This window comes from Dermacentor andersoni, chromosome 2 (genome assembly GCF_023375885.2).
Source record: "Dermacentor andersoni chromosome 2, qqDerAnde1_hic_scaffold, whole genome shotgun sequence".
Taxonomy (NCBI): Eukaryota; Metazoa; Arthropoda; class Arachnida; order Ixodida; family Ixodidae; genus Dermacentor; species Dermacentor andersoni.
Genome location: NC_092815.1, coordinates 182,948,763 through 183,009,710, shown reverse-complemented (window position 1 = coordinate 183,009,710; position 60,948 = coordinate 182,948,763). Strand labels below are relative to the sequence as shown.

The following is a 60,948-nucleotide window of genomic DNA, read 5'->3' as shown; positions in this document are numbered from 1 at the left end:
TCAAATGCTAGAGCATGCGTCATTTCTCCAAAAGTTTTTGCTAACGAGTTCGTTTATTGCGCATTTCACACATAAAAAATGAAATTTAATGTTCCTATAAGACTGGCGTGCTCACGGACATAATTTTCAGCAGTCGGTTGATTACTCCGATATTTAAGTTATGCAGAATTATATACGCAGGCTTCGTTCGCCACATATATCTGTCGACTTAGCTACCATTGCACAGTGCAGGCCGCACACTCTCTGTGTATCAACATTCTAGTTCAGCTCGGCAGGCTCACCTCGGCAAACCTCTTCGGTGAGTTCGCGTGCAATCTGCCTGAGCAGCACGTCGTCCATGGAGTTCGGAATGACCACGACAGAGTCGCGGGGCCCGTACTTGAAAGCACGCAATATGTCGGTCCTTGGCCCCACTGTAAAGATCTTGAGATCTGCGACAACAGAAGAGATAGTAATAAACGCTGAAATAGGATTATGTCACATGACACAGGATAACTTAAATCCACTTGAAAAACTTTGGCAGAATGGTTTCTGTAGTAACTGACTAGACCACCTTGACATCATCTCTTGCACCATTTGTGTAGCATGTGGGCACAGCTCGTTTATGCCTGTCTGCTTCTCCCATAAAATACCGTAGCTAACTTGCGTCACATAGCTAGACCTCAGAAGATGTGGAGGGTAAAGGCAAAGCTTCCGCACGTCGCAGGTTTAAGAAAACGACGTCTTCGAAAAGATCATCTTGTATTGCCTCATTGGAGCTTGGCAGATGCAGTAGCAGCCCTAGCGCAATGCCAATGTACAGTTCCAATTTCTAGCGTGATAGTCATAGTGATGAAAATGTCGTGCACTTTTTAATATCACCAGTCCTTTTTTGGTGAAACAAAGAGCGCACATAAGTGCTGCGACCCGGAAACAAGCACTGTGCCTGTGAGGGCGCATCGATTTTCTTGAATAACTTAGCGCTAAGTTGACTGATCGGAAATGTTTTCCAAGTTAGCACAGTCTGCACGCACCAGTGGAGCTGATCTTGGGCTCTAAAACATATTAAATTGCACGTGGAGTTCGAAGTGCAAGGTTGATGACTGCACAGATTAAAAAGCACGATTATCGGTAAAAAAAAAGAAAAACCTTTTTGCAAACAAACAACGGTATGAATGAAATTTTGTAGTGGTATTATTAAGTTCTGCTCAGCGTAAAGCTTAATTTGATTGACAGTTCGTCTCTAATCGGCTGTGTTCGGCAATCGTGTTTTTCATATCACAACTAAGAAATAAAGCGAAGTTTAGGGACCGTGACTGTTTTATTTCGGCGGTGGAAGGTCGAACTCCCCAAGGTGAACGTGAGTTCACTTGATCTATTTACCGCACAGAGTGCAATTTTTACTTCCCCGTCTGTCTGGCTAGCTCAATGACAAACTTAACACTGGCACACAAAGATGCTTACGCTATCACAAAAATTTCTAATCATATTAATCAGTGTGCGTTGCGTGGTGCTGCCGCGTGAGAACTCTCCTGAATAAGCAACAGTCCTAAGAATATGCGCCGTTTTATTGGCGACAATGTGTGGTAACAATCACGACGGTGCAGCAGCATTCACTACAGTGTCACTCAGCATGGTAGTGCTTGATATGTGCGAGTGTTTTGAGGTAAGCATTGAAATACTTACCTTCATGCTTTTCTCGAAGGTGCTGGACGACTGTGCGCACGTCCTCGAGATTCGCTCTGAAGGAGCTGAACTTGAAGTAAACCACCACCTGCGAGCAAGAATGAACGTTAACGCCTGCCGTTTAGGCTATTATGCGATGAATGTTTTTTAGGTTTTAGACTCTACGGCAGACTTTCCGATACATTTAGTTTCCATGCCAGTGTAGCTGCGTTGTGAAGCGGCTAGTACTGTAGTTTCACTTTTACAATAGCAGTCGAACTGGATAGCGTGAGTGTTAACGGCCTGTTGCTGCGGCGCCAACTTTCCTCGACACCTAATCCTGTCATTGCTACAGCCCAAAGAAACTTAGGCGTATTACTCTTGCTCCTTCGCTTCCGCATTGAATACCAGAAGCGGTGACATCACTTAAAAGAAGACAGCCGTCACCCTATTTGTGCTTTGTAGCTCTAGCAAATTTCTGAGAAAGTGGCATTAAGTGAACTCTGTTCTTTAACGTCCTTCGGCAGGCATTATAAATATATAGGTAGCTATGATCTTGTACATTGTGCGCACTAAGCACCCCTGCTCCCAGTCACAAGAAGCTGTTACGCTGAACTTGTTCATAAGAGGACATTAAGCACAATCTTGACGCTGCAAATATAATTAGCGAAGGCATTACCCAATGGAAAGAGCGCTTACGAGCATAAAGCTTTGCGAATTCGGCCCAATTCACAAAGCTATCCGTTCATAAGCGGCGTTAGCCACTGGCTAGTCGCCTTCACTAATACTATGTCCAGCATAGTATTGGTTTAAATTTACTCTCACGAACAATTCTAGTGTTAACGTTAAAACGTCGTGAGAAATTGGTGGAAAAATGAGGATAGGACCAACAGAGCACTCTCTATCTGCTCTCTTCAATTTTTCCAGCAATTACTCGCTCTTTTTGAAGCATGAACATCGTAAATAAAGGAACTAGACCACATCAAGATGAGGTTGCAACAATTCTAGCGTGATGATGTTTTGTGAATATGGGACCAGGAAGCGAATTCACAGTTTTTTGTTCGTAAGTGCTGACTATCATCAGCCAGCTGCCATTGCTAATAATATGTCCCACATCATGATTGGCTAGAACTTAGTCTGGTGAACAAATTTAGCGTAATCACAAAAGATCTTGCACTAGAATTGTTCGTAAGAGAACATTCCAGCCAATCTTTCTGCTGGGATCTTATTAGCGAAGGAAACCGGACAGTGACAAAGCACACTTACGAACGAAAATGCTTGCTAATTTGGCGACAGAATGCTACAGATTACTTAACTCATGTTGGAAAAGCCTATGCCTTGCGCAGTCCCATCTTTTCAACCAATTTTGTTACATGAGTCTTGAATTGATTTCCTTGCATTGTTCGAGTTAAGGGTATTAGAATAATTTACTTAATAATCTTTTTGTTCCTGAAGTACACGCTTTCAAAGGATAAATAGCTCTTTAGTCTTACTCCTCTTAGTGACAGCATAGCAAGGCGGCTGAAGAAAGGAAAATGAAAGTTCGAAGTTAATAAACTAGACAGTTATTAACTATTATGGGAAGGTATATGTGCCTCTAAGCATATGTGCAATACCAGACATCAATGCATTACGCCTTGTGGTTGTCTAGTGAGCTTTATAGGGGCGTAACGTATTTGCAGAACACCAGTAGGCTGTTACAAAACAAAAAAAAATCAGGGAGAAGGAAGGGCACATATTGCTGAAAAAATACTCGTGTGCTTTTTCTTTCCTCAGGAGGCAAATAGAGGGAGTAAGGAAAGTGCCACGGCCCGTGCTCAATCGTCGTTTCTTCAAGCTAATATAAAATCCAATAGTGATTTGTTTTCCTCTACGCAAGAAGCGCAGGCCCATTCTTGCAATGTCCATTTCCAAGAAGCAAGAGACGGTTTATGGGTTGGAATTTAAATCGTCATGGATGCATTTTCAAAAGCCGGAGGCCAAAATCACGAAGCTTTTCAATCTCCACCCTTTGTTGATGAGTGTTGCCTATAGAGGACACAACAGAAGTCTTTTTTTCTTGCCGAGTTTCAGTATTCAGTACGAAATTTTTGGTTAAATGTCCTCGGCCAACACTGAATGACCGGAAGCAAGCATCATTTGTTGGTTTAGAGCAGGAACACTGGACGAGGAAGAAGTTTGGCACGCGACTCGCTGTCCTTTGAAAGCAACGTCAGAGGAGACAGGCCGATGTAAGATATCCAGCAGCAGTGGTGTCACACAAGTGATGCAAAGCAAATGAAATGTGCACCTATGATTGAAATATGATGAGAGCTGTCTATGCAAATTAAAAACGGAGCCTTAGTGGCTTGTGATGAAGCTCACTATCACTTTCCCGCCTGGGGTTTTCTCCCTATTGCTGAAAAAAATCCGCAATATATTTTTGTTGTTTTTGTTGATTATGCGTATTGCTGATGTGTTTCGCATATTTAGATAGAAAATAAACATTTTTTTTCTTGGTGTTTATATATGTCGTCCATAAAGGGTTAAGTGCTCTTGGCCTTTGGCGGGCCACCTTCACTAATATTATGTCCCAATTGGCACAAATTTTCTACCAAGAAGAGTTCTAGCGTAAGCACTTTCAGTGAATACGAACACGGGGCCCGTATTGAGAAAAAGTTGCTTACGCTGTAACGGTTTGCCCAGAAACGTTTAGCATATTTTGATGCTGGTCATTACAATTGCAAAGCCGGCCAGCAATTGGCAAAGTGTACTTGAAAAGCTTTGGGAATTTTCCGCCTGATCTTTTTACAGTGAAGCTGCTTAAGAAGGTTCATAGTGTTTGCCGTGTGGCGGTATGGAATGCCAGCCAGAGAAAGGCAAGCCACGCAGCCTGCGTAGAAGCTACCAAGCGACCGCATGACCGGGCCGTTAGAACGTGGAGCCGGCGCAGCACAAAGCAAAACGCAAGTGATGTAGCTGAGAGTAGAGAATTACTAAGGTCGGATATAGTAAAGTGTTTAAAGAGGCCTCTGGCAGAGAAACAATTGCACCCGATATACTGGAAAGTTTGCACAGCCTTTGCAAGGTTTCAGGCAGTGGAAAACCAGACCACTAGAGTTCCGAAATGCGTGTTAGGCTTAGAGCACCTTTATGTAGTTTCGCAGTCTTGAATGTACGCGTTGCTCAGATTTGCATGTTATTCAAATGTTTCTTTCCTTCACCTTGCAATAATACAGAACACAAATAGGTCGTAAAGACACAGCAAGCTCAATTCTCGGGATCTAAACGCGTCTTCGAGATTGTTCATGAACCTAGCTCACAAGGAAGTTTTTGTTCGCGTGTTTCCCTGCTAGAACACAATGGAAATAGTGTTGCTACGACGTTATCTTTAATAATTTTCCACTCGTCCTTGCAACGGCCCGTTTACATGATGTTGATCAGTCGGTGGGCAGCGACTGGTGACGAGAATAAATAAAGCAGAACTAATCGTTGTGTCATAGCGTTCGTGCTTTACCTTGGATGGAGACAGCGGATAGGCTAGCTGTCCTCGGGGTCGAAGCCTGTCCCATGTTTTAAGCACTGCGCGCCATATGTCCACTTCTGTGCACTGCGAGCAGCCTGCGAGCGAATGGTGGAAATGTTATATTTACCACGGGAATAAATGCACACTTCTAGCGTCTGATGGAGAGAAAAGGATACATTTCATTTTACAAACGCCGTCGCTGGTAACACGTCAGGTATCGCTTTAGGGTTAGCGTATTGTGAAAATGTGCTTCATGTGTTGTACAAGCAGACACCTGAGGATCGGGTGGTGGTGTTATTTCTAAAGTGCATGGTCCAGCTTGGATAATGTGTTCCAGCTGCCATTTTCCCCATGGCTCTGGGTCCTCTCTGTGCACGCAGAAGTCGCAAAGTGTGAAGTTTTCCGTTCTTGCATTTACCTAGAGACTGAGCGAGCGGGATAGAATATTTAAGCAAATCTAACTACGGCTCTCTTCAGCAGTGTCTGCTGCCCGAAGTTTACGTTTACGAACAATGTGCGCTGAATGCGACGTTTAAGAACGGCCATAAGGATATTTCTTTTTCAGGTGGACTTCTCCATAGCGCTTTTGTAGTATGCAGTGTGAATAGAATTGCGTGATGAAGATCTGTTGCTGTTAGAACTGTTCAGGCCGCATCTTTTAGTTGCAATTTTAATAGACCATAGTTTTCTTTTTGTCGATGGTTTGCAATGTGCAGTTTGTGTGATACATCAATGGAATAACGACAAAAATACAATACAGAAAGCGCGGCCGGATAAAATTCGTTTATTCAGTAACTACGAAGAACAACATGCTTTCTGAACATACGCACGTTATTTGGCTCCGCAGTCACATCGGACGATTGAAGGGCACACCAATCCGCGAACGGACTCTTTCTTCGCTTCCCCCATACTTTCACTATACTCTCGTCATTCTATAATAAGATGTAATGAAGGACACTGGTAATACCGAAAAAAATGGCTTGGTGCAGCGCGTTCGACACTTGCGCTGTCTGTCATGCATCCTTTTTGAAATATTTATGCAGTACTGGTGCCCAGCGCAGTATCGCTTTTGCGAGTGTCAGCAGTACGAATTTTGGTGGCGGAAATGTTTGCTTTCTGCCTTTCGGAGTCCCATATTATTGAGTTTGGTTAAAGTACCTAAGAGGAGAATGGAATGTTTTGCGATAGCTTAGATAGTCCCATTTCGTCACGTTCAGTGTAACAATACTTAAGCATAAGCTGCATAGGTTACTTAAAGGGCAACTGACTTGTTGCAGAAGTTACATCATAGGTATGGGACACGTTGCATATTCAGCCATCGACCCTCGTTCGCAAACGTGCAGCTCTGTTATCGTTAAACTGTATTAGCGCAGTAACATAACAGGGAAACTTTGGTCAGGCCGCTAACCTCGGCTGACTGCAAACGGAACCTGACAACCACTATAGAGTTACCGACGTTTGACAAACAGTCAAGATGGGGAAGGGCCCTTCAACGGAGTGCACTGTGGGATCCCGAAAGAGCGTAAACAGGCCTGAAGCGACTGGTGATGCGGTGTAAAGAATTTGGGAAGATAAACTGACGCTGTGGGCTGTAATGCTCGGAATGCCTTACTCTAGGTGGTGACGGCAGTGCTGAACGACAGTCGTGCTGTCGTCGAGATATACGAAAAGAAAACACGTGCAGGTGAATCTCGGCTATGTAAGCAAGTGCGACCGGTAGCAGCCTACTCCGAATGAATTATGCGCAGGGCACTTTATAGAGAACATGCACTCATCAGAGGACGCTGCGTCTGTTTCAGCGTTCTCTTCGGAGACACCAACCGCTTCAACAGCAAACACGGCCACTTAAACAAACACGAGAAGGCTGACCAATAGCTTGTTATTTGTGCCATTATTGAGCTGCGTTGGAGTTCAAGTGGTGTTGCAGCGACGTGCCCTATTCGACGCTGCTGTGAACCGTGCACAAGAATGCCCGTGTTGCGTAACGACTGGCCCTAATGGTATAGAGTGAGACCTTTACGTTTAACCACAGTCAGCACTGCCCGTGAACCTAAGTTGATGGCCTCATAGTGTATACAGGGAGAAACGTGCTCGACAATAAAATAGTACAAACTGGCCAGTCTTTGCTGCGTTGTAACAGAGTTTTGGTTCGGACTAAAACGCTGCTATAACGCAACACAAAAGTAGCCAATAAGCGCCGTATAGATAAGCTCGTCATTAGACGCGCGTATCTTCCCGACGTTGCCAAACGAAAGTTGTCGAAATGAAGGCGGCCTTTCGAATTATCATTTTTACAATGTTGTCCATAGAGTTACGTTGGTGCCTTGTGGCGAAGCTTGACAGGTAGCCGCAGGGGCAATCTTCAATATTTTTTTTTGGCAGTAACTGTAGCTGATAGAATCGCGAGATCATTATCTATTGCAATGCTACGAAAGCTGAAAACTTTGCACTTCGGTTTTTTTCCAATTTTGAAATTTTCATTCGTGTCGAATCATTATGAACCGTGATCGAACGACACCAGCGGCGACACGGACCGATCAAACGTACTCTGTTATGGCCGCGCGGACCGTACTTCTTAAGTGATCTGCGAAGCGGACAGAGAGTGCCGACTGCTGATAGCTCCGCGCGCGGTGATTTCGCCGCTTCGCGTCGAAGAGAGACGCGCGGGCCCATGTCCCGAAAGCGATCTGCGATAGGGGCAGGGTGCGGCTTGTGCTGGGAGCTTCGTGAGCGCTGTGTTCTCGCCGCTTCGTTCGCGTTGAAGCCACAGGCAGCACGAAGGTAAAGTCGCTCGCTGCTGCGTGCTCTGTCTTGAAAGCGATCGTCTTACAGGACGGACGGACAGACAGGCTGACGGACTGACGGGCGATTTTGTCATTGGGTACGCATAGAAATGCTTACGCATTTAATATATGAAAGGAAGGTGGGGTTAACCAGGACTGGGTCCGGTTTTCGACCCGGCGCTGGGGACAGAGTGACAGGGGAGGAAAAGAATCAGCGAGAGAAGGTCAAGTAGAGAGAAAGTCAAATGACGGTATACCATTACCTTTACCTGCCATGTTCTCAATGGCACAGGACGGCGAAGCGTGCGTGTCATGGCGTGAGTTGTACGTCAGCTCTAGCTCGGTGGCGTCTTCGCTCAGGGCAGCTGCCGACAAGCTGACCGCCGTGTGACGGCCACCCGTTTTCAGCAGCCTCTCGGCCATGTAGCTGGAACCGAAAATAGACCGCGAGCGCCACTAAAGTTCGGAACGCATCGTCCCGGCAGTAAATGCTGAACTCGCAAAGACTGGGCCCGTATTCACAAGAAAATTCACATGCTAGGCTGCTCTTAATAACCGATAACCGATGCAGGACCACCTTTATGTTGGACATATTATTAGTAGGGCTGTGCGAATAAATATTTTCCTTGAGGCCAGATACAAAATGAAGTGGACATTCGTAACAAGATGAGGCATGCGTCTGATGCAGCAAAAGTCCGGAAACAACTCAGCACATCCTCATGGCTACCAAGATAATATCCACCAAGCAAGACTTGTAGGTAACTTCCAGGTTCTAGAAGCGCTGAGATTCAAAGCGGATAAAAGCATTAACTGGTGGGCAGTAGGGATAAACAAGATACGTTTAGAGCATTGGTGGAAAGAAGGCCGGGAAGAGATTGATAGGGCCGGAGTCGCTACACACATACAACAATGTACAATACAAAGATATAAGTCTTAAGAGATAAAAGATCTAGGAGAGATACGTGAAATAGTAGACTGCAATGCGTGTATATAACACGGGATCAGCTTAAGCAGACTTGATAACTATTTGCGGCCGCCACGTTTCAAAGGCAGTGCCAATATAAACATTAATAATGATCATTTGCTTAACTGTTCTATTACTTTGTGCGCTTCCAAAAATTTAGTCGTGAATGCAGTCACGTTGTTCTTATTTGCACTGCACTTCATAATTTAAAAACTTAACTTACATGCAAGGAAAAAGATTCAAAAGTCTTGTCGAGAATGCCTGAGCAAAGAGCGACCCTGCGCATACCTATGCTATGCTCAGGGTTATGTGCCGAAGTACATAATAAGCTGGAAAAATTATGCGTGCTTCCGTGCTGTGCTTTATATCATTTTCGGTCGTTTAGTGAGTGAGTGAGTGAGTGAGTAGAATATCAGTTTGTAGACAGAATCAGCCTTCCAGGCAGATGCTGGTGTTCATTTCCTCTTACGTCTCGTGCTAAACGTACATAACCAATGATTAAAGGAACTTCGGAAGAGTAAAAGTAACAAGAAGTCTGGGTTGTCGAGTAATCTGAAAGGAAAGCCATTGCAGCCTGCTTAGTTAACAAAGTGGACTGCAAAAATTAAATATGCTTAGTTCCGATCTCAAATCGAAGAGCGTTTCGAATAATCGAATAACGTTTCGAGCATTCGAATGTATTTAGGAATGGAAGATATCAAACTCTTATGCTATAGACCACTGCATTTCGTAATTAAGCTCAGTTATTATCACAGTTGCCTTTTCTATCTGGCGTCAAGGAAATATTACTGCACGTGCCTCGATCACGTCTCTATGTGCACAAAACCTACACTTTCCCTGCGCCAGCATCGACACCGAAGCTTTACAATAGATGAGCCTGCAGATTCACATGCTTAGGCAGCCTTGAAAACAAAAGTGTTCTCTTACCTGGCAATCTTCCTTTGGTAATTCTCGTAGATGGTGTTACCAGGGATAGGATCCAGAAGAATGAGGATATCTGTTTGCGTATCGCAAGTGACTGCAACGCAATGAGCATGTAAAGAAAAAAGAAAAGCTGCGTGGCAAAATATATCATCTTCTTAGAAGAGCTAGGCCTCTCCGAGAACACTCAGCAACGGTAGAGGATAACGATTATGCATATACGTGAAAGAAGCGAAGAAATCATTACGTACCCAGGTTATCGTCGTTGCTTTCAACGCACTCCTTTGATGGTTCTGAATACGAAAGCGGGAAAAAGAAAGGGTACATTTCAAGGCTGACAGATAATCGACAGAAGTTCGCTTGCATACTGCGTGTTTACTTACATTATTAGGTATTGACACGTGCAAGCTAATGTCACAGGCCGGAACTAGGCGACGGGGATCGGATGCAAGTCATGGTAAGTACAAGCACTGCTGATTAAAGAGTTTCAGATTAGCGAACGCAGGGGGAACACGGTTCGTTAACGTGCTACTTGCAGTTTGAAACTCTGTGTTGTAAGTGATTTTGGACGGTGGGTTCGCCGAGTCAGTTGTAGAATTACTCATTCGCCTTCCAAGCTTTTCTTTTGTTCTTCTTTCTTTTTCTCTCTTTCGGGGGGGGGGGGGGGGGGGAGGGTTGATGCCATTCGGAACTTTCAAAGCTGTACAGTGTTACTGAATGTTAGGATTTTAACATCATGACTCCTTTCGCATGGTGAAATCATGAGAAATTTTGGGTTTGCGTATTCATTTCAACAGGGAGGTCTCAACCAAAACAAGAAGCGCAACCTATCAGCTAGCACAAACATTGGCTAACTGAAAGTAAACATTGCAGTAGACTTGTACGGAACAAATTAGGTGCAACTTGTTTCTTGGAATATATTACATTTTTTACTGGGTAGCGCTCGTTGTTGTTGAATTACTTTTTTTCCGTAACGCATTAGACGTAGCCAGTTACTTATTGACGAGACAAACTGCGACAAGCGACGCCGCTTTGAGGAATTGAATTTGGCTGAAACTGGATGATGATGATGAAAAACGTTTATTTACTTTATTTTGCAGTGATTTTTGCGGCTTCACATGGGGTCTTCCATCATCTCTCCATGGTCGGTTCCCCTAGTCCAGGGCTCCGCTGAGGGTAGCTGCCCTGCGTGCACGCCTTACTAGTCCTTGTTGGACTTTCAGGATGTCGCTGGATAGCATCCTCTCCCACTGTTCCGCACTCAGGTTTTTATTATGGCTAGCCCATCTGTTTTCTGGCAAGCCCATGTGGTATGGTATAGGGTTGGTTTGTCTCCACACCATGGGCACATGCTCTCGTACTGCGTGGGGTAGATTTTGCTTAGCATGTTTAGGCACGTGTTTAGGCAGGTTTAGGCAGGTGTTTCTGAAACTGGAGTAACACGATCATGGTCGTGCCCCACCGCAGCCTCGGGAATGCGCGCGTTCAGACAGGCAAACAGAGGCACAAACTGTTTGTTTCCTTGTCGCAACACTCCATCAGATGTTGGCTAGCAAGTTGAACCGGCGTTGCATGGCTCCATAGCACAGCAACAGAGATAGCACGAATTTTGTCAGCTTTTCATTAGCCCTACTGGGAGCGCCTTCTTCGAGCCCTAGAAACAATGAAGCGCTTCGTGGAGGACCCAGGCGTGAGCATCGTGGCAATGAGTAATCACCATCTTCTGTGCAAGGTGCTTGTACGTTGCTGCACCTCCTTTCTCACCAATGCGCACATCAGGCGATTTTTTAGTGTTGCTGCTCGAGTCTTCATAGAAAAAAACGAGGGAAGATATATCAAACAAGAACTTTGAAAAGCAAGTGTTAGTGGAGATCAACACCATGTGATGGGCTGCAGAGGACGCACTGAAAGAGCGAGGACAGCTCGTACTATTTACCGTATTTGTGCAATGTTAATAAATACTAGCAGGAAAGTAACGTAAAAGTAAGCGATTACATTATAGTAATTGCTAGAATATGTTGTGGGACAGTAATTGGTCACCGTAATCAATTACGCTTTCGAAAGAAGGTAACCGTAATTAATTGGTCTCTTTTTTCAACGTGTGCAAGTCTGCGCTACAGAAACGTTTTTGCCCCTAAGTTAACCGTCTCGATCACCATTTTTTAGAGAAATCAGTCATTCCTTGAAGCTTGCATAAGTATTCAGTCAGACGTAGATCAGTTGCGATCAGATTTTTTATGATTACGCAGGTTGTGATTATAGACTACATTGTGCACGAGGATATTCTGGTCGATTCTGAATGCCATTGAAATTTCGGCGTAAGTGCGAAGAGTGTTGGTACTAGAGGTCATGCGTGAATCTGCAATGTTTTGTTGGCTGTTTTCACGCGCATGTACTTCGTCCTTTCCGGAAGTAAATACTTGTCGATATTCAAGTGGCTCTTCTATATTCTTTTCTCTGCCTACGCGTGTGATCGCTTAATTCCGCTGCCGAAACCGATACTTTGAAAGTTGCGTACAAGCTAATTAAAATACGGGGTGTATGTTTTTTACCATACAGAATTTCTAAAGATCGCTTGTGGCAGATAGCGTAATTGTAGATTACTCCAAGCGGTGGACACTACCCACACGACAAATCGAAATGCATAGTCAACTAATTAAAAAAAGAACTAATCAACGTTTTCATTAATAATCCGTTAAGATGCATGTTACGATTTAGGAATTGCAGCAGGTGAGCTTGCGATGCATATTCACTCGGAACAACTTTTAAGGATCGCTCGGGTTTCTAGATGCATACGCTGTGAAAGTTGCAGCAAAAAAGGCACCATTGTATCACTTAATGATTTGCCGAGCGCCGTTTTATGCATTGAAGCACTAAAGCAACTGGAACATCCATGTATTTCGTGGCACACTTGGAAATGAATAGAGAGTTTTTGTGTGTCCGGTATTCCGCTAAACGCAGGCGGATCGGGCTGAATGCGAATAAGCTCCGCGCCCCCATGTGGCTACCCCGTGCGGGCCACTCCCGTATGCGCCCTCGCTCACCAGGTATTCCGCCCGATCCGCCTGCGTTTACCGGAATACCGGACACGCTAAAGCTTTCTATCTCGTAACTGGTGTAATCCTGAAAATTCGTTCCATATGGCTACTACGCCTTTGCCAGCACACCATGGTAATCGTTCATAAATTGCACTATATTGCATCGAGAAAATAATTAGGCAGGTAATTCACTATAAGCGAACGTTGGTTAATTAGAGAATTACGCATTTCGATTTATTGCAGAAAGTACCCGCCTCTTGACTATTCCTGCTCAATGACTAAAATTACTCTGTATTCCACAGTCCGTGTGGTCTGGAAAAAAATAAAACACTCGGTATTGCGCGCAGCTGAAACTTTCTATGTTACTGTCATCGATTTCCGCCGCAGTCTTGCTGATGCGAATGCCAAGAGGCGCGTATTATCTAATGCGACTATGCGAGGACGAGCAAGCACGTCTTTAATTAGCATGCCTAGACCCGCCGTGGTGGTGTAGTGGCTTTGGCATTCTGCTGCTAAATCTGAGGGCGCGGGATCAAATCCCATCCACGGGGGCCGTATTTCTATGTGGGCGAAATGCAAAAACAACCGTGTACCGCGCATTGGGCGTGGGTTAAATAACTCCAGGTAGATAAAATTATTCCACCGTCCGCCACTAAAGCGTGCCTCCTAATCATATCATTGCGGTGGCATGTAAAGCCCCAGAATATTTACAAAAATTTATTTAGCGGCCAAAAGTTTATTTAAGGAAAGAAAACGAAAAATAAAAGGTTCAACATTTGAAGTTGCCAATCAGAATTTCGGCGACATAGCACCCCTACTATTTGCTGAAAATATCCGTAATGTCGCGCGTCTTTTGAGCACCGCCAGTGTCACAGGTGATTCCTGCATTGCTTGGCTTTCTCGAATTCGTTCTCTGCTTCACGTCAGTCATATTTTCTTCGAAAAAAAAAAAGAATCTGAAGCGGAAACTCACTGAGCAGATGGTCAAGCCTAGAGTGAAAGCTCTTGAGGGTGGGCAGCAGGGAGTTCTTCAGTGCGCTGCGCTTCAGCTCAGCGTCGTTGACCAGTTGAGCGTACATTCTCGCCACCAGCACCACTTGTTCTTCTAGCCTGGGTGCCGACAATAGCCGCGCCACGGCCTGCTTACGCTTGCAAAAAGAAAGGCCCTCGGGGAACTCGGGAAGGAGTTCCCGGATGCCCCTGAGGTAGGGTAAAAAAAAAGTATTACTAGTAGATATGGTATCGCTAGTCTTACAAATTCATCGATGGCGAGGGCTAAAAGGAGCCATTTGTTCGACACTGAATGCATGCCTTCAAATGCACTGCGCTTCTGCCCCCTGCCAGCTTTATAGGAGACAGTATATTATATGATGTGTCTCTATTTATTTATTTATTTATTTATTTATTTATTTATTTATTTATTTATTTATTTATTCATTTTACATACTTTCGAAGCCTGAAGGCGTTACAGAACGTGGTGTTAAAGAAATATAAACAAATTTCAGTAAGCATATTACGGAAAGATGTAGATAGTACCAAAAGGGATTGCATACCGCCACCTTGAAGTTGTCTATGTCGGTAAAAAAAATTATGGGGTTTTACGTGCCAAAACCACTTTCTGATTATGAGGCAAGCCATAGTGAGGGTCTCCGGAAATTTCAACCACCTGGGGTTCTTTAAAGTGCACCTAAATCTAAGTATAGAAGTGTTTTCGCATTTCGCCCCCATCGAAATGCGGCCACCGAGGCCGGGATAGTCTATGTCGGTGATGAGTGTGACTATATATGATATGATATGCTTTAAGTCATTAACAGCTTTATCGCGCGGACACAATATTTTTTCTATGACTGTTTACAACTAAAGCTAATCGTAAGTGTCAACATATATGGTCAGGCTCATCGTCGGCACCATTCTAGCGCGCAAATAGGGTTCGCCTGTCATTTTTTACGGTAGCCTATTAGTAAAGGTTGCAATTCCTGTTGCATAAATGAAAAGCTATTATTTCTGCTTTGGCACACTCTGAACTGACGAACACAGTTTGGTGTCAAAGTATATAGTATATATAATTACATAGTAATCAGAGAGAAACAGAGGAAGGGGAAGACGTTTGGTAAAGGAAGAAAATTAAATTAAATTATGGGGTTTCACCACCTGAGGTTCTTGCACCTAAATGTAAGTGCACGGATGTTTTTTGCATTTCGACCCCATCGAAATGCGGCCGCCGGGGTCGGGATTTAATACATCCCGTGACCGCGCGTTTAGTAACGTAACACCAAAGCCACTAAGCAACCATGGCGGGTGGTAAAGGGTGGTCATCCGTCGGTGACCGTTCACTTCGAAATTATGATTGACTAGGTCTTGCACGTTACCTGAAGCTGTAGTAGCCGTCAATAATCTGGCTTAGTCGGCGCGGTCGATCTTTGTTCATTCTCTTCATCGTCATGGCCAGGATAAAACCTACAGAAAGGAAGCAATAATGATGTTGATTATGTTACCACCAACTGGCTCGCTTATTCCGTATACGAGGACGTTCCTCCTATTCTCCGAGTGCCACGCTTGTATTTTCCCATTACCAGACTGGTGTGCCTAAGCTCAGCCGGTAGCCCTCCAAACAGAAAGTCCATGTGTTACTATCGTAGTCCTAGATGCCCGCGGGATCGGTGACGTGCGCGTACAAATTTGCACTTGCTCAGATGCGTTTTACAGAGACCTCCGGCAATTCGGAGACGCTTGGCGAGCATGAGCGCCATTGAACTTCTCTCAGCTATGCAGCGATTGGTATTATGGACCCAAGACAAACTAAAATCTTTTGAAGTGAACCCCATTTTTCCTGTTCTGAGAGAGATCCCTTACAAGAATGAGCTTTACTATTGACACGTGGCTATGGCACGGTCTCTCTTGAAAGTTTTCTATAAGCGACGCAGCAAGAACAATGGCGCTTGCTTGCTGAAAAAAAAAGAAACTAGCGAAACTTGAAAACATCGTATATCTGTTCAACCAAAGGGAAAATGAAAATGAATGAGTTATATTTTACACAGCGTTCTGCCAAGTTCTGATATGTCTACGCCACTTTCTCTTCGTAGCGGAATTAAAATTTGCTTAAACATAACCAGAAGTGGCAGTTTCGAGTGTGTACCATCTTGGACTGAGGACACGGTATTTTCTGCCTGCGCATTGTGGGCGCCGGGTTTGGTGCGACCATGCTATTCATGCTGGATATACAACTGCGCACGTGAACAGGTGGACGAAACCAGGCTACGCGAGTCAGGCTGCACCGACAAATCCGAACCTGAAGAAACTCGTTTAAGGGGGCAACCGCCAGAGGCCATTATGATGACGCAACAGTGGTCAACGTAGTGACGACTGCTACGATGGTGCCAGTTGCATCTAGTTTGATGCACCTGAGAGAATAATTTTGAAATAAATGTTTGCTGCCAGACAGATTTCGCAACTGCCAAATATCGAGACCTGCTTGTGCACAATAAAATTAATAAGGCACCATAGACCAATATTCTGTAGATGATGAGCCGTGCGTCTTGTGCGCGATGGTACCTCCCTTTAGTTTCATAAGAGGGGTCGGATATAATGCAAAATCATAGAAAGTTTGGCGAGTTGATACGGTAACATATTCTTGGATTGTAGCGCGAAGTGACACAAGCAGAGACTAGAAGCAGACAGGACGAGCGCTACAAGTATCTGTCTGTGTCACTTCGCGCTACGATATAAGAATAAGGATCGGATATCTGGCCTTCGACAAGGGACCCTTACTGATAAGAATATACTATTTTAGACGCATGTCACACCACGTGAAGGCCTTACTGGCATATGTTACTTCTTCAAAAGGCCTCTGTAGTGGCCGTGAGTCAGGGGTATGCGTCCACAGGGCATGCACCCTCTAGCATCGGTTGCTTACTGTTAAGCAAGGGCTCCTTTCTCGAGTCTTCTGCAAGGATAAGCTCAGTTTAACACCTTACAAGGCTTTGTTGATCAAAGGAAAGTTTAAAAAATAGCGAAATGGCAAAATTCTAATTCAGGTAACTGCCTTCACCACTACAGGGAATATATACGGATGGCCGACAGCCGATGCGAGAAGAGTGGCATCCTCCACCCTGGTCATATATGCACAGCTTTGACAGCACACAAGCCGCCGCTGCGAGAGAAACCTTGGACTCCAGAGTAACGAATGCATGTATGCATTATTAACTTACCGCAGGTTGTGTGATCGTTTACATCGACGCCTCACTCGGCAAAGACCCGCCCATCAGGCTACTTACTATAGCACAGCTCATGATATAGAGGGCGCCAAGATTTACGTAACGACCGACAACGACACGCCAACACGAGAAGTTTGTGAACATTGGAGGCGTTCCAAAAGCGATACCATTTGCAATAGCAAACAGAAGTGGAGCTGTCGTACTCACAGAAGATTAGACTGAAGCGATAGCAAAATTAAAGCATGCCATTCCAGGCTGCGTAGTACCTAGGAGATTAGCCAGCTCAAGAGATGAAGCCACTGCAAGTCTATCATATAGCGTGCGATACCGTTGGTATACCTGGAAACAATGCCTCCGAACTACTCTCCAAACAGCAAACAAATGAAACAGACCCTAACACATTCTCTCGTAGCGAACCTGGATTACGCCTCTTTTGCCTGTGTCGTACTAACACCTCACGTCCCGGAAAAGTGTCAGGCCAACAGCCGTCCCGGTGAATCCAAGAAATCCACCATTAGCTGCCCGCTCTGCCATCAAGATTACCGCAGTCTGGCCCAGCTACTACAAGTGTCAAATGTCGACATGACGCCCAAGCTAAATTCAGCATGCAATACGACTACGACCTTCCCACATGACTGAACGCCACCTCATGTCACATGCTCCTCTCTTACATCTGGGAGCCTCCTCAAAATGAAGCTATACGCGGATGACTGCGCAATCTATGCTGAAATGAAAAGCCCTCTAGAGACATACCAAAAAGACTTTTCTTAGTGCAAATCCTGGTAAATGCTCGTTAGAAAAGAACAACAGTTTTCATGTACATTAACAGGAAGAAACATATCAGTTGAGGTTTTTATACAGTAGCCATAATGTTGAGCTTAATGAGGCGACACATTAAAGGTATTTATGCCTTTGGACAGCAAAAGCAAGGCGCAATCAATTACTCTCCGAAGGGCACAATATTTTCCATTCCTTTTGTACGGCTTTAGAGAACAAATCCGTTATCTTGAGAATGTTCCCTTACGCATGTATAATATGAGGCCCCTACATTAAACAAACATGGATAAACTGGAAGGAGTACAAAAAAAAAATGTCTAACTGGTTTATTTACAACGGCTTCGGACGCACATCAATAACTCAGCTACTTGACAGGTTTAAACTGCCACTGTTAACTAAAAAAATCGCATGCTCCTATAAAATTTCTCTGTAAAATATTCAAAGGGAACTACAAAACAGACATAGCGAAAATAATCACATTTTCATCCCATTACACCCCAAAACAAATGTACTACCTCGCAATAACTCTTCTCCGTCCAGCAAAGAATTGTTTTTAATACTATTTTCTCTCCCTAACTGTCAACTACTAGAACGTACTAGCAAGCCGCCAGGCATTACAAAGAACTACTACACAATTGTTGGATACCCGCCGCGGTGGTTTAGCGGCTTTGTAGTTGCGCTGCTTACACACTAGGTCGCAGGACCAAATTCCGGTCGCGGTGGCCGCATTTCGATGGGGACAAAATGCAAGAACGCCCGTGTCCCGTGCTTTGGGGGCACATTAAAGATCCCTTAGTGGTCAAAATTAATCCGGAGTTCCCCACTACGGCATGCCTCACATTCAAATAGTTGTTATGGCACGTAAAATACCAGAATTCAATTCAACACAGTTTTCGGCTCATTCGGGATATCGAGATCATATATAGCATGTCATGTTACTCGTTGTGTTTTAGGCTTCTCAAGGTATGATTAATAAAATTCGGGCCCCTCGGTTAACGCCCTTTCTTCTGGTCGTTGCGTGTAGTATATTTGTGTCTCCTGCAATCTGTTATGGTGGCTTTCTGCGTTTACCATTTATAATAGAGTTACCTATCTGTATTCCCGCCCTGCTAAAATTTCTCGTGGGAATTACAGTACACATTAAAACGAAAACAGAAGCACTAACTTCGTCTTTCCAGGATCCGTACTCGGCTTGCACCCGTATGTTCCTGCACCCGCTTTCCTCGCCTTTACAACACGGGAAGGAAGGAGACAATAAAACATGTATTGAGCGTCCCGCCTACGACGGGCTTTCAGTGGGGAAGGCTCTTTTTGTGTCGTCCCGCATAGCCACGGATGACACAAAGAGAGCCTTCCCCACTGAAAGCCTGTCGTCGTTATGACGTCTGCGTTCTGGGCACTACAGCAGTGAAAAGGTCGCCGCCTATTAGTGCTAGCCCAGAGCTTTTCTGTAGTTAGCAGGCGTCGGTACATGCACCTCGCTTACCTCTGCCGTAAATAGGCGTTTCTCATCTTCAACTTGCTCTAGTCCTTACATCGACTCGATCAGTATTTTATCTTGCATCCGACCCTGTCCTACCGGCCACTCGGCTGTGCATCCACATGGAAAGCTAGAATCGCGTCACATCTGTTGGAGCGTGCCATGATTTTCCTATATAAACCAAGATTATTACAGAGTAGATGTCAGCGAAAAGAGATCCCCTCGAGGAATAAAGGTCAGCTTCACCTTGACAATTTGCAGCAAAAGAAATCGGTCTGCTTCTAGGAGGCCAAAGTGCACTTATTGAATTCCAAATATCAAATAGTGTACTTTAGAAAATTACTGCTCATGAAGTGTGGCGAGACGACTTCTTGACACAACTCTACCAGAACTGTTTACATTATGCAGAAAAAAGTCGAGTTACAAGTCTCCTTGAAAAGCAAAAGAAATATCTGAACGCATGTCGCTCCGTTCCGTGAACTACCCGGCTCCACATTCCTTGCGAGGAAGCTTTCAGTTTGCAATAATGATTGGGAAATCAACGTAAACACAATATGCAGCAAATATTTACATAAAATGTTGATTTTACGCAGTGCCTTTCTAGAGGGCGTTGCGACGGTGGTCCAAAGACGTGAGACTTCACGCCAACATCAGAGAAAGGAGAGCACTTCGGCCTTACACTAAGGGCATATTAAAAAACACGTGTATTATTAACAAGAAAGACTATATACAGTCAAACAAACAGGATCATGATTAGAGAAATTAAGGTTAAGAAGAGATGGCTAACAATTCAACCGCCCGGTCTTTAATACCCTTGTCCCAAGTAAGCCTGGTAATCACCGTTATGGCTGGAAGGGGAGGAGACAGCAAGGCCATATGGGGCGATAGTCCAATCGCCGACAGTGTGCTCGTTGTGTGCATGTTGTGTAGTGTTGTGTGCCTACGTGGGAAACGAACGTTCCTTCTCCCTGAGGCAGGCACGCAGGTGTAGTGACGTGGTGCATAAGAAGAGGCAGCCACATGTCAATCGATACAGTGGAAAGGTTGCTTTGTCTCTAAATGCCATCGGAAATGCAACATTGAGCTGGACGAGGCACTTCGGAAGGCGGAAATAGGCACACGTGGATACCATCCATAACTGGCTCGTGACCTCCCAATGCATGCATATCGATATAAAGGTTATAATGTGACCGTAGAATGTAATAATTCATAATTTCAACAACTTGAACCTTTATACCACAGTGTGCTATGCCATCTGTCAGCCCCTTTCTTTATTTTGGATTTCCATGCATATCGATAGACGGGCAAGGTATCGGGGATTCGCAATATCTGATAACTTCAGCCACAGCAGTCAGAAAAGCACTTGTACTGCGAGGAAATATGCTCAGCAAGGGGTTGAAAATATACGCCTCGTGACGTATGAGCAAGTGGTTCCGCGTGGTAAAATAAAAGTCCGGAGTTTTTCACGTCACAACTACAATCTGATTATAAATAAGCTCGCCTTACTGAGGGACTCCGGATTAACTTTGACCACCTGGCGTTCTTTAACGGGCACCTATAAAGACCAGCGTCCTTGCATTTCGCCCCGATCGAAATGCGGCCTTCGCGACCGGGGATCGAACCTGCAGCTTCGAGTTCAGCAACGCAACGCCACATCCACTGCGTTTCCGTGGCCCAGTCGTTCCGCGCGGTGTACGCACGATCACAACAAGGGAACGAGCGTTTTCGAAGACTATAGGTTGAGCTTTTCATATCTATGTAGTCTGGTCGTCCTTCATTTGCGTCACTTTAGAAAACACTGACCACGAGTGGTTGTGATGTTCCCAAACTCATAATTTCAACAATATCACGCGAACACAACTTGAAGATTGAGATTGGCTGAAACAATGAATAAGCTTTCACAGCAAAATAGGCAGTAGCGAACAAATAATTCGTGTAGTCGGCTCACCATCCAGGGTTCCGAGTATTTCTGCATCGGTGAGCCTCGCTGTCCTATCAGCAACCCGGAACTCCCGGGGACACGTGGGCGTTGTCCACAGACCACCGCCCCCAATGGTGGGTATCTTGCTATTTGACCACGAAGACACCGTTCCCAGGTGCACTGACATCATAGATGTAGCGCAAAAGACAAAACAGACACAGCGGCAAATGAGCAGGTGACGAGGGACTGTTCCTCATTGAGGAACAGCTTAATGAGCAGGGATCGGCAAAGATACTTTGTAATTGTATCATGATACGGTGCAAGATACTCGGGCAACAAGCATTTGAGATACAAATACAAGCTACTACTGCAGTTATTGTATTCGATACCACACTTTCTATTTGTATCTGAAGATACTTCCATACATTCACAAATGTCTTATTTTATTATGTATATGATGTAGCAGCAAACGCGTACGCACGAAAATGTTTGCTTTGAAATTTCATAACTCCAACCAACCTTGTTTCCCTTGAATGAAATACCTGTTAGCATCTCAAATTATTTGTGATCCTTGTTCAAGGTATAACATTTTTATTCCGTAACAGTTAATTTGAGTTGCTTTAGCTCCTTATCATGAGCGCTCTTTATACGCAGCACTGTCAGCGGTTTTTGATTGTCGCTCTTGTAATTGATGGGAGTCGCTTCTCTGCTTGCCGACCAGCTAGCGGGTCACCATGTAATTTCAAGAACGTCAATAAGAAGACACTACACGATGGCGCAAATACCGCTGTGGAGTTGCACTTTGTCTCTAAAAGTGTTACCATTTACGCATGTACTGGATCACCGGACAGGTGTACAGCGACAACAACGCTGGTAGCGACATCTTTGTGACGCATCGTGTATACAAGAGCACATAAAGCTGCAATGACCTTTCTTACTCTACTTGTTTGCTGGCGCAAAGCGTTCGTTAGTCACATATTTATTAGCGTACAAACATTTTACGATTTTTCTTCTGCAAGAGAAATTGTGCAGCACAAGAACGTTTCATACGTATTGAAGGGACACAAAACATCGCACGATACGGCCACTATTCACACTACTGCCACTTATAGCTCCGATTACCCGCTGATTTGTAGGAGTAGGAGATTTAAGGGTGAGGTGAAAAGAATATATATATATGTAAGTAAAATAAAAAGGCAGTTCTGTATCACACAAAGTGAATACGTAGAAACAAGATACACGCGGCACCAGAAATAGCTATGACATTTAGACATGAGATATGTCAACTTACCTGTTAAGCTCAGACAACAGAAAATTCAGTGCCTGTGGAAATTCAGGTGGCCTAGTGGGTAGAGGATAAGCTTGAGAAGCGGAATGCAGCCAGTGTTTTCGAACTAGTGACGCTGGGATAGCAGTATCTTGCATCTAAGGTAAACAGTACATTCTCTCATGTATCTGAAATACAGATTCCGATACACGTCTTGCCAGACGTATCATGATACGGATACAAGATACCCAAACAGTATCTAAGATAGTATCTAAGATACATGTATCTTCGATACTGCCCAGCACTGTCAATGAGGGGCTTATTTGGTTCCTGTTAAGTGTAATATAACTGAAGACCGCAAAAGTAAAGAAGGCGAAGGTAGACCAGCTCAAACTGGCACGCACTCAGAACTGGTTTATTAGCTGTACGTAAAAAAAAGGCTAAATAAATATATATGTTTACTTCTGCACAAAATTAACGATGTTTCGCCTACTCTGCGGGTACTGCCTTGGGAAAGTTGATTACAATGCATTGGTGTTGTGTAAAAGGGCATGATTGCCTTTCTTGACTACACTTGCAAATATACTATCGTTTTCTTCCTTCTTGTAACCCCTTTTAAAACTCGAATGCATGAGATGTTTAAGGTGACTGGAGCGGTAAAAGGTGGTCAATGAAAGGAAGTCCCCGGGAACGATAACCTACTGTGTACTTAACGTCCTGTCTGTGAATTCAACAGATATGGCAATGAGATTTAGTAGGAGTTTACTGCTGCCAACAAGGGTGTCGTTGACCGCCGTTAAATGTATGATTGACTGCTTTATGTTTCACGTAAACAATATACTGGCCATTGATAAAATCTGGCAACATGACTGTTCTGAATGGCGTTTCTTCGAATACTAACCCGAAATGTCAAGGGCGTTTCGCACTTTATCAAGGGCGAAGAGGACGGACACAGTCATCCGCAAGTTACTGCGCTGTTTCTAACAAACGATTACCAACGAGCTCGGTCACACACTTTTCTGTAGGTCTGCGCGCAGTTCATTTCACTCGTACGCGTAGACCTCTGATGGTGAAAAATTAAGTTTTGAAAAAAACAATAAGCTTTTTCCTCCTTCCGTATTTCCCAGGGCAGGAAAAACGAAAAATTATATTTCCAAATTTCCCCCCCCGAAATAATGCACATTGAAATATATCAGGTGAAACATCGGTGGTCTCTTGAGTAAAACTGTCATTCCGCACAACATGGCACTAAGTTTTGTAACGTGTTTAATGACGGATGGTGTGCTGCGTGTACATTGGTTCTAAATTTCTCATGCAGGCAACCTCGACATGACGCGCTTGCAGCGGGGCACACGGTCAGTCCAATTCTGATTCGTTGGGTTCAACTGCACCAGCAAGACTTGGTCTATGGGAGTCGCCGTATTGGAGGGCTCCGTATTATTGCTGGCCCTCTGGGGTTGTCTAACGCTCACATAAACCAAGTACACGATAGTTCTTGCATTTAGTCCCCTCAAGATGCTGGCGCCGCGGCCTTTTAGGGATGGCAAACTACAAGGAGACTAGACCTGTAATAGACTAGTCCTTTCAGAGACTAGTCTATTACAGGATTACAAGAGACTAGTCCTAAGAGACTAGTCCTCTCTGATAGTGCACCAGAAACATGTGGCTTCAATATCAACGTTAGATGTTTTGCCCAGCCACTGCACGGATGTCTGGGTTGGCACGAAGAACAACATTTGCCAGTGTATTCATCGAATGCGGAGGTGCGTGTGAGCTAAGATACTGCAACAATTATGTGCAGCGTTCTTGAATAGCTATATACGCTATACGAGTGTTTTCTGGCATAAAAGCAAGCGCATTACCCCGTAGTTTCATCTCAGCGTGTGCTGTTGCGGTACAAAAGCCCGTGCTGACGTCCTCCCCTCCCCCCCCCCCCTTTATTTTATGCTCAGAAGTAACTCTACCAGTAGTTTCAGTCTCATCACATCAAGGAAAGTTTCCACAGAAGTTCCTCAATTCTCGATAAGTATCGTGACTTCTTCGCAAGCCTTTATGCTTTCACCTACCGATGTCAGCTTCTGGTTGCAGAGCGTGACTTGATGCACTCCTGGGGGGAGATTTTACTGATGGTGGTTTGGGCAAATAATTCAAATGATTCGACGATGCCAAGCGGGTAAGTTGCACACATCAAAGATACACAAAAAAATGTGTTACTCCATATTAGTAGAATACGGTTCAGTAACGGCAAATCGGACACATTATTGTTCGAGAAGACTTGGTGAGGCAGAAAAGAAAAAATAAATAAGTAAAAAAGAATAAGGCAGAAATGCAAGACTGCTGGAGCTGCCACCCTGCAGTTCTTGTCATGGGCTCATTGTGATGTCATAGGTTTTGACAGCATTTGCAGAGCTAAAATAAATTGTTTTTAATTAAAGAAGGAGTGGAGGACTACACTGCATCCTGAGATAATACAGGCTCAACCTAGCAAATGTTAATAACTTTTCGCGCAGCAGACGGTCCAAATTCGCGAAAATACTACAGACGTCAAGCATATGTAGTGGTGGGCGGTTTCGTCGGAAAAGGATTTTAAAGTAAAAGAGAACATTCTCGAGCAGAACAAATCAAGTTGGTTTCGAAGTATTATTCTGCCATGCTAAACTGGTTCCGGGGGGCTGGCAGAACAGAATTTACTTATGGATGTCCGTTTGCAACCATTCCGCATATGTAGAAAGATGTCCGCACGTTTTATGCAGATTTCACATTGCTAAACCACCACGTTTAGTTCCCCATACCGCAAACATATGACCGGGGTAGTTGGAGAAATATGGCAGACGACTTTGCCCTGCAGTGGGCGTAGCCAGGCTGATGATGATGATGATGATGATGATGATGATGAGCAAAGAAATTGCGCCACTAATAAATGTTTCGAAAGATTACCGTTCTGCAGGCATGCAGACAGTGTACCACCCTTCACTCTCAAAGCAAGCAAGAGAGCAGCTTCATGGTCGGTTAATGTGAGCTCCAAAGCCTAAGAAGAATCTCCAAGCCGTCAAAAAGTTGCGTTTTGTGATACTACGTGACTATTTTGTCATCAGGTTTGGAAGCATCTCCTTGTATTGATCTTTGTTTGCAGTTATCTTTACTTCGCTATGCTACAATAGTGAAAGGTACGTTCCAATGCTTCCAAATTTTCAGGAAAATTTCTGTTACAAACAGGGCCGTACATATCTTACACGGTCCACTGAGGCTGCATAAAAAAATTGTCCTCACCGTACGTAGCCGATGGCTCTTCAACTCTGTCTGTGAAAACCTTTCAGGTGAACACCAGTAATTGAATATTCCTCTGGTGGGCTTGTGGCCCACAAGGTACACTAAGAAGAAATGTTGCCGGCGGAATTTCGCTCTAACCTGCACAATAACGTTCTAAGGTGCCTTTATCGTAAAGTGATGGTTGCAATACCAGTCCCATTTCAACTCGTGTTTGCAGGGCGTCATATCGGAAGTGGTGAGAGCCTCGGTATATACTGTACAAAGTGGAAGTGCGTGCGTCGAAAACTTGCTTCTGAAGGACTATTTTGACGCGCTAATTGTTAGAATTTAACGTAATTTATTTGAACTTACGGAGGAGTTAGAAAATATGCGTTATTCCAATATTCTCAGGCAGCTATTGCAACATGACTGACAGCTGCAGCACAAATAATAACGCTCACAAAATATCGTTGTCTAGGAGTTTTTATTGCGATAGCTGTTATGCGGACGCTTGAGGCGCAAGAACGCCGTCGGCACGACCCCTGCCGCCGTCGTTGGTGGGCTTTCCCACTCGGCGTCGCATGCGCGGCTTCTGCGGGGAGAGTTGGAGCACATAATTTCGTACAATAATTACTGCAGGAAACTCTCCGAGTTACAGCACTTCAAGAGACGCTGAGTGCGTTTGGCTGCAAGAACGACGAAGCGAAGTCGGTGCACCTTCAACGCTATACGCTTAATCGGTTTTGTGGCGGAGCCAGGGCAGCGTTCTGCTTCGGCGGCTACCATGAGCGTTGTGCACACGCCACTGTAACTACATTAGGGTTTTGAAGCGAAAAGCTTCACTACGCTAGTCAACACCGCGCTTCGCGCGAGCCGGCATATGTCGGAATTGGCTCCGCAAAGGTGTTCGGAGTCGGAATTGGCTCCGTAAGCGTGTTCGGAGTCGGCGCAGGTGGCTACTGCCGCGCGCTATGCGTCATCGTTTGACGTTCGCCGCTAGCGCGTGTTTATCGCGGAGGCCGACTATATAACCGCTTGCCAGAGAATAGGCGTGCGCATTCAACATGGAAGGAGAAGAGGGTGATACTACCGATACAGAGAGCTGTGTTTATGGCTGTACAGAAATCGCAAGAGAATGTGCCCAACAATGATGAATAAAGAAGTTCAATAATCCTGCATAACTTATGATATGTATAACTGATAAGCAATTTGCATAACTACACAAGGCACACGTATAGCATAACCATAAGCTAACCAAAGCATATCCATAAGTGAAACCGTAAGCATAACCATAGGCTAAATCATAAAGCATAACCATAAGCTAAACCGCAAGCATAATCATTGGCTAAATCATAAAGCATAACCATAAGCTAAACCATAAGCATCACCGAACCTTTTCGCTTCGAGATATCCAGGCTTAACCTTAGCTAAGCCCCAGCCAATTTTGCTCTCTCTCTCTCTGCTGCGCTGCTGTGTACATACAGTGCGCTGTGGGGAACGGGCCGCAGACTTCCAGCTACTGTTATCTATTTCTCCGGACGCTTACCAGCGCCGACGGTTTCCCGTGGTTTCCCGTCAATGTCACTTCATGCACCATCGAGGCGCGTTGTCTGCAACACCACTGGTGACGCTACTCACGCCAGCGTCGTAAGGCGCCTCGCAGCGGCTAGGGTACTGTTCCTTCTGTCCACTGCGAGTTGCGCTGCGTGCTGCGTCGCGCCAGCATGCCGCGTCAGCATGCCGTGCCCTCGTATAGTTAGAACCTCATCCGAGGAGTTCAAGCGCAACACTATCGCTGTCAATGCTTCGCCTTACTGACGAAACTTTCATTTTCTATCTTTTATTTTTTTTAATGCGATTGACAACCTCCTACCACCCGATTTCTGGATTATTCGTCAATGTAAATTGCGCTGTTTCACTGAGGATCGACCGACCAATGAAGAGCTGCCGCGAATGCAGTGTCATGCACCTTCATGTTGTCAGAGTATCTAGGTGCGCTTAGCATCAATGTGTATTTCTACGGTTAGCAATCGCCCACTCAGACAGTATTTAACTTATGTGAGCAGGCCATCGTTTTCTTGCCAAGAACGGAGCGTTGTGTTCTGTCAACCGGATCTTTTTCGATCGGACGGAGCCTGCATGTAAGGGGGCGCTGTTTTAAAACAAGGCTTCCATGAAGGTTCCCCATTCGAACGTGGTTACGAGCGACATCAGCTGGACAAAGTACACAGCTGATGTCAAACACATACTGGTGTTTGATTTCGCCTAAAAACAACTGATCATTCCGAGAAATGAACGCTTCCCCACAATCTTACGCACAGAGAATAAATCATAGCCACACAGTCTCTATAGGGCACGTTAAAGATTCGTCGCTACTCGTGTCATTCCGTGAATAGGCATTATACGCAGAATAGCCGCAAAGCACCGATAAAGAGAGGAAACCTGCCCACTTAAATTAGCATTACTCATCGTAAAACCTTGGTAGTCCCTTTAGGAGTCCACTAACACAATGGTTGAGCCAATAGAAAACACAACGAATAAAATAGGCATATTTTTAGGGCGAGGTGTTCAGCACCTATTCAGTTTGTTTTTGTCGTGTCTCTCATTAAGACTGGTCGAGTTCTTTTTTTTTTTTCAGTGGTGACAGTAGTTCACAGCTAGGAAAAATGTGTTTGCTTTGTCCGTTTGTTTGTCTGTACTTTGCACTGTGCCGTCATCGCATTGTATCGTCGTTATTGGCAGGTCACCTCTTCATCCTTAGCTCCAGCCTCTCATATGGGAAATAAAAACAAGAACTTTGGCCCTCACAGCCACAACAGTAAAGCTCATGCGACTCCAGCAATGTCCAGCTTGAGTTTTCTGTAATGCGATGAATATCCAACATGCCCAAACCTATTCCCTTCTACAGCTAGAGGTCGCGTGCTCCAAGCACTCAGATATCGGGAATCATACGCGCTTGGCAATTTGTACACTTGACGTTGTACACGTACAATACGCCGCTGTCTCTGCGTGTATTTCCGAGCCTATAAGAGGCGCCCGCAGCGGATAATGCTGTGCGCATAGCAAATATCTGTTTCTAGAAACAACAACGAGATATCGGTAATCTCTGTGAGAGCCTCCTGTTGCAGAAAATGAGTTCAGGGCTGCAGGAATCGGGGATCTCTGCTGTATTTCTTTTCTTCTTTCTTTACTTTTTTTACGAAATGTTGTAAAGATCTCATGATAGAACGACAGCATCAAAACAATCTTGGCTAACGATAAAATTGGCGAACGCATGCAGGTTACGGAGATGATTGTGAACAATGATGAGTTATTTCTTCATGTGCACAGGCAGCTTGCGTTAGATGAACATACCAGATAGTTTAGAAGGTGTGCCTAAATAAAAGCGCTTGTGCTGCTTGTTCCTGCCGCATGTACATATAACGTCCTTGCTGTACATGAATCAAATACACGCTAGAATTAATTGTAGTAAATGTGAAACCCAAGTTTTGTTTGATGCACACAATTTTGATGCGCGGCTATTATTCTTTTGCTCCCCTTACGTCGCAGAGGTGTAAACTGCACCCACCGGCCACCGTAGGTCCGTACACGTGGTCGACCACGGCGTGACCCTGGTCCAGATGTCCGGAGGTCTTGAGCGCGTGAAGCACGTTCTCGGCCGTGTCCCTCTGCGCGTACTTGCTGGCCACCAAACCCTTGAGGACGTGGCCCAGGGCGATGCTCATGGTCGCGTTGTGGGCCACACCGACGACGCCTTGCTCCTGCACGCTGCATGGTGTTTGGGCGTCGCGCTCGGAGTTAAGCAGCCTTCGTGGAAATAAAAAAAAGAAACTATCCAGTGCCAATTCGCGCAGGCGCGCCCTGTGAAGTGAGGTTAGAGAAATCGGGGCAATGTGCTCGCGATGACGCCATTCCGCGTGCTCCTCCCCATCTGGCGGGAATGGCGGGCGTGCGCCGATTCTCACCGGTGGGGTTTTCGACGGCACCTCCCATTCCAGGAGCACCACTGCCCGTCTTGTAGAATGACTGTACATTGAAATTGCGAGGTTTAGCGTCTGACAGTTCCAGAGTGAGCTATGACGTATGTCGTATTGAACCGGTTCGCATTAATTTTGCCCGCCTGGGCTCCTTTAACACGCACCTAAAGCGCTACAATAGCTTTCTTGAAAATATTTCTGCATCCTAACGTAGCCGCTGGGTCTGGGAATGAAACTCGCGGTCTCAACAGCACGATTTATTAACTAATTAATTGCCGCATGTGCGTGGAGATATGAATTAAATGTTAAACGTGCTTGCGCGAAAAAGAATCAACGTCAAAGTATAGTGTAAGTATACACAGCATATGTGCTTCTCATTTTGCCTCCATATTCTAAATGCACATTTCCTGTAACTAAGAGGTAACTAAAACTCGCCTTTCGCGCCTATGTCATATTTGCATCCATGTCGGCGGTAAAATTTGCTTAGATATTCAGTTATGATTGAGTGACCTGTAACGGAGATGTCTGCAGCACATGGAAGGCTCTCTCGCTATGCTTCGAGTCGACAATTATGTTATAGTGACCATATAATAATTTATGCTACGAACAAAAGTCATTCGCAAAATATTATGCGCCCTGCTTCCTAAATCTTCAAGGAGGCACGCTGAAGGCACTTCAGGCGTTCGCTGTAAGTCAAAGCTGCGATGACCGTTGCATACAGGTAACGTCTTCATGCAAGAAAGTCCGCAAGCAAGTACAATTTTATAATGCAGTGTTCCTTCGCTTCGAGATGCCGTTGAATTCGGCCTCGCCCTGTCACCTGCTAGCCTCCTAAACTGGAACGCGACCGCATCGGACAGGTGTAAGTACCAGGCTCGATCCCCAGACAGTGCCGAATTTTATCTTCAATCGTAAAACATTCTTTCTGACAAACACGTGCGGTGGTCTCCACCGGAACATCGCGTTGCTCTCCAGTGGATGACAATTTCACCTTTTCGTGAAACTTCATCCACACTACAGATTTCTGCTAAGTTAGTTGCTTATTCAAGAAGAAGGCTTTTCGCTGCGGTTTCGTCCCCGCACAAGCACGTGACACCATGCGAGTAGCCCCATTTTTCAAACACACGCACCCTGCCCGATGTACGTGCTCGAGCTGCAGGACTTCAAGCGGCTGTTTGCAGGGGGCAACATCGATGCACCCATTCTCTTCACAGATACAGCGCGTTATGCCCACCAACGGTGCCACGTCTCTAGTTGCCAGGGGCAACACAGGCGCCCTGCGATTGGACAACCACCGAACCATGTACTTCAGACGTCTGTGTTTATAGAAGAGGCAGATGTCATTGCTCTGGCCTTCACTGACTTTAGCACCCTTGCACTGCATGCATCATCATCGTCAGACTCCCCAGGCTGGGTGCGGAAGAAGCGTGTTCGCTCCATCTTTCAAGGTGTGCGTTGCTTGCGCTTTTGGAAAAACCCTCCACCCCTGTTAACGAGCGTGTCTATCCGTACGCTGCCGCACTGATTAGCTGCGAACTAGGAGAGGCATGGTCAGCCGCTCAAGACAGTGCCGCCCCATTGCGTACTTTATTTTCTTTTTAACGTTTGTACTGATAACTTATCTGCAAAGTGCCCAAGTTCTCTTACTTCTTCAGAAGCGTCTTTCCGTTCCACGGTGGAGGCCCACTGTTGAAGGTGTGTGACAGCATGTAGAAGAGGGCGCACTTTTCTCCCTCACTTAGGCTCGCCTCGTTGAAAGGCTGCTGGGGCTGTGCATTGCGTAACATGGCCTCCAAGATGGCCGCTTTCAGCTCCCTCGCCGAGTCCACCAGAAACCGCTCGCCGCCGTTTGCCAGACGCTGGTGGTCCACAAAATCGATCGAGAAGCTGCGTACACAATGCGCGTAGAAATAACGTATTATGCCTCAGATGATGACGCAGGAGTTTCGAATCGCAGCTCATATCTACAAGGAAAGTGCCACGCTTCCCGTCACCTATAGGCCAATTCACTCGAAATAAGATTGGAATGTTCATGCGGGCATGCTAAAGATGCAATGCTTCCCTTTTGGTTATCGTGTCATGGCATCGAGAATGTGCTTGAGGTGTGCTATGTCTCCATGGTGCATTTGAGGACTGAAACGTCAGTGAAGGAATTCAATGGCAACGTTCCTTAGGAGTACTTTAAACCTGTAACTGGCGCATCCTTGTCGCATTGTCTATCCCGTATGAATTATGTTTCTTTCATACGACACATTACCCTCTTGCATCTGAATTATTCAGCAAGGTCATATGGCCACAACCACAAGGACATACCTCTCGTGATGAATATGACAGCAAGCACTCTAGTTTACACTTAAAAGGCATACCGACACAGGGTTCATCGCGCTTTGTGTACGTGTATTCTTTGAGTGTCAGCGCTTACTGCGCATACAACTCGCCTAGGTCTGCTGGAGGAAGGCCACACTAATGGGTTTGCGACATACACCTACTGTGTTTCTAACCTCTTATTATCCACTAGGTTGACAAGAAGCTGGTTGAAGGAACGAAACAGAGATTACATGTCAAAAATAAATTGAAGTCGTAGATACAAGGAAAAACCAATCACAGAAAAAAAAGAAAAGCGAGCGCAAGTTACACGTAGGTTTTATTCACGACATCGTCTAACAGAGTAGGCGAAGAAAATACGTTTTACTAGAATTTAAGAAACTGCATTTGTGCGTACACATACCGAGTCAGCAGCATGGCCGCCGTGTCAGCAACGTCCGACGTTTGGTGGGCGGCCTCAAGTTTGCGCACCAATGACGTGAAGGCGTCCAGGGTTTGCGGCGGTGCTGATTCCGAGTGCGCCAACGATTCGTTGAAACACGGCGAAGCCACCTTGGCGTTGAATGTGGCGTAGTCCATGAGCACGGCTCGCGTGACAGGGAGCATCGGGTGAAGCGCGACTACTGAAATGTCGACGGCACCAAGAAACGCCTTCCTCACCGCACCACACGACATTATGAAAGCGTCACGTGATGCCGATAGAAAGTGTAGTTGATGAGCCTCGATCATCAGCAACGCAGACAAGCAAAGCGAAGGCTGTGCATACCATAACCCTTTTCAGGCGAATATATTTTCTAACCTAGCTCCGCATTATCCACCGCTACGTCCGCATTTGATCACAGCGTCCCCGTGTTCATCCGCGATTAACGACTTTTGTCTATAGTCAATTTATAGAGGCAACTAAACCTGAAGCAATAAGACCGTTACACTGTCGGCAATTTTAGATCAAATCACACCTTAGCACAATCTGTATACGTGCTGTTCCTTCAAGTTAACATGACCTCTGCTACCGTGTCACCCTAGGCTTCATCAAGGTTGACATAGGAAACCGTGGGGAATAATTCCCAATTTTCAGATTGTTATATATCCCGCTTCCATGCAGTTTGCAAGTGAAAAGCACCGTAGGTTACGCACCTCAGCCTAGGGTGCACCAGAGATTGTACGTTGAAAAAACAGCACAATCCTCGATGAAACTCTGCGAGCAGGTCATTAAATTAGAACCTAATAATCCGGTAAAGTAATATTTAACACACGTGTAGTTCAATGACAACGATGTAATGTCACTCTAACATTTTTTGTCTGTAGACATGCTTAGAAACTAAGAACTGGCTAAGGAGACAACTGGAAGGCTAGACAGCCCATATACCAAAATTAGACTAAAATAAGTTGACATGTTAATGATTTTCTTCTACAGGCAGTTTATAGAATGGGAATAGGCAAAAATGAATATGCACGTTATCAATTTTTGTCTGTAGGCTATTTGTAAACTGGGAGTAGACAAAAATTATTAACTTATCGACTTTTGTCTATAGACAGTGAAAGACAGAATGAACAACTAGAAATAGTGTATCGACTTGTGTCTATAGGTAGCCTATAAGAGGGAGTAAACAAAAATAAATGAGCACCTTATGGACTTTTGTCAATACATCCGCTACAGAATGGGCGTGGAAAAAATAGACATTTTATCACCTTTTCTCTGTAGCCAATATGTAGATTGTGTATAGACAAAAGAAAGAATCTATAGAAAAGCAAAGTCGTCTACAAGAAGTCTACCGACACTTTGTTGACAGTCTAAACTCATTTTTGTAAGGAATATAAACGTAAACCGGTTGCTGCCGATGGTTGAAACATCCTTTCCAAAAAAAGAAAAAACGGACTCCCAACGTGACTGTAGCAGGACAGGACGTAAGACTCTGTGACCATATTGTTTATGGCAATAATTTAACTCAACAATAACGAGGGCGAAAGAGATTCCATAGTTTCCTCGGTATCAAATCTTGCCGCTAACGGCAGCAACTGAAATGTCACAAGGTCCCATGCCGGATCACAGCATCGTTGTACTAGGTAACTATGCTGGTTATCAGTACATCAGCTAATTCATATGAACGTATTCAGTCTGTCAGCACTGTATACTACACCTACCCGAAATTTGAGCTTCGTAAACACTCTCCCAGTCTGGCTGTAGCAATCGTTTGAGATTCGATTAGCAAGACGCGCATGCTATCTATACGGGCTAGCGTGGGCGGACGTGAGCGAAACGGCGACAACTTAACGAAACCGTTACTGAACAAAGGGAACTTTATTGCACCAATACATGCAAGCCTGACGTGCTCTTATGGTCGGGATCGTATACTCGACAAATGTTAGACGCAAATTACAGGAAGCAATTACAAACTACACGTGATTGTAACAAACATCAATAATAGTTCTGCAATTATTTAAGTTGATAAAACCTTCGCAGTAGTGAAAAGTAGATAAATGACCTTGTAGCTCCTCCTCCAAAGCGTATGCCGTCTAACCCGCATCTATGAAATTCCTATTCGAAAAGCAAGAAGCCGTTATTAATTTTTGCAAAATATATTGTTCAATTCATTTGGGGCGCGTAGCGTCTCTGAACTGTACAATGATGCGGAACACCAACATAGCGGAGGGTCACATGAATTTAAACGCAAAGCACGGTACGTGAAATGTACGTTTTCGCAGTTCCCCCTCCCCCCAGGAAGATTTAAAAAAAATATTGCTTGAGTCGCAGCCCCCGCTGTTTCTCACCAGCACAAGTGAAACCACAGTTCGCCTATAGACCAGAACACGATAATCTCGAACCGGATGGGCTGAGCGCATACTCCGGAACCCAGCCATCTGCCGCTATCTTCCCTGAGCTGCCAAGACGCCTTCGCGTGCATGTAGCGTGTGTGTGTCACGGGGTGTTCAATGTCTAAATATGTCTGTGCCCGCAACATCCAAGTACAGAACATCATCGGGGTGTCACTGCGTCATATATGGATGTGCAAACAACCAGCGAAAACGAAGCAGATTGTAGATTGTAGAGGCCTTGTAGAGATCGTTCGCAATCATTTTTACTAAATAATAAAACGATTCCGTGCCAAGGCCGCGCGTAATACAGCAGTAGAAGCCAAAAAAAAAAAAAAAAAATGCCGCGCCGATCACCGGAGCCGGCGTGTACCAGCTGGCGTTCAAAACTCGCGCGCCAAAACCGAAACTGGAAGTTAATCCCATCCGCTTGGTGCGCTACAGTCAATTGGGCCGCTGGACTCTATGGGAGTGTCCGCTCTTGTTGAATCTCTTTCTCTATGCTTTATATATGTTATCATCCTGGTAAAGTTGTGCCGTTATTTTGACTCAGTGTTCGTATCGTCTCTTGTTGAAATAAACTTTTTCTGAGCTCTGTCGTAATATGCTCTTCGCCTGTCTTCTCTTTTCTTCACATCGCCTCGCTTCTTCTACACCATAAGAACGGACAGGTCGGAGACAATTTGTCGCTTGTCGCCAGAAAGCACAGTCTATGCAGAAGTGTGTACGGTCACTTACCCACGAAGAAGTAGGTCAAATATGGAGTCATTCTGAATATGACTGGGCTGTTCGTCCCGGCCAAGATCCTCACATTGAACCAGAGCCGGCAGCACTACGTGGGAGGTCGTGTCCCGTATCTCGAGTCCTCGTGCCTGCGACTACCTGAGGAAACAAGGAGAGCTTTGGGTGTTGGCGTGACCGGAATGGGCTCCAGGGGATTGACCTGCGCACGCTTGAGACGTTTCATCATGTGGCCTGCTGTCATGGTGGGAAGATAATAATAATAATAATAATAATAATAATAATAATAATAATAATAATAATAATAATAATAATAATAACAATAATAATAATAATAAATAATGAAGAGAAGAATAGCCCTGCGGGATAGAAGTTACATCACTGCGGCAATATGAAGCTGCGAGTAGGATGATGTAACTATCGAGCCTTTTCAGATTTGCGATCATGGCAGTTCGCGCAGTTTTGAAGGCGTATGCGACGGAGACCTCGGAGAGCGACGACGTGTACTTAGGAGGGTACATATGGGGGGGGAGCGGGTGGTTCAGCATGCTCAACTATCCGTTGTTGTTCGCGCTAATCGCTGAACAAATTAGAGCTGCTGATAAGCGATGCCGAATATTAGAGAGAAAGAAGGAATGGAGCATAGCTATATAGATCGAATATGAGGTCAGAAGTACGCTTACTTGCCAATAAGATAACCGCGTAAGTGGTGAGAGTCGCAAATGTTTCTACGTGTAAGCAGCAATCAGCCGGCAGATACGGCTCTTCATCGTTGCCGATGCTACTCATTCGAAGTGATCACGTGATCTACCCGAGTTTTTTTTCTTTTTTGCCACTTGCAACGAAGCAATAAACTTGCCCGTATCGCTGTATCGATCACAAAATAGAAGTTATTTCCGATTTCATTTTCTTTTTCTTGCTTCTTTCTTCTGTTGCATCTAGAGCTCTGTCGTAGCGAGAATGAAATAACCGAAGTTATTCAAAAGTACAAGCTTTCTTGCCAGCACACCGCGGCCCACAAAGCGCATAGACAAAGAGAGAGAGCTTTAGATGCGTCTAGAGCTGTCTTAGTGTATGCACTTTGTGGGCCACGGTGTGCTGGCAAGTTCAGAAAGTTTGTACTTGGACTTTGGTTCTTACATTATCACTAGCAGCTACAAAACAGATATTATCATCGGGCGTAAGGATATTACAGCAAGATTAATGACAAAGCAGCAGTTACAGTGAAGCTGCATTGTCCTAACCACAGGAAAACAAATTTTCAATGCATTTTCGGCGGGTACGCGCAACACATTTTATTGACTTCTGGTGAACTCCTAGGAACTCTTCGCTTCGGTGTATTTGCGTGTGGTGCACCCTATAGAGAGTTCCTGTCATTTCAGACGTCGCAAATCCAGTGCGGGGCTTTTGAAGGAATTTCGCCCAAGAAATTAAGATACATGATTCACGACTTGTAGCTGCGTGCACTCGCCGATATCTGCGGAAGAACGTGCGAAAAAAAAAAAAAACGCTGACTGCTGAACTTGTCGCATTCGGGAGACAATATCCCACATACCGTACGTGTGCTATTATGCGGCTCAGCGAAGGATAGTAAAGTCTACAATGGACAGTCTGGACTTCAGCCTGTTTTCGAAGGAGAATACTTTGGGTGTACGGAGAGTGATTGAGCATTCCTGAACAAGCTCGTCTTTGAGCATATGTGGTGTGTATGGGAATGTGCCAAATGTATTTGCAGTAGAAGGTTTGTGCGGTTGAGGGGGGGGGGGAGCATCCCTCCTGTGCATAGTGTGTAATGCACAGACCGCATGTTTAGAAATGTGTTCATTGCAGTGTATTATCGTAACGTGCTATCCACCTCTCTCCTTCCCTGTCTTTGCCACTTCCCTTTACCCAGGTTAGAGATACGCTATCCACCTCTCTCCTTCCCTGTCTTTGCCACTTCCCTTTACCCAGGTTAGAGATACGCTCTACCGGCCGACTCCTTCCCCTTTCTCTTCATTACACACCCAATAACATACCAATAACAATAAGATAAGAGTATACCTTGCGAAGAAAATGAACACTATAGAGACAGAATCCTCCTATCGACAAGAATATTGCTTATGTTATTTAGTGGTGCAGGCACCAAAAAAAAAAAAAGGAAGAAAAAACACGACGACCAAAGCTACTGTCTACCTTACTGCCACTGCTGAGGGTTTCAAATTTGCAACATCATATAGGCATGATGGCGCATTCTTGAGTTGTTCATGGGAAACGTTCTCCTGCCTGAGAGTCGGAAGAGATCATCTAGCATAAAGTGACATCATCGAGGGGATAGTTCAGCACAATGCGTTGGCGGGCTAGTTGGTGCGAATCCATGAATAATTTGTTTAGCGCAAAACGACAGAGACAAGAAAGACGACAGGACAAGGCGCCTTGTCCTGTCGTCTTTCTTGTCTCTGTCGTTTTGCGCTAAACAAATTATTCATGGATTCGAGGGGATAGTTTCATTGACAGCCACCTGACGATTGCAGGCCATTTGGAAAGGACGCCCGAAAAACGGCACGAACTCGATTTCAACGGCGGACGCAACTAAGTATACAAGAATATAGCAAGTGTGGCTTACCTTACTCCAGATTCCTCGGGGCAGCTTGCAGTCGCGTTGACCACGGTGAGCACGACATGAGCAGCCTAACCGCGTGGCTCGTCAAATACGAGTTGTGGGGATATACGCGCGCCCCCAAGTCGTTTCACCCGTGGGCGCCGGGTTAAGGCATCTCATTTCCGTTGCTCGAGGCTGGCCTTTTGAGAGCCACCGAAGCGGTGGGATACCCGTGTGAACCTCGCCGCACGCAGTGCGGAGAGGCAGCGGCGCCGGCCATGGCGGCGACAAGGCGCAGTCATCACTCCTTGTATACGCTCGCGCACAAATGACGTTTCGGATCGCTGCAGCCACTGTCGCAGTCCGCGCGCGCGTCCTGCGGCGGGAGCTATAGAGGCGGCGCCTTGTATAAGAGATGTTATAAGCGCAGAATTAAGGGGACTCGACGTATGACAATGCGTGCGGAGCAACGGTCGCTGCCGCCGCGAGGGAGGTCGACGAGCTCTCCGTACACAGAGCGCGCAAGTCAGCAACTTCAATTTCTATGCTTGATGTCCGCGCGAGCTCGCGCTCGCCTTGGTAGATGGATGCAACCATCACGTAAGGCGAGCCCTGTCGTTGCCGCTGTGGCCCCACGCAGGTAGCAAAGCCGTCGTGGTGTACAGCGTATTAATTTTTGCCTTAGCAGACTCCATACGGCTTCCTAACTCGCTGTTAAAAGGCGCGCTTGTAAATGCAGTCTCCTTTCTCAAATATTCAGTGATCGTAAAGCTTCTATATCACTTGTTTTTTTTGTTTTTTTTTTTTGCTCGCTGAGCGAGAGTTGCAAATGTAGCTATAAGGAACGTTTAACGAGGCTTAAACTAGAGTTTTCGGCGCGTGAGCTTAGCAAGTTGTGCATGCGCGACCCATTTACGGCAAGCCGTTGTTACACCACCGGGGCCCTTGCAATTTCAAGCACGATGAGCATTGTTTGCTACTGGGTTCCCGTATTATCGAGGTGTACTAAATGCGCGCTATGTTAACAAAAAAACATTGTTAAGCTTTACGTGGCCTTTAAACGGCGACGTAAAATTGTGATTTCACAATTACTAGAGAGGTGAAAAGATAGAATCGATGGGTAATGGGAACCTCGAGAGTGAGCATACGGAGGCCCACACAAGATCTAAGGCGTGGTGCCGGTTTTCGCGTTCCAATGTAGCAGTTGACGCACATCGTCTTTAGACGGTGTGCATGCTTTTCGAACCTTGGGGATCTACGACGGAACATTCAGGATGCAAAATGGTATGAATAGTCCTTTCTTAAGGGAACGTACCCAGCCCAGCGCGCATTTTTCAACCCTGTGCGGCAAGTCGGAGTCGGTTTGTCGCGAGGCGCTAGTTTGTGGTTGTCAGTCCACAGCTGGCTGCTTGCTTTGCGACTCTTGCTCCGTCCATGACACAGTCACCAATGCCCCGCGCGTGACCTCTCGTGCTATTACCTTGACATTAGCTTGCGGGTGTGCCCCAAGTAATCATCATCATATTTCCTTACCCCTGCTCTCTTTACCCCGACCTTGGGTCAGCCGATGACGTCGTAGCCTGCAAACTTCTTAATATACTCCGGCTATACGTTATCTTCGGTTGACATCGAGTGCGTGTCCTTTCCTTGGCATTAATTTTTGTTGTTCCGATAAGCGACGCGCTCAGTGGGTGGGGCACTGTGCTGCCGAGAACGAGGTGCGGGACCAGAGTCCCGGGCGCAGTCACCGAATTCCGTTGTGGTCGTGTGATGCACGAGCACTCGCGAACCGTGCTTCGGGTGAACATCAGTGAACCCCGCGGGGAGACCTGCGCGCTACGGCATCCCTTCTAAACCACTGCGCAGTTTCTGGACGTCAAATTGCATAATTAAATTTTAGACTATCACGTATCTTCTCCACGCGTGATATTAACCTACAACTACTGTAATGACTGAGGCTTTCAAAAGTAAAATTACACATCATCCTGTTTTCGCGGCTGTTTTCTTTGTTTAGGATTAAGCCAAACATGACGTTCATGTTTAACAGCGTGGTGCATAAATTTTTTAAATACTAGCCTTGTGCTGCCCACGTGACCGTGACCGCTAAAGTTAGCCTCACTTTAGCTGCACACGTGTGAGGCGGTTCTCGACCATATCGCGCTTCGATACAAGCAACGTACAAAACTTGCGTTCCAAATAAAAATGCATAATTTGTTTAAGTATCTCTAATTCTTTGAAAGCAATTCTTTATTCGTGTAAGGCAAGGTGCAAAAATTACTGCAGGAACTCCTTAGTGGGATTCGTTAGACAGTGCATACATATCGTTTCCAATAGTTCATCTGGCACTCATGCAACGATTGATTGAGTGGCAGAGTTACGCAAATTGCGGCTCACATTGGAGAGGATGATGCAATGTGCCGCAAGTATTGCAATGACCTGTTGCGACTGCCTAATTGGCCAACCTAAGTAGTATTATTGGGCGAAATGAATGTAATCGTAATTATACTGAATTAGGGTTAAGTAATATGTAATGTCAAATTATCTCCGTTACCCTTATTAATGTTCATTGGGCTTTAGTAACGGAATCATAGTTAATCTTAAGTAGGCATAAGCTATCCAAATTACCCTGAATTATTCATAATTAGTCCTAATAAACTTATTCTTAATCGACTGAAATTAGGCTTAATTAATCTTAAGAACCCTCAATTTATCTTGGCTAGGTTTAATTAGCTTACCTTAACTGCTGTTACTCTTGTAATCAATTCAACGTACAATAATTTTATTATCCTCACGCTTCTTAATTCCCCACAATTAATCGTCATTGCGCTTGAGTAATTTCATGGTAATTAATATTTTGTCTTCCTTATCCCTCATTAATGTTAAAGCCCAACTGCAACGCAATTTCATTAGGGCTAGATTGCCTATAAATGCATACCTTGTGCTAGCATTGTAACCATGGCAAAGTCTAATTGGCAATTGTCTAATTTTGTTAACAGCAACCTCTGAAGGAGCCCCGAACCACTTTTTCATCAAAGTCGAGAAATGCATTGGAAGTTAAAATAGACTATTTCAGAAATACCTTGCCGCAATAATTTCTTCGCTGCGTTCAGCAGAAGCGCAGTCATTGGATCTCAAAGTCGCACATGATCCCGTTCGCTGTGCTCCCGTTCCTGCTTCAGTGACTTGCACTGCCTAGGCTACGGAGGACCGGAGCGTGCTTAAAACACTCCGTCTGCTGAACGGTGCCGTGGCGCGCAGTTCAAATTTCTTTTTGGATGTACACGTGGACGTCGCTGCTTACAAATTTGGCGCGTATACGATACGCCAAACGTAGCCAAACGCCGTAATCCCCAGATAACCGCAATGCGTTCAGCTGCCGCGGACTCGTCGCGGCACCACGACACGTTCATTTAAGGGATCGCCAGCCGTTTATGCCCAGGCGCGAGTAAGAGCGGGTGCGAGAGAGAAAATCTGGGGTCTTTTGCTCCTTGAATATACGACTCTGCCTAGGCACTACTGAGGGGATTTCTTCTGTGGTTTCCTAGCGCGTGTTGTAGGCGTTTGTCCCTAGGCGTGCCGGCATTGCGTAGTGGGGTCGAGTTTGTTTGCGCTCGGACGCTGGCTGCCGGCGCTGCAAAATAGGTGTGTTGTATATCCTCAATTCTGGAGCCAAAGTCCCCCTCCCCAGCGGCGCCGGACATTTGATACCCCTCAAACTACGTGCCTTACTGGCGGGCGCGATGTATACAAACGGCGAGCGGCGGTGCGGTGGTGCCTTCCAAGTGTGGAGGTGGTGGTGATAACTTTATTGCACACAGGGGAGTTGCGGACACGCAGGTCCTTGGGCCCCCGCACGGCCCCACTGCACTCAAGCGTTCATGTCCCGGAGGCTCATGACCCTGGCAGCCCGGCCTGTGGCGATGGCTTTGGTGCGTGCGTGGTGCAAGAATGCTTGTGTGGCATGGTGTATTATGACTTTCTCCTTCTTACTACTCTCTCCCATTTCCCATACCTTCTAGTGAAAAATAAAGCAGTCTTCTTGATGCGCTCGAAGCGAAAGGACGTCTGTCGTTTTTCCATCAGTTCAATGTTCTCCGTCTCTTATTCCACAACATTTTTTGGTGCCGAAACCCGGGAATAGGGACATCAAAGGATGGACATCGACAGAATCAAGCGAAAAAGGGCCGTGGCGCGAGCATCTACAACCAAGCTGATCAATGAAGTATCCACCATGGACGACAGCGCATCAATCGGTGAGCTGGAAGAAAAGATAAATCTTCTTACTCTTAAAAAAGACTCACTGAAAGAGCTAGATCGGGAGATAGAAAAAGGCGTTGAAGATGAAGCTTTCGAAGAGGAAATTGCATGCTCCGAAATGTACAGAGAAAAGATCATCGTGGCGAAAACAAAGGTACAACGCATGCTACGCGACTTTAGCTGCACAAATGTTTCATCAGATCGCACAATAAACTCCTCAAATCAAAGAGAATCTAGCGCAAACGATTCGCAGATACGCCCCACCGTAAAGCTGCCAAAGCTCGAAATCAACAAATTCAACGGAGAGCTTCGAGAGTGGCAAGGGTTCTGGAGTCAGTTTGAGTCGACTATCAACGCTAACCAGAACCTCTCAAACGTAGACAAATTCAAGTACCTCAACAGCTACTTGACAGGAAAGGCGGCGGCTGCGGTAGCAGGACTTGACTTGTCGGAAGGCAACTACGATGTCGCTCTCTCGCTATTGAAGGAGAGGTTCGGCAGAAAGGAAGTTATTATAGAAGACCACATGTCACGGCTGCTTAACATCAAGCCAGTGCGTGACTCACGGAATCTCGGTCAACTGCGCAGCCTCGTCGACGAAGTAGAGACAGGTGTACGCAGCCTCACTTCTTTAGGCGTGAGTGTTGGCACTTATGGAACTTTGTTACTGACCGTAATAAAGAAAGCGGTGCCGGCCGACCTTCGTCTGGAATACCAAAGAAAAAACGAGGCTTCGAACGAGGGAAGTGAGCTGGAGGAGTTCCTGCGTTTTTTGAGAAAAGAGGTTGCGACGCGGGAGATCATACAGCGGGCCGAAGCTCCGAGAGACAACAGTGCCGAATTGGTAAAGGAAAGGCGCAACAGCAACACTAAAGCGGCGAACATGCCTACTGCAGCGGCACTGCACACCACGATCAAGGACAGCACAGCATGTCTATTTTGTAATTCGAACGGCCATGAGACCGGCAACTGCAACGCAAAGATGTCTGTGGCGGATAAGAGAGAGGTGCTGAAGCGTGACAATCGATGTTTCCGGTGTACAACAAAAGGGCACGAGGCAAGAGAATGCCGTAAAGCTAAGTGGCTCAGGTGTGCGTATTGCAAGGGCAGACATTTAACGACAATGTGCGACCCTGACTTTAGGAGACACCGCAACACTGATGAAAGGGATGCATCTTCGTCACCGGTGATTGAGCAAGCCACGGTGTTGAAGTCCTCATTAGGCACGGGAGATGACTTGATGTGCAATGGAGAGCAGCAGTTTCTCCTACAGACAGCGCGAGCTTGGACAGAGGGTCCACATGAACGTACGCTTGTCAGGCTTCTCCTGGACGGTGGCAGCCAGCGAACCTTCATTCATCGCAAGCTATCCGAAAAGCTGCAGTTAAAAGTGCTGGGAGAAGAGGAACTTAAAATATTTGCCTTTGGTGAGACATCAGCCACCACACGCACAAAAACGCGTCGAGTGGAGCTGTGGCTCAGAAGCCAGTACGACGGAAAAGGGGTGCGAGTGGAAGCGCTGGAGGTTCCTTGCATCTGTGTAGATATCATGGCTGCTCCATCAAATTCTGTTCTACTTCAACTTTCAAAATTTCACTTCCAAGTCGCAGACGCCTCGCGGGGCGACGAAAGCGAAAATATTGACCTTTTGATTGGCGCTGATCATTACTGGGAAATTGTCACGGGATCCACTAAGCATCTCAGCTCCAAATTGATGGCGGTGGAGACTGTATTCGGATGGGCAGTCCAGGGCCAGGTCGGCACAAGGAAGTCAACAGGAGTCTGCTCCTCGGCTGCTGGCGTGATGCGGATAGGAGTGAGTGAACAAATTTACAAGGAAATATCAGCACAGCTAAAGTCTTTCTGGGAGCTCGAGCACATCGGTATCAAGGAACATGAGCCAGTTCGTCACGAGGACGCAGTCCTTCAGCACTATAAAGAAACCGTCAACATTGAGAATGGCCGCTATAAGGTGTCGTTCCTTTGGAATTCGATGGTTTACGAGCTTGGCGACAACTACGAGTGCGCAGCAAGGCGTCTTAAAGCACAGACAAAGCGCCTCTTGGAAGGAGGTTCGTTGATTAGGGAATACGACGCCTGCATAAGAGACTACATAGAAAAGGGCTATGCAGAGCCAGCCAGCAAGGACTGCGGCACGTCGGAAGGTCCGGTGTACTATATGCCACATCAAGCAGTTGTTCGTCGCGAAAGCCAGACGACAAAACTGAGGGTAGTATTTGATGCATCATCAAGTGCCAAAAATCGCCTCTCACTGAACAATGTTTTGGAAAGTGGCCCAAACCTAAACCCAGAGCTCATTGATCTGCTGATCAATTTCCGTACTTACAACATTGCCATCGTTGCGGATATTGAAAAGGCCTTTCTCCAAATATCACTATCAGAGGGCGATCGGAACGCTGTGCAGTTTCTGTGGTACGCTGTGACGCCAAAGAAAGGGGAAGAGCTTCCAGCTGTGGTGACCTATCGCATGACTCGCGTGCCGTTCGGTGTCACGTCGAGCCCATTTCTCTTGGCTGCAACGTTGCAACATCATCTTGAAGGCCTGCCGGAACGGTATGCTGAAACTGCAGGTATTCTGCGCAAGCATCTTTACGTGGACGACCTTGTAACTGGGGTTGACAGCCTTGACAAGGGTAAGGTCTTGTGCCAGGAATCCAAAGATATATTGTCTCAAGCAGGGATGCGGCTACACAAGTGGATGTCGAACGACCGCGATCTCGTCAACTTCTTAGAGAATGGCAATGTGGAGAGTACGAACGCTGATGCTGGACATGCTGCAGCTACAAAGGTATTGGGAGTAGGTTGGAATGCTCAGACTGACCACTTTGAATACAACCTAACTTCACTCATCGACTTCCTCTCCGCAAGAGCCGACAACAAGAGATTTGTGCTGCAGGTCTCGGCAAGAATTTTCGACCCTTTTGGATTTATTGCTCCCACAACATTATGCGTAAAGGTAATGTTCCAGAAGTTGTGGGAGTTGGGAATTGGTTGGGACGATCCCTTGCCTGAGACATTGCAGCCTGAGTGGGACTGCTGGTGTAGGGAGCTTCCATGCATTGAAGGAGTGTCTATTCCAAGACTGATAGCGGCAGACATTAGAAACGATGATACGGAGAAAGTGGTGCATGTTTTCTGTGACGCAAGCCCGAAGGCCTATGGTGCTGTCGCATATATCGTGACCAAGTCTCCGTTCGGACTAACAAATGTCAGCTTGGTCATGGCTAAATCAAGAGTGGCCCCTTTGAAACGCCTCTCGCTACCCCGATTGGAGCTGATGGGAGCCCTTACTGGCGCGCGACTATGCCACTACGTTGCGAAGGCCTTGGATCTGAAGAGCGTTGCTACCATCCTCTGGACTGACTCTACAGTAGCTATGTACTGGATCAAGGGAAACGCTGCCAGATGGAAGCCCTTCGTGGCAAATCGAGTCTCAGAGTTACAAGCGCTGACAGATCCCAGGGATTGGAGACACTGCCCAGGCTCAGACAACCCCGCTGACCTAATCACCTGCGGCATTCTCCCATCGGCCCTGCGGGAAAGCGAACTGTGGTGGAAAGGACCCCGTTGGCTTCAGGAGGATGACACGTCTTGGCCAATGATAAGTGAGCCGAGCTCGAAGGTTAGGGAGTGCCAAATGGAAGAGCGAAAGGTGACGGTGATGCCCATAGTATCATCGTCATCCATGGCAATTTTCAATGTTGAGAATTATAGTTCATTCAGCAGAGTCGTGCGAGTAACCGCGTGGGTCCGCCGCTTTGTCGACAACTGCCACAACAAAGAAGGAAGGACGATCGGCCCATTACGAGCTGAAGAAGTAATCAGCGCCGAAAGATACTGGTTGGCTAAAGCTCAACAGGATGCGTTCAGCGACGACATTTCAAACCTGAAGAATCAAAGACCGCTGCACAAGAGCTCTCCTGTTTTGCCTTTCAACCCGTACTTCGACAAAGAGGGCCTCATGCGAGTTGGTGGACGCTTGCAATTCAGTGATAACAACGAAGAGACTAAGCATCCCGTTGTTCTCCCTGGCAAGCACCCCCTCACGTCACTGCTCATACGGAAGGAACATTTGAGAATGCTGCACGCGGGCGTACGCGATACTCTAGCACAGCTGCGAGAATTGTATTGGATTATCCGAGGACGTCAGGCCGTAAAGAAAATTATCAAGCAGTGCCTCGTCTGTCACAAACAAAGTTGCCCTCCAGCTACGGAACCAGTAGCACCACTTCCAGCTGACAGAGTGACAAAGGGAAACCCGTTCGACATCGTTGGCATCGATTTTGCAGGGCCCTTGATTTGTCAACAGTCACGCGACAGCAAAAAATGCTACATCGGTATTTTCACCTGTGCTGTGACACGTGCCGTCCACCTTGAGCTCGTCAGCGACCTGTCGGCTACAGCCTTCCTCTTGGCCTTTAAACGCTTTGTGGCACGCCGTGGAATTTGCTCGACGGTGTATTCGGACAACGCGCTCACATTCAAGCGTGCAGCCAGGGATCTAAAGGCAATGTTCATGCTGTTGCAGGTCGAGGAATTGCAGTCATACTTCGCCGGAAACCAGATCAGATGGAAGTTTATTGTTGAACGGGCAGCTTGGTGGGGTGGATTCTGGGAACGGATGGTGCGATCTGTGAAAGTAGCATTGCGAAAGGTGTTAGGTCGGAGCAGCTTGAGTTTCGAAGAACTGACCACCGTTCTTTATGAGGTGGAGGCCGTGATCAACTCACGCGCTTTGACTTTCATATATGATGATGCTCAAGAGCCAGAACCACTCTCACCGGCTCATTTCCTTGTCGGAAGAAAGTTGACGACCCTTCTTCCACACCTGCTGCCGGACGAAATTCCTGGCGGTGGCATGCATCTCTCACGACGCTGGAAGTACCGGACTGCCATGGCCGACAGTTTCTGGAGACGGTGGCGGAAAGAGTACTTATTGGAGCTCAGATCGGCACATATGTGCCGACCAACGACATCGAGTGATCTGAAGAAAGGCGCATTGGTGCTCCTGAAGGAAGACCGTTTGAAACGCCACATGTGGAAGACCGCCAGAATTAAGGAAACATTTAAGGGTAGAGACGGCAGGGTGCGGTCCTGCAAACTGGTATTAAGTGGGGGAACTGAGGTGAAGCGACCAATACAGCTGCTGTATCCCTTGGAGATTGTGGAGCAATGAGCTCAATAATAGTTCGCTCATCCGGGGGAGGTTGTTGTATATCCTCAATTCTGGAGCCAAAGTCCCCCTCCCCAGCGGCGCCGGACATTTGATACCCCTCAAACTACGTGCCTTACTGGCGGGCGCGATGTATACAAACGGCGAGCGGCGGTGCGGTGGTGCCTTCCAAGTGTGGAGGTGGTGGTGATAACTTTATTGCACACAGGGGAGTTGCGGACACGCAGGTCCTTGGGCCCCCGCACGGCCCCACTGCACTCAAGCGTTCATGTCCCGGAGGCTCATGACCCTGGCAGCCCGGCCTGTGGCGATGGCTTTGGTGCGTGCGTGGTGCAAGAATGCTTGTGTGGCATGGTGTATTATGACTTTCTCCTTCTCACTACTCTCTCCCATTTCCCATACCTTCTAGTGAAAAATAAAGCAGTCTTCTTGATGCGCTCGAAGCGAAAGGACGTCTGTCGTTTTTCCATCAGTTCAAAGTTTTCCGTCTCTTATTCCACAACAAGGTGAAGCAGCGGACACTGACGCCCCATTTGCCGACCGCTGTGTCGGACAGACTGTGTCGCATCTTCGGCGCTCGTGCTAAATCAGTCGCGGTGGATCATAGCTTTCTCGTGCCTTACGGTGATGTACCTTGTCAATAACATCACAGATGTTTCTGTGGGAGCAGTAGCGACCGTAGTAGAGCCCGTATCGCATATATTGAAAACAAGTCGCGGGGTGTGGTAGTGCTGAACTGAGCGTCACAAGTTGGCGGCTGCACGTAATTATATTTATTCAATCGTGTTTTTACTAATTGTACCAACGTGTCATTATTTAGCATTATTCGCGGCGCTTCCAGGGCACCAAAGCGGCAACGGGGACACCAAAGGCAGAACCTAGTCCGTGGGTTGGAGCTCGCCGAGGCCTGCTCGTGCCAGGAGTGTAGATCGGCTATCGCGGTCAGCGATTTTTTATGCGAACACCCCCTGGCACGCTTGGGCCTCCGCAGCCCCAACCCACGGGCCACCCTGCTTCCAGCTTTGATCCCCCGCTACCCCTTGGGTGCCCTGGAGATCCTGCGCCGCCTGCTTTATTATATCCTCAGGTGCTCTCCTGAGGCCTCCGTTTGCCGGTTACATGTGCCCTCCTGGAGCAGCGCTTGTAAAAAATCCTATCTATCGTCGCGACGAAAAAAACGACCCGCGACTTATACACCCGTCAGAACATCGCCCCTTCAGACACAGCGATCACCAAGCGGCGTCCGCGCCCACTGCCTCACCGCGCGGGCAGCCAGCGTCGGAGCGTATAAACTAACTCGACCGCATTCCGCGATGCCGGCATGTCTAGGGGACTAACGAATACAATGCGCGCTAAGAAACGCGTGTGTTCGAAGGTAGTCGAGTGTTCAAAACTAGTAGGCATCAACGAGACCCGACGGCGACGACGCGGATAAGTAGGGTGGCCAAAGTTTAATTTCTATACAGGTGGCCGCGGCCGAGTGTGAGCAGATGGTAGTCGACTTTTCCGGAAGTATAGTTCTTATCGAAATTCAAAATAAAATTTTCGCCTAATTCAGCTTGTTTATTAAGCTGCTAATTAAATGATATTGCGCGACAAAAAAACGACACGGACGCGAGAGAAGACGACACACCAAGCGCAATCTTTCAACCTTGGTGTGTCGTCTTCTCTCACGTCCATGTCGTTTTTTCTGTCCCGCAATATCATTTAATTAAAGGATTACCAACTTGCCCGGAATGGTGCTCTTATTAAGCTGCGTCAGTAAACATATGCAGTAATATATAAATATGCAGTGACAGTAGGAAGAAGAGCACTGATCCAAACACCCTTCTTGATCCATGTCAGTTATTGGGTAACAGCAGCCGCGAGCTGCATATCGGAATCTGCTATATTTAGAAATAAAGCGTCCAGAAACGACTGAGGAGCAGGCTTCTGTTGAAAAGAGAGCGTTTGAGAAAAAGGTGGGCTCGCGCTCCATTTGCGAGTTCCAATAAGGCCCTACGCAACGCGCAATACTGCAAAATTTGGCCTAGCAGCGTAGACTGCGTTTTTTTTATCAAGCCTGAGGAGTGGTTCAGGAGAGCCAGGAGACAATAACGAGACTCCTCCAATGGTTTCACCTCCCAGTACACGTGCGCACGTTCGTCAATGGCTTACTTCATTCCTAAACCTTTCCTATCCTCCTGGCTGGGCACACAGAATGATTGTTCACCTTGCACAGTGGTGTTCCACGGGGCTCCGTCTTTGCACCAATAGTGTTAAACATCGCTCTTCTTCCATTGGCTTGGTAACCTGACATTTACTTTATCATGTACACCGATGAAATTACTTTGCGGACTGTCTACCGTAAGCTCTCCCGCCAAGAACAAACGTTTCAAACGGCCCTAGACGTGATTATAGTGACTGGTGTGAGCATGCAGGATTAGAAATATAGAAAGACAGGAGAGCATATCAGACTGCAGCAAGCAGGTACGGGCACGGTCTGCTTTCAAACCAGCCCATTTGTTTGTTCTTCGGCCCGGAACCTCTAAAAGAAGTACCAACTCTTCGCGTGCTGGGCGCTGAAATTGCTCAGATTGGTTCTGCTTTCCCCTGGGTCAACGTCGAAAAAGCGACGCGCTGCAGAGATGATACACATGGTGCGTCGGACTTCTATAGAAATTCGGGTGGAGAACGCACAAACCGGGTACGCCAACTAGTCAAGTTTGTCTCCAGCTACACCTCGAGCACCAAGCTCAGTTCCACCATCTCAGGAAGCCAGAATAAGAACGCATTGAATACATTCATCGGGAGGCTATGCGTGCCGTTACGGGGCTGCCGCACATGGCTCCGGTTTCGAATTTACAGGCAGAGACACAACTCAACACGATTGATGAACTGGTACGTCAAAGCACTTCTTGTCGCGCATTCAAGCTTTCAATAATTTGCTCCGTAGCTGCGTTATCTCGAATCTTGGGATATGAGGCTCTTACTCCCACCATCGCGAAAACGTTTGTATCTCCGCGACATCGAGTGCAACTTGCAGACAACAAGCCACTCGCCCGCCTACATCGCCCGATGCTTCGCCAAGCAACGGACCTAGTCGTTCGCCTCATTCACATCGATGACATGAAGGACATTATTGTAGGATACGTTAATGCGAAGACCAATAATGACATGGTGCATACCGTACTGGGGTACGCAAAGCTACCAGAAGTATGGCGGACATGCACGTATGTAGCCGACCTCACCCCACCAGCGTATCCCGCTGAACTAGCCGCCATATGACATGGGTTGAACTCACTTATGGGCTTCGTTGAACTTGCGCAGTATTTGAACCTTGTCATCCGCATAGATTGCAGGCAAGCAATTCACGACATCTGTCGCGTAGTCCGATCCAAGTCGCTATCAGATGCCATCTATCAGCTGGCAAGAAATTTCCCCATTCCGGTACGTGTTCAGTGGGTCCCACGTGCGTCTCTACCTGTCCAATTAGACGCAGATTCTACCACTCGCCGCCCCCCCCTCCCCATCCCCCATCATATCTCATCCAGCACCAGAATTTCTCGAAGATCCCTGCGGACAACTGCCACGCCAAAAGGAAAACCTGACGCAACAAACGAGCACTCATACCTCCGTGTGGTTCCAGTCTCCGTAGTGGGCTCACTCGCCGAGTAGAGGCGGCGCTTCAGAGGCTTCCCGTCACGGCTGCGTGTACAGCTGCAGTGAACACCCACTGGCCACATCAGTACCACACCACACATGGATCCTGATGCCCGCTTTGTGCGATGCCTATTAACGTTCTAAACGTGACACTTATTCTGTGTTCGTGCCCGGCGCTGCAGTAAGCGCGTATGCGGCGCTTCAGAGCAACCGATCATCGTCAGGGACACCCTCACGACTTGGGACGTTGGATACATGGGCCACTGTACCCGACCTTGTTTGACATTGTGCACGAAGCAAAGTTGTTCTTATACATGCGATGTCATTACGTGTTTCCTTTATATATTGTATTATACCTAAGAGCAACCTTCTCAATATTATTAATAAAAAAGAAAAATAGCCATGTCAACGTTCTCACTGCCTGCGCACTTGCGTTGCTAGAACAATTTGTAAAAAAATCCTAACAACAATACAAAAATGTGGCGCCATGAATTCATCTACTTATCCTTCCATTTTGAGCTTCGCCTCTCTGGTGAGCCACAGGGATGTTGATTGTTCCTTATAGGACTCTAGTAGGGATTGGACGTTATTTCCCGGGTAAATTTATTCCCCTTCATTATTTTTGCTCTATTTTCGTTCCAGTGTTCCCTAATTAAGGCTACCTCAGTAATGTTCTTGCATCTGTCGCATTGAATTCATGCTTTTCTTGGCAAACTTGCACGATTCTTGGTAGACTCCATAGTGGGTGTACGAGTCACCAGTCGAAGGGAAAACAACCACCGATAGTGTGGCTACGAGCCGTAGTACTAGGTCATCATCGTCATTGTCATCATCATCGTCGTCGTAGTCGTCGTCGTCATCATCATCCGTGTGCGCTCGTGAGACGTCCCCTCGTCGAGGCGGAAGCTCGGTGATCGCCATGCTGAACCTGTTCAGGACAAACCGCGGTGCCAAGGTTGCAGCGGGACCCAGCGGCCTTCGAGTGCCTCTGGCGCCCGATCTGCGCGTGCGGGCGCAGTCGCGCTACAGGGCGGCCGCATGGCTGCTCTTTCTGCAGATGGAGAAAACGCTGGGTCGCTTCCACAGGGTGCTCAACCTGCCCACCCTGCAGGACTCCCCGGCGACTTCCCCGAGCGGATCTTCCACGGTCATCAGCCTGCCCTGGACCAGCGGCGGCCGCGAGCAGGAGACGGCAGACCCGCTCGGAGACAGAGCGTTCCGCGCCTGCCTGGACGACGAAGGGCGACTGCTCAAGCCGCACGAGCTGCGTCTTGCAGTCTACAAGGGCGGTGTCGAGCCATCCCTCAGGAAGGTCTCCTGATTCAACCGTTTATCTAGGGTCTTAAGCAAATACAGAGTATGTATAGGAGGCCGTATAGTGGAGAGCTTCGGAATTACATTTGCTAACTGGGTTCTTGAAGGGCTCTGGGCGCAGTCTGATCTGCGTTAGAAACAGCGGCTTATACATTCCGCATGACGCTTTGTTTGTTACTAGTGGCACAAATAATCAGTCCTTTACGTTATGAAGCACGAACGTCAGCAATCCGAAACAGAAGTAGAAAACGGGCAGGGCATTCTCTGAAAAATTACGCTTCTGATAATCCTTTTCTATGCAACAAAATGCTGTGCAGGTCGTCTGGAAGCACATACTGAATGTGTACCCCGAAGGCCTGACAGGCCGCGAGCGGTTGGCGTACATGCGCCGCAAAAGCGACCAGTACCTCCAGCTGCGCGCCGCCTGGAAGGCGCTCGTGGAAAATTCGAGCTTCAGCGATGACATCCTACCGGTCAGTAGCATGGTGCGCAAGGACGTTCTCCGTACCGACCGCTCGCACCCGTTCTACGAAGGCGCAGATGACAACGCCAACGTCGTCTCGCTCTTCAACCTACTCACCACGTTCGCGCTCAACCATCCGTCACTCTCCTACTGTCAGGTGAGACGAAATTCACAGCGGAGAAGGCGCACGCTGTGAATGTACACATTAATAGATATACACAGAAGCAATAATTGTGAATCGCTTCTGTCTCGCGCAATATTGTGCAGCTGGTGGCGAAGTGGTCAGTCTTCGACCCGAATGGGTTAAAAACGCTGCGCGCCCCTGTTGGCTCATTCATTCAGGGCATGAGTGACCTCGCGTCACCTCTGCTGGTGGTGATGCGTGACGAACCGCAAGCGTACGTGTGCTTCTGCGCGCTCATGCGCCGCCTGGGGCCCAACTTCGACGAGGACGGCGAAGCTATGACGCTCAAGTTCAAGCACCTCTCCGACCTGGTCGAGCATTTCGATTCGATTTTCTTCAGGTACATTTCGCTATTGCAACGCTAGTTGCTCTTAGTAATGCATCAGTGTCTTTCACACCAATGCATTCGGGCAGGTTGAGCCGTGTTCATCCTGGTTTAGTTAACTTTGAAAAATGTACACGCAACAGAGGCAGCTTCCCAGAGCATCCGCATCGCTCAGTAACACCGAGCCCGCAGTGTCATACACAAGCGCTGATCCGGGGGGAATGTTCGGATGTCTCGAGCCCTCCTTAAATTGCGGCCAGCGCAGAAGCAAAGCGGCATGCTTGAATTCGAAGGCCTCTTGTATAAAAAAGAGAAATGTGTCGTTAGAACACTCAGTGGGACGCGAATAAAGTTAGTATTATTGACAGTAAGTATCCGTGCGGTCATTATCATCGTCACCACCACCACCATCATCATCGTCGTCGTCGTCGTCGTCATCATCATCATCATCATCATCATTAATAATATCAAAGATTCCCCCACCTCCCGCCCTTAAAGAAAAGAAACTGGATCCGCGCTTGGGCACACAGATCATCATCATCAAACACCTAACGACACTTTTCGGGGTAAAACGTATATACTACAGGTGCGCGTGTATAGAAGATCACACACGCCTGTCGCAGTAGAAAAGGACGTATCACATTTTATTAGCTTTTGCAAAAGAACTACGCACTGCAATATGGGCGCGCTAGTTCATTCGGTCGTGCGTAAAGCGGCAGGCTAGACATGAAGTCACGCTATGTCATGATATCACGATAATGTCCACTGTGCAGTTCGACATTTGGACACCAAGTTCAGTATCAAAGTAACATATTGTTTAACTTGTAAAGCACTATTCACACGGAAATTAGTTACATAGTCTATTTACAACAGACACTTAGATAAGTAAAATATAATAAAACGTGAGCTCAACTATGTTGTTGCTTTTTATGGTTCAGTCTCACTGAGGCCGTTGGTAGGAGGATGGCGGGAGGGGGTGAATTTCTGCTTGGTATTGCAAGAGCGGAAGCTGTCATCAGTGACTTTAAAAAGTGATGCACTGCCACTGTCAGTGAGGAGCTGTCGTGGAGCACCATACTCAGTCGCCCAGCTGGTCGGAAGGGACCGTGTAACAGCTGTAAAGATAAGAGGGACGGGGTGGGGCAACACCGCCAAGCCTAGGCTCACCGCAATTGGTGCACACCTGCCCATCAACCGCTGCACGGTACAAGCTCGAGGAAACAACCAACAACAACCACATGTACACTCGAAAAGCATTTATTACGGTTGCAACTAACACTTCGAGCAGGCCAGTTATGCATATTTTACGTCACTGAGAGATTCCTTGAATAGAATACGCTAGGTAAAGAAGAGATACTGACTTAGCAGCTGGGATGCGGGTGGCCGCGGCGTTTACAACCGCAGATACGTGGTTAGCTAACCACGTTTGGTTAGCGGCGGTGGAGCGTTCCGCACTGATCGCTTGCTGGATCCCAAAGAGGATTGGACGATGTCGCAGGGATCCGACATGACATGTGGTGTTGAAAGCGCTCGCGATTCCTTTGCTCTCCATGCGGAAATAATTAAGGTTCCCCCTTGTCCCAGAACATGCTGGCGCGCGTGCTCACGACGCGACGTTTGCCGCGCGTGCAACCGTCGTGAGGCATGAGGATTCCCGCATGGCGCATGGTGTAGCGTATTCAATTACCAGAGCGATCCAAGTAATATTAAGCTCGTAGAAATGGTAAAAAGTTATCCAAACTCCCACGAAACAATGGTTCGGCTGAAGTAACGATAAGCTGAAGGCACCCAAAAGGAGTGAGGCTGGTTTTTTCGTATGTGACCGGCATCGCAACCAGCAAAGTGTTGGCGTACGGAGTAAGCGAGGTCAGTTCCGTAGAAGCAACGGCAGATTCGGCCATCGGTGCGAGAGAACCTGAGATCTGCCGTAAGCGCATCATGACGCTTGTGGAGAGCGGCTGAGCGAAGAAGTAGAAATACGAGAATAAAAAGATAAGGACCGTAAGGGTGATAATCAAGGCTGTGACTAGCAAGTCGTTGTGATCGGTCAGTAGTTGGAAATTTCATCCACCCAACGAAGGAATACAAGGTGTGGTAGCGACGCTGCTCAATGTAGGCAGCCATAGTACAAGCATAACACTTCTATGTGGGCTTCCTAGACCACATGCCGAAAACTTATGAGACAGACAAAACACAGGCATCAGTGTCGGCGATATTGGTTATGCCTAAAAGGTAATGGGAGAAGCAGTTGCCATCAGTGGAATGTGTATGGTCTGCATATGCAATGCTGGTCGCCATGCCTACTGGCGTATTTTTCACCATCCTTGCCGAAATCCCCATGACCTGATATATGGCCTTCATACTCATCATCATACTCATACTTCATACTCGTCAATGGATTCACCGGCGTTATCCGCCTCGACCTCCCTCAACTTCCTTATCCTCCTCGCCAGCACGGGTATCATCCATGTCTGACCGATGTTGGTTATGTGCCACCACCAATCATCAAATATGTTGAACTGTCCCATTCCCTGTCTGTTCAGTATGCCGACTACATTGCCACCCGTACCACTGTCGTCGTGTTGACGCACAACGTTACGGGGGCTACTACGGGGGTAAATTTTGCCGCCAACTGCACATGCCATCCCGTATTATGTTTTGGTCTCAGAAAGTAAGTTCTACCACCGGGGATATCCCTGGCCACTATCGGCGCCTTAGCAGATCACACTGCTGAAACGTTGGTCATCATCGCTTCTTGTGAGTGCCCGAGGTGTGCCTTTTGTACTGATGATGACCTCATAAGAAAATGATTGCCCCGGGCCTACTATATGAGTACGCGTAGCATTATCATACCAGCGTTTCCTAACCTTCATATTTGCTAAGTGCCAATATCTAACGTGGAAGACGAATGTGGCCGGCTCTATACAGTTTCGAGAATATATCAGCACTTTGATAAATGTTTTTTTTTTTTGGTAAATACATAACTCTCCTTACGCGACTCTCCTAAACTAAACTTACTGCGCGACTCAGGAAATCGAGGTCTTGAAATCGACTCGCAGGTACCTTGAGAAATGCGGTGCCCAGGACTTGCTATTCTGCTACCGCTGGCTACTGCTGGAGCTGAAGCGCGAGTTCTCCTTTGACGACGCATTGCGCATGCTCGAGGTACAGTGGAGCTCGCTTCCGCCTATGCCACCCGATGGCGAGCTGCCCCTGTTCGAGCGGCCCTACCAGATGGCCACGCCATGCGCGCTGCTGTCGACGCACACCGGTGCCAGCTCACAGAGCAAGCCGGACGTCATTTGCCGACAGAGCCCGCCGTCGCCAGCCTCACCGTCGGCGTTCACTGTGCGTGATGAAGGGTCGGCGAATGCGGACGAGGACGAGGAGGATGGCTGCAAGCCTGTCACCATGTCCGTGTCACAAGAGCTGGGCACGGGGCGAAACATCATGAACGGCCGGCTGTGCGCCGATGCGTGTCGTAACGGCTGCGGAGACAGCGCCGGAAAGTTTGCCTCTGACACAAAGGACACGCCCAAGGACCATGCTAGCCGGGACCACGTGTTCCATGAAGGCGGTGCTTCCTCCAGCGTGGCCTCTGCAGCAGACTTGGGCGCTGTGCCACGGACAAATGTTTCGAGTTCCACTAAGAAAGGCCGCCGCCGATGTGCCGCCAAGATGCGGCTGCCACCGCCGCAGCAGCTTGGAGGCGGCAACCCATTCATGATGTTCCTGTGCTTATCGATACTCACGCAGCACCGCGACGTCATCATGCGCAAGGGCATGGACTACAACGAACTGGCCGTGCATTTCGATAAGCTAGTGCGCCAGCACGACTTACAAAGTGTGCTCCACCAGGCCAGGGCCTTCTACTCCGAATACTTGGGCCTCGGATGGGACGAACCGTGGGACGTCCACCCACGTGTGTAAACTCCACAAGTTTATATTCAACTCTTTAGGTGGCGGCTGGCTATTCTCACCTGGGTAACCTAACGCGTGAGACCCATGTAACCAGGACTTAACATGGACAGTTCACTTCAATTCTGCTTGCAGCTGAACAGCATCCATTCCCAGTTGCTTTATGCGTGCCACCATAGTAGTATGTCTCCGTAGTCCAGCCCAGATGTGAAACGCTCTCTTCTACAGCGTTGCGCTTTCATATTCGTTTGCGTCAATATCATGCTGTTATATTTTAGCTTGATTTTAGTCGAGAATTGCTAGCGTGCGCGTGCGTTGCCATCATTTAGGTTTTGTGGCTTATCTTTTGAACCAGCGAAAAGCCCCGTTATCAACGTGGCCGTTAGGAGCAGTGTCTGATTTACGTGGAGTACCACCGTAATGCGATGGTTATTATCACAGCGAACGCAGCACTTGATTGAGGTTTTATTATGAATTTGTCGTAGGCTTTAGTGGCTGGGGAGCCTGTCAAGTGCATGATAAAGATTGTTAGCGTGGAGGTGTTGAGAGACGCTAGTGCCACAATCTGCAACATGCTCAGTTTTCTCCTTTATTTGCATTAGCAATTAGCTTTATACATAACCGAAGCTTTCGCCCGAGGCGAACGTTGTCGTAGCTGTTCAAATTAATTTAAAGGAATGGACAATGGAACAGGTATGACGCGTATGCTTTGCAAGTCAGTGAAACACTAAAGGCCCTAACCAATTTTCTTTTCTTGAAGGGCTGCAAAGGTTATACGCAACAAAGAATATCGTAACGTGCGTTTGTGTTGTAAGCAACCGTAAGCGTGTTTTTTTAATAGTGTCCGCGAAGTGTGCACGAGTGAAAATAAGCAATATCGAAAGCTGTCTAGTAACATTTGTTAAACAAAAATCCATCCGTAGGTGTGTAGCACATAAGGTTACAATGAAACGCAGTGGTTTTCGATTAACTTTTCACAGTGATGGATAAAGGAAACTATGGATAACGAATAAAAAGTTCATGCTCGTATCAATAAAAATTAACTGGTGGAATAAAAAATAAAAAAAGACTGCTGAAGACTACGATACATCGAAATAATTTCTTGGCCATATGAGGCCAACGTAATACAAAGCCAAGCAAAGCATAGGGCAGATTAACTGTAAACTTTAACTGACATGTATATGCAACAGTGGAGGGGAAATGAAAGTAGACAAAAAATGCACTATGATTGTGATACTCCCTATTGCGAAATTTGAGCCTAGCTCTGGAGGTGTTTTTGTTTCGTGATGTAATGGCTAACGCGGACAATCTGTCTCGTCCGGCATGTTGTAAACTGAGGGAAGTGTGGGGCGACTGGGGCGACTGCTTCACCAAACGAACGATCACGAGAGGCAGCGCGTGGATGAAGCGCGGGCGCGACTCATAGCAGCCGCCACAGACAGACCTCACAGACGACGAGCGCTAATCTGGCGCCATCTCGTAGCCATCGTCGCCTGTCTTGCGCAGTACTTTGCTTTTCTTCTCACGCTTTCCCCATACCCTACTCCGTCGCTTTCCTCCTCGTGCACTCTGCGCTATCGCTGTCTTCCATCGGCCGAGGCGCTCTGAGTTCGCTTGGACTCCCACCTGGAACAGCGACAGGGGTGTACAGCAGGAGACATGGGTGTACACCAGGGCACAGGATATTATAGATGCCCACTGGATAGGCCATAAGCAAAGGCTATAAAGCACGATAGCGTGACGCTGCGTCTTGAAACGTCTTGAATATTCCGCACGGAAGACCAGTGCACCGACAAAAATCCCCCCACGAGTACAGGAAACGATGTACTTCTCACCGAGTCCCAGGAACACGCACCCGAACTTCCACATCAGACGCATCAAGCCCGACCACAGGTGTTCGCGAGGAAGTATGAGAGCCACTCCAATGTCTTGTACATAGACGCGGCCACCAACCCAAGAAACACCGCATCCGTCACCCGCATAGTCAACAATCACGGGACATAAATATGTCCGTCATCAGTTCCCAGAGCAAGCGCTTCGGAGGCAGTGCAACCAGCGATAGCATTGGTCATCACGACGCGACCGCACTGGAAGTGTGTTGCAGTTGTGACCGATTCTCAGGCCGCACGCAGAGGGCCAAAGCTTCCAGGGCGGCACATCACATTCTTAGTGAGGAGTACCAGCTCGCACCTTACCTACAAATCTTGTGGCCTACAAATCTTGTGGCCTTACCTACAAATCATGGCCACAGAGTCGGCAGACGACAGAGACAATGCGTGCACTTTCACGTTTCCTAGGTGACACGGGCCTGGACTCACGCCTCTGATACCAGTTGTGTAAAATGTCCTTCACCTCATTCCTCCCATTATCATCCCCCATTGTGACCCTTTTTCTTCCCCTCTTCCCCTTCCCTTACGTAGAGTAGCAGGCCAGATGCTCCATTATCCGGCCGACCTCTCTACATTTTCTAATCATTAAACTACTACTTCTTCTTGTGGCCTCCGGGACAGAAGTCCTTACCCGGCAATCAGCAGGCACACACCTACGCTCCAGCGCCTGCACACCGGGAGCGACGAGAGGGACGCGCCGAGCAGTTCCACCCTGAGCCGATACCATTAACCTGCACACACATCCCACAACACTATCGCCTTTCACGAATACCACTACTAACGCCTCATAATGCTCTCACGCGAGGAAGCCGTAATATGGCGGGAACTCCTAACAAACACAAATCCACACTTGAGAGTCTACCATGCCATACACCCTGAGCTGTATTCCTATAAATATCCACGCTGCGATCAATGCGCAACGCTTACCAGACGATATGGCATTGCGCAAGCACACAAGAGCTTACACCCATAACACACCCCGCTACACGGCAATGGGATCCCATTGCCGTATTGTGGGGAGTGAGGCAGCGCTGTCCAGCTCTGACTTGACGCACCACCTCAACCTGGTCAACCGACCGAGTAGGTCAAGTAAGGTCGCTGTACTCTTCCACTGAGAGGTCCACATACTGCAGGCTCGTGTGCTCTCTTGTATAATCTTATACTCACTCTTTCTCTATCTCCGCATACATCTTTCCCGGAATCTTCAAATTTACGATTTGTCCATTACGCATATAGGATAAGGCAAACCTTAATTCACTGTTTTCCAGCCGTTTTTACACGTCCTTAAGATAAAAGCGTGAACAACAAGAGAGACTGGCGAGCGCTTTCCTTCAGACCTTTGCGAATTTCCACAACTTAATTCCATTTTCAGCCTTGCCATGGAATGTGTGCTCGGTTGTCTGCATATATCTCCCTCAGAAGCTCCAGCAATTCGTCATCTATGCCTTTGTGCTTGAGTAGGTCCCATAACAGTTACCTGTCTACGTTGCTGTAGGCTCCTTTAAGAGTTAGAGGTGCTATTTATAAAACTATTTGCTTACCAACTGAAATCTGTACGCACTGG

The 60,948-nt window shown here is 46.9% G+C and overlaps 3 protein-coding genes across 3 annotated transcripts; 2 read left to right on the top strand and 1 right to left on the bottom strand.

Annotated features, from left to right (window-relative positions):
- Positions 1-258: 258 nt before the first annotated feature.
- Positions 259-29,498, bottom strand: LOC129387487 (uncharacterized). The gene is made up of 10 exons (XM_055076416.1): positions 29,332-29,498; positions 21,275-21,427; positions 15,225-15,312; positions 13,829-14,055; positions 10,069-10,110; positions 9,824-9,914; positions 8,202-8,359; positions 5,141-5,244; positions 1,666-1,753; positions 259-431 (listed from the first exon to the last, which is right to left on the bottom strand). Exons 1-10 carry the CDS (start codon positions 29,486-29,488, stop codon positions 259-261), a joined length of 1,281 nt encoding a protein of 426 aa, XP_054932391.1. The 5' UTR covers positions 29,489-29,498.
- Positions 29,499-43,578: 14,080 nt separating this feature from the next.
- On the top strand, positions 43,579-47,652 carry LOC126540842 (uncharacterized). The gene has a single exon (XM_050187671.1). The coding sequence runs from the start codon at positions 43,579-43,581 to the stop codon at positions 47,650-47,652; it is 4,074 nt and encodes a 1,357-aa protein (XP_050043628.1).
- A 4,558-nt stretch (positions 47,653-52,210) lies between these two features.
- Positions 52,211-58,051, top strand: LOC126540843 (TBC1 domain family member 25-like). Its single transcript, XM_050187672.3, has 4 exons — positions 52,211-52,603; positions 52,923-53,225; positions 53,411-53,592; positions 56,637-58,051. The coding sequence occupies exons 1-4, from the start codon at positions 52,211-52,213 to the stop codon at positions 57,505-57,507; spliced, it is 1,749 nt and encodes a 582-aa protein (XP_050043629.1). The 3' UTR covers positions 57,508-58,051.
- Positions 58,052-60,948: the final 2,897 nt, after the last annotated feature.

Bases quoted from the DNA above. Each gene is read 5' to 3' on its own strand.
- LOC126540842 (XM_050187671.1), top strand. From the start codon at position 43,579: ATGTGCGACCCTGACTTTAGGAGACACCGCAACACTGATGAAAGGGAT.
- LOC129387487 (XM_055076416.1), bottom strand. From the start codon at position 29,488: ATGAGCATCGCCCTGGGCCACGTCCTCAAGGGTTTGGTGGCCAGCAAG. The intron at 15,313-21,274 runs GTGAGCCGACTA...TCCTTTCTGTAG, and splicing joins AATACTCGGAACCCTGGATG to GTTTTATCCTGGCCATGACG. The intron at 9,915-10,068 runs GTACGTAATGAT...ATTGCGTTGCAG, and splicing joins AAGCAACGACGATAACCTGG to TCACTTGCGATACGCAAACA.
- LOC126540843 (XM_050187672.3), top strand. From the start codon at position 52,211: ATGCTGAACCTGTTCAGGACAAACCGCGGTGCCAAGGTTGCAGCGGGA. The intron at 52,604-52,922 runs GTCTCCTGATTC...AATGCTGTGCAG, and splicing joins TCGAGCCATCCCTCAGGAAG to GTCGTCTGGAAGCACATACT. The intron at 53,226-53,410 runs GTGAGACGAAAT...TCATTCATTCAG, and splicing joins CGTCACTCTCCTACTGTCAG to GGCATGAGTGACCTCGCGTC.